Here is a 72,089-nt window from a genome sequence, read left to right as displayed (position 1 = left end):
TTTTTTTGTGGGCGATTCAAGTGGCAGTCTATGGAGCCATGGAATAAAACAATAACAAAATGGTAAATCTGATTTTATATTTCAACATCCTGACTTTATTTTCGCAGTTCCGAGATTATATCCCACAACTCCAGAGGAAAAAAACAAAACAAAAAAAAAAAAACAACAACTCTTCCTTCTCTCTTTTCCCTTCGGCTCAGAGTTTATATCCCACACTTCTGGTGCCAGTGCGCGCGCAGCTGCAAGTGACGTCACTGTGACGTCTACTCAAAAGTGGTCTACAGAGGTTATGCATGTGACGTCACCGCCAGCTGAAGTGGCTGCGGCTCCGCCCACTGAGTGGCAAAAAGACTGAGTGGCAGGTTTCAACGCGAATGCTGCGACAGAACACACTAGTGATGAGCAAATGAAGCCTCCTGAAGCAATGAGACTTTCCTCTGACTGTTTCGAGAAATGAAGTTAGGGGTAAATACATACATTATTTTAATGCATAGTGTATTAAAAGCACATTTTAGTTTGTAGGGCCTATTAGTGTCTCAAAGTGGCACAGCTGTGCACATTATAGATGTTCTTAAGATTATTTTACTAAAGAATAATTTTTAGTATGTTAAAAATTAGTGTGTGAAAATAGAGCACTATACATTATGGAACTGCACTTTTTTTCACCTGGAATAGTTGCTGTTACACAGTGTATGGTCATACGCTGATTACATTACTTGACCACCGCTGCACCATCTTCACTGACATTTAGCATTTTTATAGAAATAAAAATCATTTAGTTCAGTTGGAAAACGTACGCTACAATTCTAAACTGAGAGCATGTGTACCAGTGGCGATTTCTTTAAGACTGCAAGGGAAGCTCAGCTTCCCCTATAATGTCACAAAATTAATGGTCAAATTATGTACTATTGTATTAACATTTTATTGACTAAAAATGCGTTAGAAAACGTTCATCTCAAAGACGAGTTCGTTCAGAATCAGTTAGATATAGCAGGTCGGCTGACTTGCTATATCTAACTATCTAACTTCTCATACATTCCCGTAGCGTCACAGTGCATTTCCCCGTTGAAGCCCAGCGTCCATTGACTTCAATGCGGCTGCTTTGAACGTTTTTTTTCAGTGCTTTGAAACTAGACGGTCATTGGATAAACGCTGCGATTATGTCCCGCCCACGGACGCTCAGCGTCTCTGGGGGTGAATGAGGAGCAAATGAGGAGTGGGCTGGCCTGGATTCTGCGTGATGATTGGAGGGTCTGTCGAAAGATTGCATCTCCTTTTGACTGACAGCGATTTTGTACTATAAGGAATCGCTGGAGCTATTCGCGCTCAGTCCCATCGCATTTCTCAAGTTCAGTCGAAATAAAAACTGCTGCAACCTATTTCTTTATATTTGCTTGGCGAAATTGCTTGATTTTCATCATACATTTCACACAATTATACACCACATTCCTTGTTTCACTTTTACAGAGTTTAATATTTTTTTAGATCGTTCATTCATTCACATGTTAATATTTAATGTAGTAATCAATATATATATATATATAGATTACTACATTAAATATTAACATGGAGGATGACTATAAATTAATATATATATATATATATATATATATATATATATATATATATATATATATATATATATAGTAATCTTGAAAAATTTTAACATAACATAATGAAACCTTATATTTCTATTAAAATACTTTATAAATAAATAAATAAATAAATCTCCATAATAACCTTATTTAAATTGCAAAATATTTATACTATATAGTAGCATCTGACTAAAAGAAAAAATACATCATATTTTGCATAATAAAACTAAAGCTTTTTTTTTTTTTACGACTGTTTGCATTGTGATTTACTTATGACAATAAGGCACATTCTTGTGAATAAATAAATAGACAATTTTATGATGTAGGCCGAAAATGAGCTTCCCCTATTTGACAGACCAGTAGCCGCCACTGATGTGTACCAACGTGATCTCATGATAATTCGTATGTATTTTGACATTTTTGCAATTAATGAATGATTGTGATTGCAATCTGTCTGTCATGTTTCTTTATTACTGTACAGGGAGAGTTATGGTTGGGTTTAGAGGCAGAAGTGGGATTAGCAGGTTAAGGGGTCTAAAATCTAAATAGCTCTTTGATAAAATACACACACACACACACACACATAAAGGAGAGATGACTGACAGACCATGCTGGAGGATTTGCTGCTCAAACTTGTGCTCAATGACAAACATCCTTTACACAGAGTGCACGTTAATCACGAAAGCAAAAGTGAAAGTAAACAGCGCAAAAGCCATTTCGATGCTCTGCGTATTGAAAAACTATATACAATATTAAAAGGTTTCGGGGTGCAAGCGGTAAGAAAAAAAGGACAAATTAAAATCCAGCTCAACTGAATATTGAGCTAGATATTGAGCTGAATATCCTGGATCAACATTACTGTCCAACACAATCCCTACCCCTAAACCTAACCATAACCATAATTTATTCCTAAAATCAGAGGGTAATGATAGCGGATTAACAAGGGTGTAGAAGCATCAAACTCTGATCGTAAGCCTAAAACTGACATTTCCTGAAAGGTTATCCCTCAATTCTGATTGGCTGATTGAAATGTTTTTCCAGGATCAACATTGTAACGTGAGGGGCACGTTGGAACATGATAATATGACAGCTTGTCAACCTGATGGAATGAAAAAAAATAAAAAATAAAATAAATAAAAAAATAAAAAAATATATATATACTCTGAACCCCACGTGGATTTACACAAACTGAGAAATTCAAAAAGCTCCCCTATGAATGTTAAACTTAACTAATGAAATAAATAGACTAATAACAAAAGCTTCGTTATTCACATCATCATAATTTAAATACCCAAAAACTAATTTTTCAAAATGCAGATTAAAATTAAAGAGTACCATTTTTTTTTTTTTTTTTTTTTTTTTTTTTTTTTTTTTTAAATAAACAGAGGCATCATAACTTTTTAACATAACTACAGTGCCAGAATATGTGGGGTACAGTTTCCAAGTGCAAAGAACAAAAAGAGCAATTAACATCAATATCCTTCTTAAATTTAACTTGTAAAGTAGACCTGGGGACTCAAACCTGACACGCAAAGTGAATCGCGCAAATGTTTGGACAGAAAGTGTGGCTTCGTTTGTCGTCAATCACGTGACTCTGGGAAACCAATACACGCCCCGATACCGGTGTCATGTCATTTTATTTTATTATATATAAATAATAGTCATGAATGAAATCTATGATTTGTTTATTTGAACTCTGCCTCGGTCTAGAGGTCTTCACGGGTCCAAAAATTCGTACCCGAACCCGAAGAGACCCGTACATTTGTTGCACGGAACCGACCCGGACCCGTATTTAATTTGAAAGTGGGGCCCGAACCCGTGCAAACCCGAGAAATGCCTTAAATTTACTACCCGGACCTGACCGTTATTCGTAAATTGGACCCGTACCCGGCTGGGAAGACACAAACTCCACTGCACCCGGTCGGCACATATTATACAGCAAACTGTTATTAATAAGTCAATAAACAAGTTGCGAAAAAAACTTTTTGGCTTACCTAGTAGCCCTGACTGCAATCAATGCTTCGCGTCACGTGTTTTCTCATGTTTTCTCATGCTAATTTTCCAAGTGCGTGTTCTCCGATCGATTCGGATATTACACACACATGTTAAACAGACCCGAGACCCGACCCGGCCCCGGCTGACCATTTAAAACATAGACCCGATTCCGTACGGGTCCCGGGTCCTCGGGTCTCGAGTCCTCCGTGAAGACCTCTACCTCAGTCCTTAGACTGTTACTTTGTGGGAAAAGTTTATTTTTGAGCTCAATATCTAAATTACGATTAAAAAAAATAAAATAAAACAATGCCAACACATTAAAATTGAATATAATGTAAAGGAGACGGCACTTCACCACACTGCTTATAGTCATAAACATCCTTTATAAAAATACCATGAGTTGCATACAAAACACATACAGAAAACATATCATATATATAATATAACATAATCATATGTCTATTTGCTTTCATATTTCATGTGTAGAACAGTAGAAAAACGTTTTACTCAGTTTTTTAAATACATTTATGAAGTAATTATTTTATGCTTGTTGAACGCAAACTAAAACATCTAACTAGAAAACAAATAACTATGCAGAAATCCTTGTACACTCAAAAAATATTATACATTAGATTTGCTTACCTTTAGGCATTAACCGACTTGTTAGGCATTAGCCATAGGATGGCTTTGTTACATTCATGGCATGCCCAAAGTAGTTGTTTATTTTATTATTAAAACAACTTCAACTCATGTTAGCAGGTCCTCAACCCAAGCACATACTCTACAGGTCACCACAACATGAATCCCCCAAAACACTAACATACCAGAAACTGCTTTAAATACAAACATTAACAAGTCTCCCAATTTTATCATCTTAATAAAAAATGCATAAAATATCATTTTATTTCAACATTTAATGTCCTTATCCAGCCCCGTGCAGAGCATGATGGGAAGGGGAAATCCACTTCCTAGTTACACAAGTAAAATAATTTATGGACTCTCGACTTGAATTAAGTTAAACAGAGGTGACACAATCTGACAAAATCTCCTAAAGACTCCTTCTGAGGTTGTCATATAGTATAAAAATAAAGTAAAGAGTTTAGTTATGCTATCGTTTTTATGTTACTTTTTTTTTTAAATGTTTTTATGAAATTCCCTTTTAGAGTAGATAGGTAAGTAAATGTGTGCGCAGGTGGAACTTGATCAGTTCACAGTATTTCCATCTCGTCACCTGTCACAAACCTTTCCCTATTGTAGACCTGATTGGTGTTGTATGGATGTTGACCATGGTGAAATCATGGTTAGTTTAAACTTGTGTGACCTGTGCCTGCAGAAATGCTTTGCATTAGAATAGAATGTAACTCTCCTATCTGTTTCTGTGTTGGTGTTTGCGGTGCGTCTGTGTGAGAATGTTCACCATATAAGGAATCTCTATGAGAGTCTCATAATGAAGCTGGTTGCGTACTGTAGGCTTGAGCAGATGATAGACTCCTGTGGAGCTCAAGCACTGATTTACATCATTCAAATATGCACAAAACAACATGGAAATGATCAGTGATCAAGCTGATTCAGTAGAGTGGAAAGCAGGACAAACTACAGGTCTAAAGTTCACAGGCTGATTCTGAGAACTGCAGAATCAGCCTGAGGTGTGTTCTGAGAGCGACCGTACAATTCTTCTTCTTAAGAAATTAGTAATGAAATTCACATAAATGTTGTTTTTTAACATGTCTGAACCATTTTCATCATCATAATTTCTCATTACCTACATTGGCTCTTTTGGTGCTTCTCTCTAAACAGTCGTTTGACATTTGCATGCAGTTCTTTGCAAACTGATAAAAAAGAAGTGGATTTTTGCTTAAAAGCAAATAAACACTCAAGCTGCCAGTTGGGTCAAAAAATAAGCTTAATTAAAAGGAAAAAACAAGTGAATTTTTCTGGCCCCATTGGGAGATCTTCTCTTCTGGGGGGAAGAACCATGTGCTGATTAGCATCTTTGAGCTAGGTTAAAAAGTATCTAACATTGTCACTACCAAAACATTTGTTGGAATTTTGTACGAGTATCTTTGTTTTTTTGGTGTTATCCAATAGAATTGTCACTACCGTAACAGTCATCATTGTTTCAATAGTGACAAAAGTGAACACACAATCCTTATATTTGGGGGAAATAAACAAAACATTAGATCACTTATGCATTTTTTTTTTTTTTTTTTAAATTTTAGTGTGTTTTAGTATGTGAGTTAAAATTCTGTAATGTGGTTGCTACCAAAGCATTACTGTAATTACTGAAAATGAGCTGTCATACTCCATTATCATCTAAGATGTTATGATAGTTTTGGTTCAATGTACATTCAAACTAATTAATCCTTAACTTTGAAATCAGTATTATCAACTTTTTGCCTTTTACAAAGAAAAAAATTGGATTCAAAATACAACAAATCTCATAAATTACATTTGAAATATTGTTACAAACTGAATTGTTATGGATTTACTTATTTACTTATTTACTTGATATAACCCTTCCAATTACATTACTATTACTGTGTTTTGGTAGTAACAAATTTGGGGAGAGGACAGATATTCCAAAACTTCCCGAAAATGCAATGTGAGGATTAACTACACAATTACTAGAAATGTGTACCTTGAATATTATACAAATTGCATATATAATGCACCTTTTTCAAAAAACAAAACAAAATAAACAAAAAAAAAAAAAAAAAATTCAAGATGTTTCCAATTATGACTTTGAACCAATTCTGTAGAATGGCCCATACATATTTGTACTGGAAAACAAGATTAAAATACAGAGTAAGAAATTACATTTTGCAGTATGTTTACTGTGTCTCCATTTCTGGGCCATCATAAAACAAACGTATTTGGGGAGAAAAAAAAAAGAATTAAGAATTTATCAGGCAGCTGCACGTAAAGGAAAAACAAGTTTCTGTTTTTTGCATGCAATAGTTTCTCCCAGATGTAGATATCTGGGAGAAACTGAAACCTGCCACTGCTCTAGCTTTACTAGATAGCTTTTAGTATATCCGGCCTTGAGAACTATGGAAATTTTTGGCAAATTGCTTGTGATGTTTTTTATCTGTAATGGCTTCGGACAAAAGCATCTGCCTAATGCATAAATTCACATGTAAATTAGGATGAATATGTGCACTATTGCAGCAGCTTTTTCCACCTATATCCCCAAATACTTTTGTGAAATTAAATAAGTAATCCATAAGCTAAACTCTTGTCTTGTATCACACTGTGTAAATAGATACTCCAGTGAGACTGCAAAACATTCTGTTATATTTTTGTATTATTTGTTGATAATGTAGTAGTGCCCTGCTTCCAGACTAATTTATCTGGCATGTTATGTTTTGTTTGTAAATGGTCTGTTTGACTTCAAACCATTCTATGCTTTCTGGTGCTTTTTCAATGAAGCACCTCATATTTCAAGACATGTTGGGGTGAAGATCAATCCATGCCATCCAGACTGGGAGGTTTTGCAAGTAAAAAAGAAATCCAAATTGGAAGATCCAGACGATGGGATAAAGGCCATGTAAAGTGGACCTCAAAGAGCAAAAACGTCTTAAGAGGTCAGAAGGATTTCCATAGCTAACATTACAGGTAGGAGATTGTTTGTATTACAGATTCTTATTTATAGAAATGGTTTACTTTTTGACTATATTCTTTCTTTTAAAATGAAGCATATTATTGTTTTTTATTAATTCAGTAATTCATTGCTATTTCTTTCTTTATTTGTTTTAATGTGTCAAATTCAGTTTCAGCTGTATATTAAATTTAATAGCCACCATATTGTTAATGTCACTTTAATGGAGTCTGATGAAAAACCTGCTGGTTAATTTATTTTGGTATTCAGGTGAAAACATTTAGAAATGGAGCTAAGAATCGTCCTTGTCCTGTTCGACATTTGTGAGCATATGCACATTTCAACTAAAACAGAATGAATAGCAGGTGTATTTTCCATATAACCCATAAAATGTTTAATTTTTTTTTTTTTTTTTTTTAGGTTCCTATACTTTATCACAGAATATCTTCTACTTTGTGAATCAATCCAAGACCTTTGATGAGGCTCAACAATATTGTCGAGAGAATTATACTGATCTGGCGACTCTATCGGGCCAGGCAGACATGGAGGAGCTCTTCAGGCTTGACAACTTCACTTACACTACATCCGCTTGGATTGGACTGAAGAAAAGCGGCAGTAAGCGGTGGCGCTGGGCTCTGGCTGATCCAGAGTTCTACAAGGAAGGAGAAACTGAATATAGAAACTGGGCACCTAATGAAGAAGCGGTTTTTTTAGACTTTGAAGACTGTGTAATGATGGATAGCAGTGGGCAGTTCTACAGCACCTATTGTTTTACTATCAGATCTTTCATGTGCTACGATGGTGAGTATTCAGCTGAAGATATCCTTTCTGAAGAAGTTTCAATTCTGATTCTTTTTAGTCTTTTAGGTCAGGGAGATAATAACCAGAAGTACGTCTTGGTTAATGAGGCAAAGTCCTGGAGAGATGCTCAGAGTTACTGCAGACAGCATCACACAGAGCTGGTCAGCATGAGAAATGAGGATGAGAACCTTCAGATCCAGCAGCTTATACCTGCAGGACATTACGTGTACATCGGCCTGTTCAAAGACAATTATGTCTGGTCCGATAACAGCATGTCATCTTTCAGAAACTGGGATTCTAATCAGCCTGATGGATCGGGAGAATGTGTGACACAACTGTTAAGAGATGACAGACTGTGGGATGTTCAGACGTGCAGCACTCACCAGCCATTCTTCTGTTACGCCTGTGTGTAAATGTGATGTATTAAGATAATTTGTTTGGCACCTACAGTGGGTTTGTGTTGTATAATGGGATTTACACTTCAAAAATTATGTTTTTTTTTTTTGTTAGTATTTTTGTCTAAACATTCTTAAATTAAGATACATTTACTGGAGAAGTGTAATGACTTCAGACAAGAAGCCTTGTTTTCACATAAACTGATCATAATGACAACAGAATTTCTGCCAATAGAGTCAGAAAAATGGGCTTAATTCAAAGAGAAAATACATGGATTTTTCTTACTGCATTGGCAGATACTTTCTCTTGAGCATAAAGCTTTTGCACTGGAAAACAAGACCAGTGTTGGGGAAAGTTACTTTTAAAAGTAATGCATTACAATTTTGCGTTACTCCCTGAGAAAGTAACTAATTATGTTACTTAGTTACTTTTTATGGAAAGTAATGTTACTTTTGCGTTGCTTTTTAAATTTGGGCAGGGCTTGCTACTTTGTTTTTGATATAATACAATTCTAATGCAAAAGCCCTTTTACACCAAAAGTGAAATTAATTCACCTCAGGCTGAGAGAAAAGTACATTTATGCAGGAGATCACTCTTCAGCTATAAAAAAAAAAAAAAAAAAAAAAAAACGACGCACAAATTTTAGTTTATCTAAAGTAATTTTTTCTTATTAGTATGGTTGAATTGCATCATCGAAGGTCAGCAACAAAGACACTGGCTGATAAAATGGGATTAAATACATAAAGGATATTTGTTTTATTTAACATTTAATTATTGCAGGGTTTCGTCATATTCTGAGTTTGCACCGTTTTTATTCATTTTGAGGAATACTGAATCTGTTTTTTTTTTCGTAAGTGAGATCAATAAATGCATATTCACATTTAGTCTAGAATACAGCTACATCATGTTTACTTCCAATTTCCCGACAGATAACTGCTGTTACTTATTTGAAAAAGTAACTCGGATTTTTTCTTAAAAATTTAAAAGTAATTCGTTACTTTACTAGTTACTTGAAAAAAGTAATATTATTACATAACTCGTGTTATACTTGTAAGGCGTTACCCCCAACGCTGAACAAGACTAAAATACTGAGGAAGAAAATCACATGTGCAGCTGTCTCTCCATTTCTGGAACAACAGAAACTTAAAAAAATAGCTGTACAGAAAATGAAATTATTAAGAATTTATCAGACATCTGCATATGAAGGTAAATAGCTGATGTAATGTGCATTTAAACCAGCAGATCCGTGCTGATGCCGGATGAGTTCCTAGTTTGTTGTGTCAGAGTAGACAAAAAAATGCAAATTATAAAAACACAACCAGTTAAGCTTTTAAAATGCAAGTCGAGATTTAAAGCTCATTGTAAAAGTAGATGTGTTTGTGTTTGTTTATACTCAGTGCGGAAGAAGAGGCAGATTTTGAAAATCGCAGTGAAATCTCATCAGGAGGTGTCCGACCTTCAGCTGAAAACGGCCATCATGGCGAAGGTTAGTGTCATTCGCTAACAAAGCGGTTGTGTTCAGGTCGTTGTGCATTTCGCTGGTGATCAGTGTTATTGTTTTTCAGCTGCAGCAGAAACTAAAGGAGCTGGGAATGGCATTCTACACCAAACTGGAATGGAGGATGACAACTAATGGACGAGTCTGAAATTATGACTGGGAGTAAATGCATCTTCTGTGATGCTGTACAACTATTTTTTGGGGTGTAATTTTCCTATATTGTTAATAGTATATGAAAGTATATGAAAACCTTTTTTTTTTTTACACTCCTGGGCAAGATCCGCCCCTAAGCATAAACACATGGTATAAGATTCGTCGGTCACTAGACTTAGAGCACGTGGACACTGGTATGGTGGTTTTGGCTGGGTTTTTTTCTTGGGTGGTTTTCTTTCTTTCTTTCTGTGTGCGATGATGCTGTGTTTGAAACATCTTTAACCAGAATGTGAACTATATTCATACTGATATTTTTCCACCGATAACCTGAACACAGTACAGTAGTTCATACTAAATAATCCATTTCAATAATCATTTTAATATTAACTAGTCAAAATAAGAGTCTACGTGTAAAACTTATAATGTAAAACATGTTCGCAAAGTCAAGTATAGCTACAATTCAGTAACTGAAAGTAGTCTAGCTCTACCTAAAGTTTTTCAGATTTTTATAATAGATTTCTATTAGACTACACGTGAAACAGCTGTAATCGCGTCGTCATGCAAAACATTTGCGTTAAAGATTCACTAATTTCAGCACACTTTAATATCTAGAGTTATTGGTGTGTAGTATAATACCCTTGGTTGTGAGGTGAGGACAATGGAAAAGATTGATGTTTTCATTCTGCTTTTCAAAGACAACATTAAACGTGATGTGGCAAAATCTCATTCGTCTGTTTTTCTTTGAATTTCCCACGACCAGTTTCTCAGTAACTTTTACAAACTAATAATGAAAAACTATTTATTAATATGTGTTTGTTGCTGTAAAAACACATATAAGATTGAACGGATTCAACACATGATCACACAAGTGTTATGGTCAAGTCTATCAATCAGTCATCAAACACCCTCACTGCTGAAGCTGTTCTTCATACTGTGGCTGAAGCATCGTGTGTGTTTATATTCTGCTTTCCTATAATTCTAATTTGCTGTAGTTTATAATTCAACTGTCCAATATTTTATCTTGCGTTCAAACACTTGATTTGAAGCACAAACGGGTAACGTGAATCATTTCTGCACATGCAAACTGAACAAATATGTTCAAGCCTTACAAATTTTCCTAAACTATTTTACATGCAAAAACTCAGAAAGCCGTTTACATAGAAATTTTAGTTTTATGTCAATGTGTATTTGTGATTCAGAATATGTCTTTAAACAAGAATTACAGCAACTCCTGTATTCCATTTTATTATATTTAATTTTATCTGTCCGGAAAAGAAAACAAACAAACAAACAAACAACAACAACAAAAACAATCGGGTCTCTCAGAACTGAAACACTCAATCCGACTACCAGTGCACGTGTCCCTGCCGTGTGACGTCACACAGTGAGACAAACAGTAAGACAATCAGTCATCTTCGAGGTTCATCACCACATTTCAAACTGACAGTGCAGTCCCTTCATCACTGTGCCAATAGAAGCTGCTGATCCAGATCATACGGACTTCACACAACAGGTCAGTTCATTATTTATCAAATAAATATAAAAACAATTATAATTATTGGCAACAGTTATTGCATATGAGTTCTAAAACAAAACCATAAAATTAACAAATTTAATGCCTTTATTACTAAAATTCTAGCCTACTAATGACTACTACTAAAGTCAAAGAAAAAACATTGTAATATATTCAGTTACGTTTTATAATAGATTTCGAAATGTATTTACATGCATTTCATAATGTCATTTTTCACATCTTTCTGTCCCCACCCACCACCCAAAAATTCCACAGGAATATACATTTTATAAGGGCTTCTTTGTGAGGTCATGTGGGTCATTGAGTGCTGGCTGTTATTGGGTAAGACTTTCAGACAGTAAATGTCAAAACAATGCAAAGGTTCATAAAAAAATAATAATAATAATACAAATAGTTTCTATAATTATACATAAAATTAAACTCAATTTATATCAAGTATTTTTCATTTTATGTATTTAAATATTGCACTCAAGACTTTTGTGCATCACATAAATCTGGCATTGACTGCTTTACAAAGCAAATCTAACATTTGGGTGCTAATTTGCCTTTAAGGTATGTTGGTTTCTTTTATTGATCTGTCATTAAAATTTTATTTTGCACAGGGCTGTTTTCTGTTCAGCAGCTCGGAGGTGGCGCAAAAGGTAGTGTATAGGCCATAATGCTCAAGCCATATTTGCTAGAGTAACCTTTTGGTGCGGCTGTTTAGTTTGCTTTGGGCAGCATTTCGCGTTTTAAACATATAAGCACACAAAGTGAAAACAGCAATGTATACATTAACTTGGCAATAATAAACGTTCTGTATTTTCCAATTAAAAACAACAATATATTAACCGATATATTTTTAATAAATGAGGATGTGCCGAGATGCCCCCATTTTCTTCAGTTTTGTCAGATAGCTTGTCTACCCATATTTGTACCCAAACTATAGTTAATCAGTCCCACATGATTTCTTTCGTGATTTTTGCGATCAAAATTTGCGGAAAATTGGCTAGTTTTTTTTTTTTTTTTTTTTTTTTTTTTTTTTTTAATAATCAAAATGACACATTAGGATATGTAACCTATGACTTTAGATGTACTGTAGTCATAAATGATTTATTAAAAACAAGCAGCAAAATACAAATTATAGGACATTTGTTTTCTCAGCTTTTGCACCTTTAACTTTTTTAAAAATTATGCACTTCCTGCTTCATGCTTCATGTTTCTTTATCACACTAAAGTGTCAATAATGTAGCTATTGTGCTTTTTGCTATTATTTAGCTGTGAGACGTTCAATCATGCGTTAAAATGCAAAATTGGATGGATTCGATGAAATGAGCCACTTCAAACCCCTGTCGGCCTGTCCTAATACAATGAATTTGCCTCTTTCCAGAGAATCTGGCATTAAGAGGAACTCCTGCACAGTCGACAACATACAGTACTCGGTCCGCGAACCGCGCCATCGATGGTGGCAAGGATTCCTCTACATCTTCTACTACTTGTGCCGCAACCAGTTGGGAGGGCCACCCGTGGTGGAGGCTGGATCTACAGGTTGTGTATAGAGTGAACACAGTGGTCGTCACTTACAGAGACGACAGCCTTCCAGGAAGATGGAAAGATATCCAGGTTAAATTTGGAAACTCTCTGCAAAACGATGGAAACGACAATCCCAGGTGAAGCGCTTTGGATGCGTTTGGTGTATGGGCGAGTGCATTATTACATTAGATTAGCTTTCGAAAAGAGAGCTCATGTTAATCAAGTCAAATCGCAAAAGCATAAATAAGTGCATATACCACCAGGGAAAAACAGTACAGGAGTAAGTCTGGCCCGCTGAGCCATTTGATTTTCATATGGTGGTAAGATTTTGTATGGGGGAAAAAAAAAAAAAAAAAAAATTGCTTAATGTTCAGTATAAGTTTACATAATTTAATGTATTTTTATTAGCCAAATAAAATATAAAACATAAGAAATTAAAATACAATAGTTTATAATATACTAGTATACTAGTATACTATTTATAACAATATAATTAAATACAGATTTTTTTTTTTTTTTTTTTTTTTTTGCATATTTTTATAATGCATAACTGTCAAACTTCTTGAAGGTTACTTTAAAATTAACACCATAATAGATGGTAATTTCGACCACATGATGATGACGTTTACAGACACAAACTTACAAAGTAAAAGTCTGTTTAGCTGCTTTTCAAAAATTTAAACAATGAATATGCCATTTAGGTGTGACTCAAATGCCCCCATTTCAAAACATGCAGAAAACAAACAAACAAAAAAAAAAAATGTAAAATAAATAATGTAAACGAAAAGAAAGATAATATTGATTTGATGTGTGTAGATGTGCCGTGATCTCAAGTAATCCTGCAGCCAACAGCTTCATCTACTCTTGCTCTGATCGAGAGGGACAATACGTCAACGTCTTCATGAACGAGTGGTCAGATTTCCTCTCGGTGTGTGAGGTGGAAGTATACGAGTCAGGTGATCGCACCTAACTTTAACAAACCTTTCATTAGCTTTATGTTTTGTTTTTCAGTGATGTTTCTGTAATTTCAAGGATGTTTTCTGTTCAGAAGCACCTGTCGGCTGCGCGGGAGTGTTTGAGATTCATAATCATAAAATAGTTAACGTGGCTTAATGCATGAAGACAGTTATATTAATAAACCAAACTCTTCCTAATGTTACATTATATAAAATCAACCAGATGTGGCCAAAGATGAACGCATAGCATAGGCTATACAGTTCAGTGCCTTGCGTTCATATTCTGGCCACATCTGCTTGTCTGTATAAAGTTTATAAAATCAGTCATGTGTATACTTGTGATTTCATTATCACAGTTTTCACGTTAAGCCTGTAACGCTTTTCCAGGCCAGGCCTCAAGTCTCGAAATCTGACGACTATTCTTATAGGCTAAATTTTGTTTGCTTTGGCACATAAACGTGTGTTTTTCATGTTTGGTATGTTTTAGTTTAGTGTCCATTTTCTCAAGTTACGTTAGTTTTTATTTAATTAAATAAAAAATATAATTTTCATTATACTTTTTGTAAACGATAGCCTAATAGCAAAGTGAAAATAATGATTGTGTTTCCAAGATATTTCCAGGCAATACTTCATAAAAATGATGTTTAACTCCACCGCTAATCTGACCGACCCGACAGTAACGGACAGCGTGCTTAGTGAGGTGAGAATGTAATGTTTGTCTCAAATCGCATCCTGATTCATCGCCGATTCATACTAATAAATCGTTCGTTGCAGCTGAAGTCAGCTTTAGGAATCACTAATGTGACGCTGAGCTGGTCTCAAAGCCCTGAAGAAGAAATAACGGTGATCCAAAATGAACATGAAAACGGTTAGTCTGTTCTTACAACCAGCAATCTAACGTGAATATAGGAGAAACACTGTAAAATCTTAGTGATTTGTTTAATGATGAGGAACATCTAAAGCTCTGTGATTTTCATTTCTAGATCCCTGCTGAAGCAGATCTCTGGAGACGCTCTGAGGAGTAACATCCATCATCTGTTTCCATTATATTATAGCTTTTTCATTATTCATCTCACATTTACTGCAAACATGCGGTTTTTATTATATTTATAATATAATATTTATTTTTATTTATTTTTATTATATGATACATAATCATGAGAAAAAGCTTCATGTTTTAAGATTTTTTTTCTAAGTAAATAAGTACAATAAGCAAATGATACATGATAGATACTTACTGATTTCATATTTAAGTAAAAATAAAAACTTTGAACTTTTATCTTCCCAAAATTATGTTTTTATTTTATAGCTATGAAAAATGTATAATGAATCAGATGGTTAAATAATACTTAATGTAAATGTAACAGTGTAACAAAATGTAACAAATGTAACAGCATAGGGCGTTGTGTGCTCTTCATTATTGCTTAGATCTTCAGCCTTGTTTTTGCTTAATATCTTCTGAGTAGAAGTCAGTGGAATGAAAGTGAAGTGTGACCATCCTTTGGTTGGTACAAATTATCCACTAATTTGCCAAAAACATAAAATGATTGCTAAATCTCATCTGTCTAAATGCTGGTATGTTGGTATGCTCCTCTCTACAATAGATGTATGTGTGTGTGTGTGTGTGTATATATATATATATATATATATATATATATATATGCTGAAATAGATCCCATGAGGATCAAAAGAAAGACATCATAAACCTGCTTAAGGTGGTTTCCATAGCTGGGGTTCTTTTCAGTTTGTTTCTTAGCAGTGTGTGCAATGATGTTATTTTGTTTGAAAAATATATATTTATACTAATATTTAACCATTGATACCCTGAACATACTGTAATGCATATAGTTATTGTGAAATTAGTTACTACAAGTCCATACTAAAAAAACCATGACATTTTAATATAAATTAAATAATATGTAGTCTAAATATGATTCAACCTAAAATTATGTATCAATTTACATATTTTATCTAGGCCCACTGCATATAATAGCTGTTATCAGGTTATCTTGTAAATCATTTGCTTTAAATATTTATTAATTTCTGCACAATTTAATGTCTAGAGTTAATGTGTCTAGTATAATATCATTGGTGTGAGGATCAGGATAAAGAAAACGACTTATGATTTATTTTGCTTTTCAAAGACAACATTAAAAGTGATCTAGTATAATCTCATTCGTCTGTGTTTCTTTGAATTTCCCAGCACCAATTTCTCAGTCACTGTGTGACAAACAGTGTTGGGAAGGTTACTTTGGAAATGTAATAGGTTACAGATTACAAGTTACTCTATTTAAAATGTAATAAGTAGTGCAACTTTTCAATTACTTTATTAAAGTAATGTAACTTACTACTTTTAATTACTGTTTGATTACTTTTCAAAATTTCTAATATTTTCAACTGTTAAACAACTGTTAAAACATTCAAACCAGGCAGAGTTAACCTTACAGCAGCACTCAACACTGATTACTGTCAGACTTTATCACTTAAATTAAGATTATAATAAGTAAGGGATAATATTTTGCAGTAATCACACAGCTGCTTGCCACAGAAGTAAATAATTATTCACAAAACACTGATCTGAGTTGAAATATTTGAACGCAAAGATTCCATGAAGAAATCAGTTGCTAGCAAGCAGCAAGTTGACAGAATTAAGAAATCGTACATATAATATTGAATTGAGTTTTAATACTTCATTAGCTAACCAAACGCAAAGCTTCCACCAAGAAAAATTATCACGCGTATAGCGCCGACTTAAGATGAGTCTGAGTTAGTAGCTTTTAGCAGTTGTTATGGGGGAATAACATACCTTGTAATGTCATGACAGAGCCATGTATTAATTTAATTTAAAGCACAGTTACTACAAATTCAGACTTAACACCTCTTATTTGCTTTGAGATCATTCTGAGGTAAAATACAGATATGAAATCATAACAAGCAATAGTTTAATAGCTATGATACTGGTTTTGAAATCAAATGTTTGCACAATTATGACAGAATGAAACACTGGCATCTAACAATGCCTTGGAAAAAAAACAATTAATCTTAAAATATAAAGTATATGCATAAACCCAAATAGGAAATAAAACAGTTAAGAACAAGCATGTGGCCTATTCTGTGTCCTAATCTCCTGAAACATTTGTGTCTCATTATAGAGCAATCAGTGCGATTTTGGAAAAGTCAATTAAATCTGTATGTGGGTGTGTGAAACAAATTCAGATGTAATCCCCTTTGTAATCATTAACATTTTCAAAAGTAACTGTAATTTAATTACAGATTTTTTCTCATTAACTGTAACTAATTACAATTACATTTATTTTGTAATTAAATTACATAATTCCGTTACTTGTAACTAGTTACTCCCCAACACTGGTGACAAACTAGTAATGAGGAGGAGCTATTTAATCTGTGTTTGTTACTTGTAAAACACGCCCTAAGACGTCACACAGTGATACAAACAGTAAGACAATCTTTGGGGTTCACAGTCAGATTTTAAACTGACCACAAAATCACTTCATCATCGTGCTGATAGAAGCCACTAATTCAGAAAACAGGAACTTCACACAACAGGACAGGTCAGTTCAGTTATTTTATTATCAAATAAATGTCACAATAGATGTACTTAGTGGTGACATTTTTGTTTACAAAATATTAGAGTCAAATAAATAAATGAAATAAAATAAAAAAATGCCTTTGCTAATTAAAATCTACTAATAATGAACTTATAAAAATGATTTATTTTAATAAACACATTACATTTAATTGTAAAATACAATAAAGGAACTTAGAAAAAAGTGTTAATCTACAGTGCAGTTGTTGTTGTTATTCCATGTTTTGAATTGCAGAACGTTTTACATGTTTTTAATGAGTTTAAAATGAAAATCTATGATCTTGTGACTTAACTGCTATGTAAAACACTGACAAATGGCCATTACTGATACTATCAGGAGACTCTAAAATGAGACTTTACAGCAGTGTTTCACCTTCAGGCTCCATGACATTAAAAGAAACATTTATTTGCCATAATCTCTGTCATATGTCACATCTTTGTTTTCCCCCAACATTACAGAGGAATATTTGATAAGGACTTTACCGTGAGATGATGGGGACCATTCACTGCTGGCTGTTAATATTGGGTAAAAGACTTTAATTATTGAAGTGCAACTCAAATTACCACATTTGTATGATCTGGTGAAGTTTTATAAACTATAAAGTTAAAATACACTAAATACAGTAAAATACATTTAAACACATTTATCTTTGCCCATTTTTCTTTTTTATAAATAGGAAAAACACCGTTTGTATACATCCAGTATTTCAGTTTATGTACTTTGACCCTTGTACATTAGTAAATAATCCATCAAATGAATCTGGCATTGACTGCTTTACATAACAAATGTAACACAATTTGGATGCTTATTTGCCTTTAACAAATGTTTTTTTTTCTTAAATTGTTTTGTCCTTGAACATCTTTTACACAGGGCTGTTTTCTGTTCGGGTGCAGACAGATGGCGCTAAAGGTAAAGCAACATTTTAAGGCACCTGTTTGTTTATTTTAAAATACGCACACATTATACATTTACTTAGCAACAGTTGTCTAAGTAAGCTTTCTGTATTATGCAATAAAAACAACAATGTATTTAAGTCATTTATATATCATTTTTACAAATGATGAACGTGCCCAGATGTCCCCAAATATGTCAGTTTTGTCAGATTTAGTACCAAAATAATTAATAGTTAAACTGTCCCACAGAGAATTCAGCATTGCTTAACTGATACCTAATGTGTTAGAGTAAATCAATTAGTGTTACAATGTAAATTAACACTTTTAAACAACTAAATTAACAAAGTTAAAACAACAAAAAAGACATTGTAAAAGTCATGACATAATATTGAAATCACACACAAAGCACCCATGTATTATCCCTCATGAACAAATATAAGATCTGATGTTAGCGTAAGTGCATGCATGTTGTCACTTTAACGCCACAATCAGTCAAATTTCACAAGCTCCGTTAAAAGACTTTTGGCCCTTTCCGCCTTCCATAGAATTATGCACGATTGCAGCGTTCAGATTAGAATGGTCGTAGCATTGTGTAAGTAATCATATGGTCGCTTCCACTGGAATGTAAAGCTATTTTTAAATGGAAAATAATGCAGTGGAGTGAAATGAGCACTATCATCAAATTCATTTGCCCTTTCCAGAAAATCTGGCACGAAAAGGAATTGCCGCACAGTCCACAATATTCGGTGATCTCATAGCACACCGCGCCATCGATGGTGGGAAGGATATCTCAATGACTTCTAGTTCCTGTGCCGCAACCTATCTGGAGGCTAGACCTTGGTGGAGGCTGGATCTCCAGGCTGAGTTTCGAGTGAGTATCGTGGTCGTCACTTACAGAGAAGACTGCTGTCCAGACAATAGGAGAGATTTTGAGATTCGCTTCGGCAGCTCTCTGCAGGACAATGGAAACACCAATCCCAGGTGAGGCGCCTCAGCGTGAGCATTTCATGTATCGGTTTCTCAGTTAAGGTTTAGTAGCCTACACGAATGAATACATTAGATTAGCTACAGCAAGGCCAAGCTAAAATGGAACCAGATCACGGAAGAATAATTTAATGCATATTATGAGAGAATAGAAAAGCACTAGATTATTAATGTGACTTTACGTTTGTGCGACCACTAGTCACCTAGCCGGGAAAGTTTCAACTGATTGTGAAAGATGAAAAAAGGAAATCTTATCCAGTGTTGGGTCCAATGCATTACTCAATAATTATTAAATAGTGTAACTGAATTACTATTCACTTGAAAAAGAAATTGCTCCCATTTTTCCTGTGATTTAATTACAGTTACTATTGATGTAACCTTCAAGTTCCTGAAATAAGCGCCTATGTAATTTAATAGATTTATTTGTGTATTGTAAACAAAGTAAAAGACTGTCTGAATGTGTGTGTGCGTGTGTAATCTTGTAGCTGTGCTGCGATCTCAAGTGATGCAGTGGCCAACAGCGTCACCTATTCCTGCTCTGATCGGAAGGGACAATACGTAAACATCCTGCTTAATGGACTCTTTAAGGCCATCTTTGTGTGTGAGGTGGAAGTGTACGAGTCAGGTGATCAAACGCAACTCAAATAAATCATTCATTAGATTTTTTTTTCTTGTTCTTCTTCTGTTTTCTATGATTGTTTTCAGTTCAGATGCACCTGTCGGCTGCTTGTGAGTGTTTCAGATTCATGATCATAAAACGGTTTTATGTAATGGCTCCTGCTTACAGTTTTGTAGACAAACAAAAACGGTTAAAACTACATTTTTAATATGCAAGATGTAAATTGTTACAGTTGTTACTATTTTCATTTTATTCTTAATGTGTCTTGTCGATTTAGTTTAATATTGTTTTACTTTTTCAGACTTTAATTTTTAATTGTGGTATTTAAGAGTGTCCCCCAGTTATATTAGTTTTTTTTTTTTTTTTTTTTTTTTTTTAAATAACAAAGTGAACAGAATGATTGTATTTTCTAGATTATTTTGCACGATCGTTTATGAAGATAACGTTTAACTCAAACGCTAATTTGACCGACCCCACAGTAAAGGACAACTTGCTTAAAGAGGTGAGAACGTGATGTTTGTCTCTTATCGCATCCTTAAGCATCGATATAATATTAATGAATCGTTCATTGCAGTTGAAGTCAGCGCTGACTTGGAGAGGAAACACTTATGTGACGCTGAGCTGGTCTCAACCCCCTGCAAAAGTGGTGATGCAAAATCAGCATGAAAACGGTTAGTCTGCTCCTAAAATCAGTAATTTAGAGTGAATCTTTAGGAGAAACGCTGTAAAATGCCTCAGTGATGTGGTTAATGATCAGGAACACCTGAAGCTCAGTGATTTTCATTTCTAGATCACTGCTGAAGCAGATTTCTGGAGCCTTTCTGAGGAGAAACAGCCATCATAAGTTTCATTTTAATTATATTATATTCATCATCACTAAGTTACTGCAAAATGCCAGACTGTGCTGTTTTTATCAGTTCTCTGATGCATGAATTATCATGAAGATAAAAATACATCTTTTTTGATTAAATTATTTTTATTAAATTATTATTATTATTTTTCCAGAAGTAGTAAGATCTTCACTCTTGTTTTTGCTTAATTTGGATCAGGCGTGACGTCTTCTCAACTATAATTTTCTATTATATGCATAGGACTTAAGTGTTTAAAGTTTAGTATAGAGAGAAAGAGAGTCCTTTAGTAAAGGCTTTTTTTTGTAGTTAACACAGTAACATTCATACATTTTGTGTTTTCAAAGTTAAAACAAGGCAGCTCAGACAATCATGGTCATATTTCAGTTGTACTGGATGAATAAAGTAATATCATTATTGAACATTCAAAGAACACAATACAACATCACTTTAACACAGGGCTTTAATGAACATTGTATTGTAATAAATTAACTGCAGGAAAGACAAAACCAGTAAAATAAATATGTTTGCATTGTCAGTAGTTATCGGTGAATGAGAATATTGATGAAATAGCCATGTGTTCACTGATGAAATGAAAATATAATACACATACTGTATGTACACTGATACATTCAGTTAAGTACTTATGCATATTTATAAATAATGTTTCAAACCAATTTTATGTACAATATAATGAACATGTCAACAGCAGAAATCAATGAATTATAAAAAAAATAATAATAATAAATGAACGTCTGCTTGAATGATTCAGTCTGTGGTTCCAGATTAACGTTTATTACCACAAGTCCTGTAAATAAAACATAAATATTGGGATGATCATAATCTCCAGCATGTTCTGAATAGCCTATTGAGCTTCAGTGGAAGTGTGATTTATCATGATTCCTTTAATTAACTGCATATCAAATTATTTATTCAGTAATATATACAATAACTTTTCCATACTGCAAAATATATAGTTACCAGAGTCTATGTAAGAAAGTATAAACAGATGTCAACACATACAGTCAAAAAACAAACCTACCCTGTACTAGCATAACCTATATGCACTTACCTTGTTGTTTTTTTGTTGTCTTGTGTCACTGCCCCATAGGGGGGTCTCGACCAGGACAGTTTAACGTCAGAAACCGAACCTAACCCCAGAGCGGACTGCAGCTAAAACACACCAAAAGTTATTCAAGCGGGTTTCATTTAGTGCAACCAGACTGACATCAAGTTCTGACCAATAATTAGCACAAAACGTAAATGTCCACAATATTATCATGTACCGCAAAAGCTCAGCAACATACACAAGGCTTTTTCCGTACCAAAAATACATATTTTACAGTCACTGTTATGCAGATTGATCATAAATGCAGCTAAAAGTCTTCTTACCAGTGGTCATCCTTCACAAAACGTAACATCTAACACAGTTAGATCATTGTAGCCCATTTCAGTGGGGAAAAAAAAAAAAAATGTGGATTTGGCAGCCCTGCATACAACATGAGCTGCAGGAGTCAGATTTGACTGACCAATCATTCAGAGTAAGGAGAGGGGACTGACAAGACCGTGCTGGAGGATTTGCTGCTCAACAGATCTTGAGCTCACTGACAAAAATTTGATCTTGTAAGACAGAGTTACTGGGTTTGGTCTTTTAAAAACAGCGTCTTAAGGCATTAAGGGTATTAAGTGTTTTAGAATGGCCCTTTCTTACCTGATTGAGAAATGTGTTGTTTACCGCAGCTGTGTTACCGCTGGAGCTTAATTTCATCCTCAGAAACACTTTTTTCCTATAAGCTGGAAAATGCGAAACAAGCACGTCAAACAAAGAAATAAACATGGTTAGCAGAGGTGACTTTGACTTGATGCTTTCAGTTGCAGGAGGGCCAGTTTAACACATTAGAATGCAGATCTTGGCCACTTACGTCTGATAAATGGCCTAGTGGGACGGCGGTAACTTAAGCAGAATTTCGGGGGTAAAAAATATCCATCACCTGGATATATGTAGCGATATATGAAGCACAGCTAGCACATAGGCCACTTTGAAGCAAATTTGCGAACTTTAACCCGATGCAAATTTGGCAATGGGAAATCCTGTGCCCTTGAGATGTTCCAAATCGCTGGGAAAACTCATCGGTAATTACAATAAGATTCCTATAAAAACGCAGATTTCACTCATGTTCAAGTTGGTCATGCGAATTCGACTAACAGGTAAATGTTGTCATTCTGAGCTGTTTAATACAACAACTGCGTATAAAAATAGACCTATTTTTTCACGTGAGATTTCACTAATGTGACCGCACCTTTACAATCTAGAATTAGGTGTCAGAAATGACCTGTTCCATAAACCTCCACCTCACACAGCGTGAGAAACGTCTGGATGTTAGGAAGGTACATGTTTACATAACGGCCTCCCATTCCGCCGCAACCGAAGCTGACAGTACCGCCTGGTGGAACACGTGAAGTAACGACAGCGCATCTGCAGAAAGAAATGGAGAAACCACGACACAATCAGGTGACCTGCTGAAATCCGGTTCTCCGCGTTCATAACTGTTTTCGTAACTTCACCTGGGATTGTCGTTACCGTTGTTCACCAGAGAGTTTCCGATGCGGATCTCTACTCCAGTCATGCGCTCCGAACAGCAGTCGGCTCTGTTGGTGATGACCACTTTGTAAATGTAGTAATAATCCAGCAGATCCAGCCTCCACCACTGGTTGAGCTGGCTTAATGTGATGGAGCAGAATGAGGCTTCACCTGGAGCGTATCTGATGCCATCGATGGCTCTGGCCGCTCCCCAGTGGAAATATGTGGTCGACTGTACAGCCGTTCCTTTTAATGCCAAATTCTCTTAAACCATATAAAGAGACAGAGGGTCAAGACTCAAGTGTGTATAGTTTCAATATGTTCCATTCGGGCTGCAATATTACATTCCAATCCAAAATGCTACATTAAAATCCAAAGTTGTATGTTATTATTATTTTAATGGATCTGCTGCGCTTAGATGAACTAACAGTGAACAGTTGTACTTTATTAACCAACATTAATAAATATTAATAAATTCTGTGAGCTGTGGTTAATATTAGTTAATGCATTATCTAATGTTAACTAAATGGACATTAGTTACAAGAACTTTTTACCTTCAAAGTTTTCTGTACTGCCTTGAATGGAAGAGACACCTGTTACAAAAACACTATTGAGTTTCCATTGCTTTCTGGGAAGTTGTTGCATTTGTTTCTAGAAATATTTGCAAAATGAATAGCTAAACAGCATCTGCAATTTTACATCATCTGACAGGTGTCATTTATACTCACCCAAAAGTAAAAACAGGTAACCGAGTCCATCCATCTTCTTTTTTAAAGCCCATTAACCAGACACCTGTGATGGTCAGATATGATGAGAGTGTTTCTCCTTCTGCTCTCTCTCTTCTACCATCCATCCCTCTTTTTATTTGTTTTTCTCTTAGCAGCTCGAGTCTCCACCCATAGGAAACTCTCACTGGCAGCTTGCTGAATATATTTCACACATCATAGGACCTCCAGAATTGCTTTTCTCAGCACACCTTCACTTTTCAGGTCAAGTCTGATTTACTAAACAAATCTTGCAAAATGAAAATGAGGACTTTGAGGACTTTTTTCTAGGCGCCAAAAAGGTGCACTCAGATTCATTTTCATAGTGTTTTTCTTTCGATGCTTGTCCAAATCCATCTAAATTACTTATATATGAGTCAAAGAAAACACTGACATTATGAAGTTTGGAAAGTTTCACCTATTCTTGAGTTTCATTGTTATTGTTAGTTCAAAATAAGATCAGTTCCTGAAAGGAATCATCTAAACATGAACATTGTTTGTACAGTGTTGTGTTGTATATGAGGCATTTTCTTTAATCAGTCAAGTAGTTTATACTGAATGTGAAAAATGATTGCTGTAAAGTATAATAAAATGAATGTGGAACATCTGAATAAAAACAATGGGATAAACAGACTAGAAAATCTTGTGTGATTAATCATATTTCTTGTAGCTTTAACTTGTTAGTAATTTATGATGATGATTAAAATTACCCTAATAAGTAGTTTGTATTGTGTGTTGAATGTGTTTGTTTATCAGAGTCCAGATCATTAACAACATCTGTATTTCAGAATGTATTTCCAGTCTCACACATTGATAATCAGCATTTGTTTACACTGAGCAGTTATTTTCCTTTTATGTTCTGTGTTTACCCTTTTTTATTACTTTGCTAGGTTGCGTCCAGCAGAATGTGTTTTGGTCGCTAGTGGAAAATTGATTAATCATTGAAGAATCACTGATCAGGGATTTCTGAGGTAAACTTAAGATATTCACTTATCGGACATTGTGTCGAATAGAATAAAAAGGTGTTGGAAATTCTTGGGACTAATATGCAAAACACCAAGAACATTGTGTGAAAGTAGAGCTGTAGAATCTTTCTGTTGTTCTTTGCCCAGTCACGTCAGTATCTTCTGCTTTAAATTTGTACTGGCATGTTAAACATAGCAGATGAAAACACAGAACTTTAGGTCATGTGTCCTTTTTTCCACTCCATCAGTCCTATCACTGATCATTTCCATGTTGTTTTGTGTGTATTTGAATTATCTCAGGCAGCATGTAAATCCGAAGTGCCACAGCTGTCCATCACCTGCTCAAACCTCAAACAATAGGCCGTCACTTGATAAAGATCTCAATCTGTACACATTTTTGGCCGTTTTGTGTTAAACGCAGACATCAGTGCCACTGTAAGCTATTAGTGTTTAGAAAGACACATTTTTTTTGTGACATGAAATCTTTTTTTGTGAGGCCAATAAATCCTTGTTTTCAATCCCACAATCAGTTTCAGATGCAAAAGAGAGCTAATCTGTAAAACAATGTAAAACATTGCTGGAGCATCTGCTGACACTACCAGATTTATTTTTAATATATTTACATACAATAATTTTATACATGTAAACAAAATAACATTTTAGCTATAGGCCTACTTGTACATCTAATTCAATGATTTGCAGAATCAAGTGCAAAAAAAAAAAAAAAAAAACAAAAAAACATATTCACAAACAAATTTAACAGTAGAATTGATGGGCGAGTCTTAAGAAGTTAATTTGGAATCCTACAAAAAAAAAACCTTCAGCCATGACCTGAAAGTCATTAGCACAGTCATTTGCACACAACAGCCAGACACAGCCAGTGAGGACAAGACAAAGTTCACCTGTTCGTTGTTTTCTAAGAAAGCATCTTCCAGGAACGTCAATGTAAATGTGTAGGTAAATGTTCACATGGATTAGCTGGCCAAATGAGGATGAGTTTCACAGGGACCTTGTGATCATGCTGCATTTGTCCAGTAGTGTCCAGTACAACAAAACAATTGATTACAATTTTAAGATGATTAAGAACATTTATTGAATATTGTAAAATATTTGTTAAAAACACAGTATGTGTGTTGTCAGTCACAGTTCACACACATAATGTCTGTCTTTATTTCGAATGAATGAATGAATAAATAAATGGAATACAGTGCAACAGAATACAACTTATTTTCCATATTCGCGTAGTTCCAGCATCTACCAGCAGAGGCTGCAAGGCACTCACTAACCTGCTGCAAGATTGCACTGTACTGTAGTGTTCACAAATTACTTGGTGGTCAGTTTACAAGATGCAAGACAGTGCGTTTTAAAGTTGTAGAATACAATAGGGTATAAAGCAGAATGTGATGTTTTTTTTTCCCCATCAAGATGTTTCATCTTAGGACAGCAGGACTCAAAGGTGTAACTTTGGTTTGAGAAAGGGGAGCTTTGTTGGAGAAATGTATTTAGTGCCAAATGTGATCCACACGCAAATAGTAAGGTAAACTGGCATACACACGCAATGAGACAGCCAATCCTACAGTGTTTTCTCTACATTCCCAGTGTCACCACAGGATTTTGTGAGGCTGCAGTGGGTGCACATTGGTTCCTCTAGGGGGTTCAGGGGGTATGTCCCCATAAGAAAATTCTCAATAACCAAATATTTAATTATTTTAACTTATCTTGTAATAAATGTCATCTCAGTTCTAATTTCTAAGTATAAATTATCATATGCAGTAAAAGACAACAACACTCAAGCACTATAAAAGGTTTTGCTACAAACTCAGCTGACTGGCTTCTCTCCTGTATGATTTCTCTCCAGACCTTAGAACTGTACATGAATTATGAGCTTCTAGATTGTTTGACCTCCTAACTGAAGATCTTTTCACAAATTGAACATAAAAACAGTATAAAAAAAATAGGCTAAACAACACAGTTCTTTCTTAGTCATATTAAATTAAAAAAATAAGTGCAGCCATAATCAAAGTAGGCTAGGCTACTCTCTCAATATTTGAAGTGCAAATAGAGGCCAAATTTTTCAAGCATAATACAAAGCTATAGACAACGCCAGGGGTGGACTGGAATAAAATTTCAAGCTGGGAAATCTCACATCGTCCAGGCCCATACACCCTACAACAAATTTTGAAACCACAGACAACAATATTGTTTCTATGGCCATCATCATCACATAAAGAGTTTAACTCTTTAAATACACAAAAATAATTAACCCTGACATCACTCTGTCTCTCATGTGTATGTTTATTTTTTTCACTAATGTTCTGTCACCTATTCATCAACACATCTCCACCTTGTTGCAAAACAATCACCACATTGTAATTTGTTTGCACATAGTACACAATTATTTTAGAATTTTTTTAAATAAAGTATTACATTAGGACCATGTGTTATTGTCCATGAGTTAACATGAATATATCTTTATAGAAAATCTTAATATGGAACATGTTTTTTTTTTTTGCGCATGGGTCATGTTTTGTCCTAAGGAAAAATAACCATGGTTTTATTAGGTCAAGGGTAAAAGCATAGTAACTATGTTTTTGGCAGATGGATTACCGTTTGTATAACCAGAGTTTTACTACAAATGCCATGGTAAAACTATACAGTGTAGCAAAACCATTGTTAATTTGTGGTTATTAACATGGCAGAACAGCTTTTTTGAATAAGTGCTATTGGTCTTAAGTCGGGCTTGTAACCCAAATGTCGCTGGTTCGATTCCCGCACCTGCAGGAATTGAAGGTGGAAAAGAGCGCTGTTCATTCACAATCCCCACCTTCAATTCTTGCTGGTGCGGGTTTGTGAATGAACAGTGCTCTTTCCACCTTCAATACCATGACTGAAGACCCCTTGAGCAAGGCACTGAACCCCCAATTGCTCCCCGGGCGCTGGAGAAATGGCTGCACTTGCCCACTGCTCCGGGTGTGTTTTCACAGTGTGTGTGTGCGTGTGTGTTCACTTCTCACTGCTGTGTGTGCACTAGTAATGGGTTAAATGCAGAGGACCAAATATGGGTCACCATACTTTACAATACGTCGTCACTTCACTTCACTTCCATTTACTTCATTTCAATGATTTACGAAAATATAACCTAAATACGTGGTCTTCTGTGATATTCGGAACAGTGGTAAATTCTGTTACATTCGGCTAATGTAAGTTTGTTACGAGCGTAGTCTATGAAGTTATGAAGTAATATAACAATAATAATATACAATAATAATAATAATAAAACACTGATCTAGCTTATACTTTAAACTTGACGCTGTATAGGTACTGCAACTATTGCTTAAATTGCATAAAATGAAATTGTCAATTCATGACAACATCCAATGTGCCTTTAAAAGGCCAAATGCTTAATTCAGAAATAATTTATTATTGTAGTAGTAAGATTCTAATATTATTATTTAAAAAAAAAAAAAAAAAAAATTTTTAGACCACTCATCGTAATGTGACGTCACCTTTTATAGCGCTTCTAATGTGGTCAAAATAGATAAATAAATACGGTAAAGGAGTACCGTGTTCATTCAACAGTTTACAGGGACTTTTTTCTAAGTCCTAATAAATCTTAGAATTATTTCATGACAGGACATAAGGCCATTTTAAACTTAAATGTGGAAATTATCATATAATTTAAATGACATCCTAACAGAAGTGGTATGTAAAGTTGAACTAATCTCTCTCTCTCTCTCTCTCTCTCTCTCTCTCTCTCTCTCTCTCGGTAATATCGTTCATTCAAACATCCTCAGCTGAAAGCAGAACGAATCAAGAAGCGCTTGATATGAACATGAGGGTTTTCTGCAGGATCCTGTCACTTCTCCTGGGTAAGTAAAATGTACAAACAACTTCAGTGTGTCTATCTTAGTGATTCCAACTTTTTTCTTTTACTACTGTGCTTTCTTTACTACTGTTACTAAGTTTTTTTTTCTTACCCTACATAAAAATGTAATGTAAGTACATAGAGTGTACCTAGAGTGTACATTTTAGTACTTTAATAGTAGACAAATTTGTACCTTCTGCAAAGGTACCACCCCAGTGACAGCTTTTGTACCTATTTTTCTGAGAGTGTTTCCTCATAGTTTTAAGCATACATCATTTAACAAATGTACTCAGTGGTTCGATTTAAAACTGAATATCATTCTGTGTTTCTCATTTCTTTTAGGGGTTTTCTCAGTTCAAATAAAGGCGCATGGAACAGAAGGTTAGATTTCGTGACACGTAATAAGACTATTGAGACTATTATTTAATTGACTCTAACCACAATCGTAAACACTTGTTTTCTTCATTCAAACATCATACTTTTATCTTTTACAAATTTAAAACTAATTTCATTTATTTATTACAGTGTTGGTGTGTTTTATTATTCTTTAACAGATTTATAATATCAGCTATACACGCTCCTGTTTACAGTCATTGGTGCTTTTTAAATAATATACCTGTACTTTGACTAAATATTTGACTGTGCCTTATACGTGCACAGATAGTCCGGATGAGACATGTAAAACATCCACAGTTCATTTGGTTTTACGTGCCATTTAGGGTTTATCTAAAATAAGTTAATTCAAATAATAGAGCTGCACTTTCCACTAACACAGACAACACAGGGATTGATCATGAATATCTATAGTTGCTACTCAGTGCTTTAAACCAAAAGTCTATCTGCATTTGTTGTTGGTGGTGTTTTTTTTTTTTTTTTTTTTTTTTTTTTTTTAATCGTCTAGCTATGTGATGCCTAAATGTCCCAAATTGGTAATCTAAGCATAAACTACTCGCAATAATCTAAATAATCTACACGCTTCTTGTGAAGCGAAAATCTGTGTGTTTGTAAGAAACATATCCATAATTAGGACATTTTCAATTCAAACCGTTGTTTCGGAAACAAACAAACAAACAAACAAACAAACAAACAAAAAAGGAGTCCATAATCTGTTATAGCGCTTCCTCCTGTAAAAAAAAGTCGTGTGGTCTCAATCAGGTGAGATATATGTACACATCAAGCACCATTTACAAGTGAAAATAGTCCAAAAGAGTCATCATTAATTAAAACATAAATCATGCTAATATACTGATTTGCTGCTCAAGAAACATTTAAAAAGTAACAGTTCAAATGAACAGCATTTATTGGAAAAATCTTTTATACATCTTTATTGTCATTTTCGATCTGTTTATTAAAGAATCAATTTCTTATCCTTTTTTATTGGTTTGATGACTTGTCATAAATGTAAAACACTCTAAACCTATATTCATATAATTTTTCACACATTATTTCAAAGATTCACAGAAACTCATGTTCATACTACAATATTACACGTAAAATTCCAGTCAGAATGGAAATGAATAATTAATTGTAATTGCAAATAATGTTTTCTCTTAAAAACATTTTTCAGTGAACATTGCAGGATGGGGCATAGCCAATCAATCGACATTATTTACGAGCTGGTATGCCCAAAACGCAGTAGATGGAAAAAACTACACCTGTAGTCACACTGAATCACAAAGTGATCCGTGGTGGACACTGGATCTGCTGAAGACGTACAGCGTGAACAGAGTGACCATCACTAACAGACCCGACTGCTGTGGCAGCAGGATAAACGGGACAGAAATTCGGGTTGGAAACGATTCTTCAGATGTTTTCAGCAACCCAGTGTAAGTGATATCCTTATATACAGAGTTTTTTTTTTTCTTCTTTTCATAACTATAGGCAGGTGTTTAGACTATGTCAATATTAATATAAGGCCACAAAATAAAATAAAATCTATGAAGAAAGCAGACTTCACCGGAATTTGCTGAAGGAATCCAAAATAAGTCGCTTTACTAAAGTTAAGGGTCTGACTGATTCAGCTCTTGCCTGTCATTGTTACTAAAAAAGCGGTTCATAAGCAATTTGCTCGTTAGATGAGCTGTATGTTTTGCATCTAGCGCGGACAACCCAATACTACGACGTTTCGCATATTTGCAGTACAACAAGGTCTTTTTTTATTCCATCACACTCAATACAGACTGCGAATTCATATTCACAGCACAGGTAAATTAATATTTATTTTTGCAGTGGAAACGATTGATGCAGGAAACCCTGGTTTACATACCTGATTAAACATGTTAAAGATCAGATTGTTGACGTTGTTAGCTTTTTTTTAAAATGGCAGCAAAAGCACGAAACGACGTCTTCTTTAGTCATCACAGAATGAATTACAGTTATCGCCGTCTACAATCAATTGCACTAAACATTGTTCCAAACATCCTGTTGGTTGTATTACTTTAAAATCTAATGATATAAAAAATGTAAAGATTATACACTGAAGAAAACACATAGGCCTGTTGGTATGCCAAGATGCCTTGAATGGTTAGGAGAACCTCACGTTGACACCGTTTCTCTCTGAAGCGTCACACAGACAAGAAGGATAGGTACACACAGCAAAGCTTTATTTTCTTTGTGTAATAATAATGTTTCATTGGCAAATGACAAATAATTTCTGTAATTTTACAGAAAAAACTTTTCTGTAAAATTGCAACTTATATTGCAAAACATCATGTATGGTACATAAATTGCCAGTCGTGTGTTCAGGCAACAAGCAACCCAGCAAGCAATAGTCGTCATTTCAACGTCTAGTTTAACTATAGACCCGATATAGTCCGGCTATTTGTAACCCACTTCTAGACCAAATAATCTCGAATTTAGTTACATATCATTTTTTGGCAAAATACTTGTGAGATATATGATATTTCATCATGTAAGCAAAGTCAACAGCGTTTACAAGGTGTTTGGTTTTATTTCTATATATATATATATATATATATATATATATATTTATAGTCTATTGTAGGTCTATGTTTAGACGTCTATTAAATTTTCACTGACAGCCCAATGACAACCTTATTTTAGCCTAGACGTCTAGGCTGTGTTTCAACGGCTAATATACGTTTTTTAGACCAAAAATTGCTTGCTGGGAATTGCGCTCCTACTAATCAATTATTTCTACTAAAGGGGACCCCCAGGAAATATAAATATTAAAATACACACAGTGTTGTCAATGAAAGAAAAAAAAAAATGTAATGTTGTATTCAATAATGTATAAAAATAAATTAAGGAAAAGAGCTAAGACTACAGAATACCAGAGACGTGTCACACATCTCGTATAGTTTTGAATGGGGAAAAAAGCAACGCTCATGCAGTCATTTTTGATTTTATACAAAACCTAATATTAAGTGACTTACATTTTAGGAACACTGTTGTCTGATTGTGCTATATTTCGTCAACAAAAATAGTTCCAAACAAAATCACAGCTGAGCTGCTGTGCATCTAGTCTTTGACACAGCGCTGTTTCGTTTATGAATGAATCTACTTTTTTGAATCGATTGAATTAATTATTCCGTCACAAATACTTTCACTTAATGCCACCTACTGGCCTTTTCAGTTTCATTTTTAAAACATAAATTGAGTCATTTGAATCGTTTAATATTTCAAAACATTAATCTCATAACATTGTTATTATGAAATGCATTAATGTCACCTCTGAATCTTATCAAATCTGTACATATTCCTTAATGCCACATTTGTGCTCTTCTGTGCTGTGCAAAGGTGAATTATTGTTGCTGATTTCATTTTACTGGTAACTTATTCTTCCTGATTGTATGGTATTGTTTGAATTTAATTTAATTTTTTGTTGAATTACAATTTTTGAAGAAAAAAAAAAAGTGATCAGAAGGTGTTCCTAAGTTTTTTGTTTGTTTGTTTGTTTTTTTCAGTAGGAGCACACAACATACAACATATCTTCAATTTGGCCATAATTGCAGGTGGCTGTCTTAATATCCAAGAAAATGTATAAAATGTGAAATATGAAAAATCTTGCGAATTTGCACTCTATTGCTAATTCGGGTTGCGGTAAAGGCTACAGTTTGTCCGGTCAGAACAATGATGTCTCATTTAGATCATCCAAATTGGTTTTATTGCATGTGCATAGATGTGTGGTTTTGAAAATGTAGAATACAAACATAAGTATGGATATAAATATATACAAAGCACAATGCAATAATAAAGCATTATTAATGCATTTATTAACTTGTATCAGGGTGCACATCCCAGGAGTGATGAATGTGGTGACAAGAACCTCTGTCGGGGGAGTGGAGACTCAACCCAGAGGTGGTGGAGATGACCCAGTGCCCCCTCTGGTTTTTACTGGCAGAAGAGTCCAGTCCTCTGGGGCAGGATGCTCTACACTGTAAAAAACAATTTGTCGAGTCAACTTAAAATAATTTGTAACCTGGCTGCCTTAAAATTTTAAGTACAGTCAACTCAAAAAAAGTTTATTCAACTTGAAATGTTAAATTATACTAAGTGACAAATTAGATATTTGAGTTGAATCAACTTCAAATTTTAAGGCAGCTGAGTTACTTACCCATCTGTTAAGTTTAGCAAACACAAATATCTAAGTTGTTACTTAGTACAACTTAACATTTCAAGTTGAATAAACTTATTTTAGTTGACTGAACTTAAAATTTTAAGCAGCAGGGTAACAAATTTTTTTTAACTCAACAAATTGTGTTTTTTATTTTTTACAGTGTAGCCCATGGCTGGCCAGATCAGTTACTGTATGCCTTTCCCCCAGTACCTTTAATCTTAGCAACTGTTCACAGAGTCCTTCAGGGATGCCACAGGCTACTCCTAGTGGCACCAAATTGGCCGGGGAAGCCCTGGTTTCCAATGATGTACAGGCTCTTAGGAGGGGACCCCTGGAGCCTTCCCAGGAGGATGGATCTCCTCCACCAGTTGGGGGGTCAGATTTGGCACCCGAATCCAGACTGCCTACAGCTCTGTGTCTGGCCTCTGAAGGGCCAGAGCCACTTTTGAGAGCAAGGGACATCTCGACATCTTGGGCGGCGCTCAAAGGCACTCAAGATATATGTGCAGCAGCGAACACATTTTCCAGATATTACAGGATTAATGTGGTTGATTCGGATACCTTTGGAACAGCTGTCCTGTTGGGACCCTCAACTTCTTAAGAGGTAAATAGGACCTCCTTGTGACCTTTTGGTTATAAGTCATCCAGTGTGAAGCACTGCCTCTGGCGGTCAGAAAGAACGAAATAGAACGAGAGTTACGAAGGTAACTGCGGTTCTATGAGTTCTGGATGACCGCCAGAGCTTTCTGTCACTTGGAGTCAGGGTGAGAAGATTACGTAGGGACAGTCGGCAGGAAGTCATGTGGTTAAATAGAGGAGGACCCCGAGTCATCCTGGTCACGAGGGACTTTGTTTGTATTAGATTCGATCTGTGGATCTGCGATGAGATAACAACCAGTGTGAAGCACTGCCCCTGGCGGTCATCCAGAACTCATAGAACTGGAGTTACCTTTGTAACTCTCGTTCCAAACCGAAGTGCTCAAAACTGGCCACTTCAAAGGGCTCTTTGCAATGAAGGATTTCGAAGGGTACAACTGATGGACACTTCGGGCCCCCATGATCCTTTGCGCTGATTCTTTCCATGATGACGGCGACTCCGTGTGGTCACGGGATGATGATGCAGAAGGGCACTTCAAGAAGGAGTTGTTTGGTCCCCCAACGAGTGGTTTGTTTCTAAAAAGACAAGTTTATGATGTTTGTAGTTAACAGATTTGGATGCTTTTAGCCTTACCCTGGAGTTGGTTCCACCTCCACCTATGAATAGCTGCACTTGCATGTCGGAGAGGCGTTTCAAAGATCGCCGCCAAGTGAAATGACTTGTTTTATATTGGGACTTTGATAAAAGAAGAAAATACAAATGAAGAGTACTAATAATGAGCAAATCTTTTGTCTTTCTCCAGATGTGCTGTAGTTTCTACTATTCCAGCCGGAGCTACCTACAGCTACTGGTGTCATGGGATGGAGGGACGTTATGTTAGTGCGAATATTCCTGGAACTTCAAAGATTCTCACTCTTTGTGAATTGGGAGTCTATGTGATTTTTCCAGGTAATTCAGAGCTACTTAACAACCGGGTCTAAACACTTTCTAAGCGATTTTGACTTTTTAAGCTATTGAAATTTCATAAAAGGGGTATTTAATATAGATAGAGACTTTATACAGACTTTATAGACTATAGGAATGTACCCAGAAGATGCTCTCATATGAATGGAGAAACCGCAACGCCTAATTTGGCGGAATAAGTCCCGCCTTCTAAATAATAGAGCCAATCGCCAATGTTGTAACAACGTTTATGGGACAGTCAGTGTCAGATTTGAAGTATGTTATTTAAATGTGATTGTGGCAGTGACAGGCAATTTTTGCGATTTCATGATTTCCCCATTCAGGTAGATAGGAAATGGCCGCTCGAAGAGCAGCTCATACAGATCTGATAGACATGTATTCCTAGATTTAAGAAAGCTTACTGAAACACTTTCTTGACACTATCTTCCAGATAATTTGGCAACAGGTAGAAACGTCACACAGTCATCGACCTATGGCAACTGGTCTGCTGAGCATGCCATTGATTTTAATCCTGGTTTCAGAAAATCATGGTCAGCTTGTTCCTCAACCGCTGGTGGGACTAACCCATGGTGGAGGCTGGATCTGAGTTCTGTGTACCGAGTTAGAAGAGTAGTTGTCACAAACAGATTAGACTGCTGTCCACAACGAATAAACGGAACTGAGATTCGCATTGGAAACTCTTTGGAGAACAACGGCAACAACAATCCCATGTGAGATCCTCCTTCAGTGGCTTTATATCCATACAAATTACTGAAAACACATATGGAAAAAAAAAAAAGACTAGAAGTCTAAATGATGTTTTCTCTGTCTTTCTTTAGATGCGCTGTGATTTCTAGCGTCCCAGGTGGTGTTTCGTCCACTTATGTATGTAACAATATGGAGGGTCGATACGTGAATCTGCTCTTACCTGGAGATTCAAAGATTCTTACTCTGTGTGAGGTGGAAGTCTATGGAGAAGGTCTGATCAAACACAGAAAATCAAGCTATAAAAAAATTAATATCCAAAACCGTTTTCTTACTACTTTGGGCTGCTGATTCCAAAAATAGCTAGTGTCTGTTTTGTTTGAGCAAGTCACAAAATATGATGCTTTTCGTAGGATTTTTGCTTTTGAGAACCGTTCGTAAGTTGAAGAAGTCTTGTATTCTCCTTAATTAGCAGAAAAACACCATAAATGCATGATTCGTGTTTGGATCTGAGCCAGATTACAACTATTTGTTCAATTCTTAACCCATTTTCACGTTTGACATTATTTTATGCGTGGTTACAATTATGGCCAGTGACAGAAGAAAATGCAAACATGAGCCAGATATTTTCTGCTATGTCTGTGAGTGTTTTATAAACATCAACAGAAAATGATAGATGTTGTGAAAAACATGTTCCTTGACATTAAATATTGAGTTTTTGAACATATTTTTTTTGCTCCCATGCAGACTGTAAGTTAAATAATACTTCTTAAATAGCCTACTTATTTTTGTAATTAAAACTAAACTTTGACATATGCTTTTGTTATTTTGATAAGTGCATTAAAGCGAATAGGTTGTTTTTGTTGATATTTACCATCAATTCATTTTACAATAGTTCACTACATAAAAAGCATTTGTATTCGACACTAAACAATGTTCATCCTTATTGCGGGTGAATCTGTATTTAATTTCATCTTATTATATTTGTACATAACCTCTTCATGTTGCACCTGTTTAATATTAAGTGACACATGCAGTTGAACCAAAATGCTGTGGATTATTGTCAAAAACAAAACATGCAATGATAAAATAATGTATTTTGGTATCCTAAAAATGTATGATTATATGTGCCCTTTTAGGTCCTTTATTGGTGAAAACCTTTGTGAAGATCAAGTTGAAGTCCAATTCGAGTCTGTCTGAACCTGAAATGAGAGTTCAGCTCCTGTCACAGGTGAGAGAGGTAAACATACAGAAATCTGAAATCAATTCGCATTGATAGCAGTTTTAAGAGATCTGCTCATTTCAGCTGGAGTCTGCCCTGGCCGATCAAGGGGTTTCTGATGAAGGAGTGACGCTGCAATGGTCTCAGCCGCCCAAACAGGAAGTGATGCAGAAGGAAGCTGTGCCAGGTGAGTGTGTTCATACAAAGTAAATGTTGATTATGAAGTAACAACAAAATAAAATAAAATAAAATAAAATGAATACGCATATATTACAAATGAAATGGAAAATTATGTCTTTATAATATAATGAACCATTTTATTTACAGCTCAGTGTGCTCGAAGAAAGTGGTGATGATGGGGAATACTCTCTTCGGATTACTTTCTTCATTTTTCATTTACATTGCTTTAATAATCGATGTTCCTCACAATTTAAAGGATCTATGTAATGCATTTAATATGATTCATGACACTGAGTCATTCTCACAAAACACATCTTCGGATTCAGACAGTTTATTATTAGTAATTTATCACAGAGCTTAAGTTATTAATTATCGCCCATTAAAGATACTTTAGGTGGAGTATAAGCTGTTATTTGGATGTAATGCATGAGGATTTGTTTTTACGTAAATTTGGCTGTTGGCGCCACACTGCTGTGGTTTATTAAGTAACACATGAATGTTTAGTGTCTCTGTGATTGAAATATTCTCTACGAGAGTTGTGCAAGATTAATTCATCATGTGAAAATAATTAATACATCATGTGAAATACACTACACTTGTATATTACACTGAACAATAAACCAGCCAAACCAGCACCAGGCTGCAATATTTATATAGACTTTTATCATAATCAAAGAGTCACACATGCACATGTGTCGCTTACACAAAACAAATTCTGATACAATAACATTTGGATCAAACACAGGTGATCTGGTCATCCTGTAATCAACTAATTTGTAAAGCAAAATGTCCCTGGTGCATCTGGAAACTTGACATGATATTACAGTGCAGCTGTTCACAGTATGAATCTTTATATGTTTCAGTTATTTGTCACAGCACACTATAAACACTTTTGTCAATCAGAGCAACTCTGAAAATAATCATTGCAAATATGCATTATTTAACGTATCAGACATGTTGTGTTCTCTGGCACATCTGAACAAAACAACTCAATCAATCATCACAGATTCACCAATGCAAATCATATATGAATCATTTTAACATGGCGAATAACTCATTTAGTAAATTAAAATAATAGAATATTTAAAAAAAAAAAAAAAATAAATATCAATTAATCACACAAACTGGTGTTCAAGCCATTGTCTAAAATTTGCAGTAAAATTTAATTTTTAAAATTGCTGTAAGTGATTTCTATGCCCCTAGTTGCATCATTTTTTTTTTCCAAATTGTTTCCTGAACACAAAAAGGGGTTTCTAATATAGAGAGATCTGTTCATGAGCATTAGCTGAACATTTTTGGCTGGACCCTGAAGAAGTATGTGAACAATGTTTGCCCCAAAAAAGCATCCACTTTTTCCCAAAAGACCCTTACGGACCTGTAAATAATAAGTAATGAACTCATTACAGAGCTTTTACAGTCATACATTGTACAACTTAATTAACCCTTTGTTTTGGGCTCTTTCATTAACTGATATACCTTGCCCTCCTGCATCCTCAATGATGGTTTCCACCGGAGGTTGAATCCAGCTCAGATTCACATCAGGGATCTTCAAAGCCGAATTCAGCTGAGAGGAACCATTGCCATTAATTTTAAAGAGATACTCAAGAGATCCTTTATTTTCCACATTTTATTTTATTTATTTATTTATTTTTCAAAGTTGACAAATAACGTTTCTAGAACAACTTATTCAGCACAGATTAGTCAAGCAATTCATAAATTTATTCAGACACAATTTATATTTGTCAATAAAAAAAACAAAAAAAACCCTTATTCTTTGAGTAAAAGTTATCACATGTATTTTGAGACACAAAAAGAAATAAATAGGTTTTGTTCAAGGTCATTGCATCAATAGTTTTACAGTGACTGTGAAATATTCCTTATATAATGCCGCATTTCTGTAACGTAATTTAGAGACATAGTGTGAGGGGAAAAAAACAACTCTCTCTTACCTCTTGCAGCAGTTTGTCTCTTGTCGCAGGGTCAGTCAGATCGGCACTGGAGTGAAGCTTTACCTTTATGAATGTTCTGCTTAACATGAACTCTAAAATGGATCATTAGTTAGGCAAATAAACATGCATGTCCACATACACACACATGAGGTTAAGTTTGCAAGGCAAATCAGAACAGACGAACCACAGCACTTATAGTTTCTGGGAAGGTCATTTGTTTTAGCTTTTCTAGGGACTAAACAAACAATTCTTTCCCACAAATTGCACATAATTTGTAAATTTTGCAACTTTTGCTTGCGTGTGCACTGTTTATCATTATGTTGCTTTTATGTTATGTGTGGATTTGTTTCCATTCGTTTAACTTGTCACATCTTAGACTTTTTTTTTTTTTTTTTAAATCAAATAAATTTTTGCTCAGTTTGGGCCTCTGAATAAAACTTGAAGTTGGGTGGTTAATATTAATAACATTCGTAGTACCTGTCCCGTAGACCTCTACCTCACACAAAGTAAGGACCTTCATATTTCCAGGGATTACCAAGCTCACGTAACGACCCACCATCCAATCGCATAAATATGTGTAGGACACACCAGCTGGAATACTGGAAATGACCGCACATCTAACGAGAAAAATGGAGAGAAGGATGAGATTTAATCAGGCTCATACAGATTCTACATGAGTTTGTGTTTCATTGTTCTAAAAGCCAGTTTACACCAAGGATGATAATTAAAGCTATAAAGTCTTATATCTCTAATTCTGTGAGAATAGGAAAGCCGTATACATTTTTTTTCTTCCGTTGAACACACAAGAAAATATACAGTATTTTTCCATACTGTGTAAGTCAGTGGTGAACTGTAACTGTTTGCTTACACACATTCTTCAAAATATGTTTCAACTGTGTTCAACTGAAAAGAATTATGCAGGTCTGGAACAACTTGAAGGTGAGTAAATGTTGACATAATTGTACATTTTTAGGTGAACTGTCCCTTTAATATAGTTTTAGTTATTATCATTCTAGGTGTGAAAGAGCCTTTGAAAAGCAGAGTCTCACATGGAGTTATTGCTGCCATTATTCTCCAAGGAGTTTCCAACACGAATCACCGCTCCGTTGATGTGCTCTGGACAGCAGTCTATTCGGTTAGTGACGACCACCCTGTGAACTCTGTAGATGTTCACCAGATCCAGCCTCCAAAACGGGTTAGTCGCGTAACCGGTTGAGGAACACTGTGCCCAGTTGTTTTTGATACCATCTATAGCTTTTCCGGCCTCCCAGCCGAGATGTGTGGATGATTGTATAGCATTTCTTCCTATTGCCAGATTGCCTAAAATTGTGTTAAATGAAGTAAAATGTAGTGTTTGAGGACTGAAAGTAGAACAGAGACCATAAGTGGACTGAACCATCAACACTAGATGTTAGAAGAGGAAATCATGATTTCGAGAAACAAACTCAAAATGATAATATACAAATGGAATAATATCAAATCACTTTGCTTTTAATTAATACATTTCTTGTTTAGTTATGTTATTTATAAATAAAATGCAGTTTTCTCCCAAAACACTAAATAATTAGGAAAAAAACAGTGACAGCATATGCATGTGAATTTATGGATCACATTCATGTAACAAGTGTGAATCTAACCACACAGTTTCAGTTATAATTTTAAGGTTCATTAAAGGTGGTAAATCAACCAGTCTGGAGGATGTGTCAGGAATAAAGTTTAATTAGACCTTCATCACTGGTCAGGCAGAGTTATTGTGCTTTATTTATTATATTCTTTAGCTTGTTTGGAAGGTATCTTTGTCTCTTAAAAGTCTAAATGGACTTACAGCAACCTTTTTAACAAACATTTGACCTGTGTGAGATGAATTACAACCTTTTGTACTTCTGCAAACCTTCCTCTGTTCCATGAAAAACTACATTTTGCATTTATAGGAGTGTTTTTTTAGAAAAAGGGTTCATGATTAGGACATGCAAATCTTATGTCTGGTTTCTTAGGCAAATAAAGCTAAACACTAATTACAGAAATGTTACATGGTAATGGTTGCCAGATTAAACAAAAGAAAGCAAACTAAACCATACCTTTTAATGGACTGGTATCTTCTTCAGTTGCCTCTTCTGTAAAAGTCACTGTAGAAAAAGGGTTACACTATGTTGTACACATATATCAACTGATTTATAGGCCTACCCCTAACACACACACACACACACACACACAATTAATTAATATATACACATATGAAAAAAAAAAAGGTCAGTTTTAATGGTCTCTTACCACTTGCCACACTATAAACTGCTGAACTCTCTGTAGAAAAAACACAAATAGATAGGCTGAGTCATTAGTACAAACAAAACAACTGCTACTATAATATTAAAATATGATAATTAAATTATACATAATTAATATATACACAGATGAGGAGAGGTTTTAATGGTCACAATTATAAACACTGTAAAAAAAACAATTTGTTGAGGCAACTTAAAATTTTAAGTTCAACTCAAAAAAATTTTAGTCAACTTGAAATGTTAAATTGTATTAAGTGACAACTTAAATATTTGAGTTCATTTAACAAGGCAGCTGGGTAACAAGCCCAGCTTTTAAGTTTAACAAACCATTTTTTTGTTTAGTCAACTCAAATATCCAAGTTTTCACTTGGTACAACTTAACATTTCATGTTGACTAAACTTATTTGAGTTGACTGAACTTTTAAGGCAGCAGGGCAACAAATTATTTTAAGTTGACTCAGCAAATTGTGTTTGTTTTTTTTTTACAGTGCAGGCTGATTTACAGTAACCCATTAGCACACACAAAACAACTGCTAATATAATATTAAAGTGTAATAATTATATTATACATAATTATTATATACGCACAAAAGATCAGTTTTAATGGTCTCTTACCACTTGAATCATAATCTGTTGAACCCTCTGTAGAATAATCACAAATATATAGGCTGATTTACAGTAAGCCATTAGTACAAACAAAACAACTGCTACTATAATATTAAAATATGATAATTAAATTGAATATAATTAATATATACACAAAAAGATCAGTTTGAATAGTCTCTTACCACTTTCTGCATCATAAACTGTTGCACCCTCTGTAGAAAAATCACAAATAGATTATCTAACTTACTGTAAATCATTAGTACAAACAAAACATATGCTGCTATGATATTAAAATGTAATAATTAAATTATACATAATTAATATATATACACACACAAAAAGATCAGTTTTAATGGTTTCTTACCACTTGGGTCATTAACTGTTGCACTCCCTGCAGAAAAATCACAGATAGGCTTATTTACAAGTAAACCATTAGCACACACAAAACAACTGCTAGCCTACTATTTTACATGCATATTACTGAAATTAGACACATTTATGCACTTAGCTTCACAATAACAGAAGCAAGTACACTACTGAAAAAAGAAGAAGAAGAAGAAGAAGAAGAAGAAAAAAAGAATAAAAATCACCAGTTTTCATAGTCTCTTACTTTTTTCAACTGCCTCTGCTTGGACTATGAAAACCACTGTAGAAAAATAGGGTTGCATTGTTTTTCATAGATATACAGACAGATTTATACTCCTATAGCACACACAAATCTACTGAAATCAGACACATTTAAGCTTGGCTTTACCCAGTAAGAGAAACAGGTACATGTTGAGTCCCTTTATTTCTAAGGGGGGAAACAGATATTTAAACTTTATTACCAAATGAAAGCACACAGTGATGAAAAAGTGGCACTGTAATTTTAGGCAATAAACTTTTAGGGCAAGTTCAACAATAATATCTTATCGTAATACACTAAGTCAAAGTATCACAAACGATTGATATTTCTTCTTATTATTTTTAAAGTTTTACAGGGGTTTAATTCTATTTTCAAGATCTACATGAAAAACTATTGCTTATAAATAAAATGTTTATTTTTGAGTCATTAGCTTTTGCCAGTAACTGATTCAAGAATCTGGTTTTCTTTATGTTCAGTCATTAAACTAATGAGTTTATTTTCCATCATTTTAAAAGGTGCAAACACAGTGTTAACAAAGTAACATTTAAAAGGAGTTTACAAGATAGACAGTATGTAAAATCTTAAATTAGTACCTCGTTTTTATTGTGAATTTTGAAAGGGTCCGGTCAAATCAGCATTGTACGCCAGATTTATGTTATATGGAGGACTCTGAATTATAGAGGATATACACGTGACGCCACAGTCAGCTGGAGTGGCTGCGGCTCCGCCCACTGAGTGGCAGCATTGCTTTCAGCGTGAATAATGCGACAGAACACACTTTTACAACGAGAAAGAGCTTTGCATATTTTTATGGACTGCCAAAGCTACAAAAAAGAGAAGCAAATGAACCACTGCAATTCACAGAAACAAATGGACTCCAGGCAGCAAAACATGGATTTATAATTTCATGTTTAATTTCATGAATTTCAACGATTCCAGGCAGCATATCAATATCCATGGACCACTGTATATTTGGTACGTTGTAAGGAACGCTATATCGAGTCCAGCAACCTTTAGTTTGAACTGATTATTGTTTGTTTTACTCGCAGCTTCCCTAATAATTCCATTTACGCAGCTGCGGAAGGGGCGTGTTCCGGCGGGAAAGTGACGTCAATGCATAATAAAGAATAGAAAAAAAAAAAAAAAAAAAAAAAAAAAAAAAAAATATATATATATAGGAGGTGTGATTCTCCACCTCCAAACCTCACACACGTGACCAACCTAATTCTATGCATTACAGACCAATAAAAGAAATTACAGATCAGCTGTTGCGCAGAAGACGATGTTTGATGTTTCATCAGTGAGTGTAACATCAGAGAGCACCTATCAGTGGATGTTTATTGATATAGCCTATTAGTGATTTAAAAGAATTACAAATAAAAATAATAAAAATAAAATGCTGACAAATAGTAACACATTTAGACATTTCTGCCTTTTCAGATAGAAATTTGTTTTGTCAATGGATGTTTACCAGGAACTATAGGCGCATTTAATGTGACGTCACTAGGCCATTTCGAGTCGCTCATACTGCAGCTGTAACGAACTTAAAGATTTTTTGAGCTACTTCGTAAACTCACGGAATAGCTATGCACTGGCACAAACATGTAACTCGAGCTCTGGACATAGAATGACTTGAATATGCAAAATATCTGTCTTTTTTTAACGAATATTTGGAATTTCGTTCTGGCCCAATTCAACCTTGCTTGTGCTGTAGCAAACGTCGGCTTTAGAAAGTTTGCTTCATAAGTCCGTCTATCACGAACCACTACACGGACTTCTGAAAGTGCTTTTTAAAGGGAGAACTCTTGGCAAAGATCAATCGTCATGCAAAGTCCCTACAGTTCTGATGGAAGCTGATGAAAGATGTCTGACTGCTAATGGGAAGTTTAAGTGTCATCACGCTGTGGACGAGGAAACTCTTCGCCAAAAGACCATTGGTAAGTTCCCGTAAGATCGGGTTTGCTAATCATGTTCTGCGCCTCAAAGCACTTTGGCTTACGTTTATAGTCTGCTTTTGTGATTTGTGATTACTTAGAATTATTTGTTCCTATCCCAAATAAGTCTCTGAACCACACAAAAAATAAATATAAATTCCAAAAGAGGAACCGTTTTATCACCCGTTATCTATAGAGGGTGGAGTCAGTGAAGGGGACATTTTGGTTAAAAAACCTAATAGTTGTTTGAAGTGGCATTATGTTTATTTAAAACAGAGTTATCATGCAGAAGTAGGCTACTATGAAAAAGTATAAACTAAATATTTTTCTTAAGTCATAACCAGGGACCGAAATTAAGTTTTTGACACACCGGCCAAGTTGGCCGGTGGATTAAAAAATCAACCGGCCAAGCTTATTTTTTACCTGCCAAAATTCTGAACGATTTAACACAGATATATCCAAAGCACGTTATTCATACGTATATTATGTGTGCTCCGGACAGAGAGGAGTGACAATTAAAATAGGGCTGGACGATATGGCAAAAATTCATATCACGATATATTTCTTAATTTCGGTCGATACGATATAATTCCGATATCGATACGGACAATATTAAAAAGCCTCAGGAAAAACACACACAATGGATGTTTGTACCTACAAATGTCTGCAAACTGAATTTGCAAAGTCTATAATACCTCCAGGCTCCTCCTATTAAAATTATATATATATATTTTTAAAATAAAAACAGTACAAAAAAAATAAGGTTCATATTTTATTTGTATTTAGCCTTTACAAACAGGAAATGTGAAATAAACTATCAAATAAATAAAATTCTCAGACTCAGCTTATTAACAATAATATATTTCCATTTAAACTAGAACAGGCTGAATATTCATATAAATTGAAACAACAAACAAACTGCTTCAGCCAGGATAAAGAAACAAAAATAATACAATAAAATAAATAAAGAGTGAGCAACAACAAAAACACATTGCTCTGGCCGGAACATTGTTGAGTGTTGATTAGGGATGCTCATTTTAACCGGTTAACCGTTAACCGACAGAAGAATTTTGACCGATTAATACAATCAGTTAAACGGTTTAAAAGGTCTTTTTTTTTTTTCAGTAATTCACTCATCAAAATATTGTAAAACGTTTTCTGGATGGTTAAAATAAAATGAAATTGCATTTTTGAGAGAAAAAAGATAAATCGCGTAGGCCTATAACGTTAAGTCGCATTTTATTATTAAGAAAGACCTGGTGTCGACGCGAAATATTTACAATACACTATAAACATAGGCTAGGCTATTTTAGTTCCCCTCACTCCACAAAAAAATCCTTTCAATTTAACGGTATTTAGACAAGAACAAGAATGAAAAATATAAGAAGCTCGGCGACAAGACAAAACCAAACCATTGAGGCTAAAGCGAAACTGAAACTAATATTGTGTCTCATACGACACAAACCCAAATGTCTCCGTATTCAAGATGTATTTGAATGCTAAAATATTATTTGTTATGTAAACCTGGTTTTGTACTTCTCACATTAAAATATCCACACAAAATAAATGTTTGGCATAATATCACGGCAGTACGTTGATAACGATTAAGCAGTGTGATTTTTTTTTTTTCCATATGTTTGGCTGATTGTGTGTGCGCGTGCGGCGCCGGCGCAATCACTTGATTTTCTCCTTCTAACAGGGGAAACGAATCTTTACAGATCATCAAAACTGTAAACGGTTTGCTGTTTGTAAAATAAAGAAAAACAGGATGCCGTTTTCAGCCGTCTTCCTTTCGCGCAGCACAAAAATGAACGAAAACTCTGCTACTAGCTACTTGTTTCACTTTTTTTTTGTTTGTTTTATTAAGTAAAAATATTTATCTTATAGGCATATTCTTTCATTATATATATAGCCTAGCTTTATGATGTTTTTCTCCATTCGCAGAAGCTGCAGGTGATGCGACGTGTCCATGTGAATCCTCATGTTCTGTTGTTTGCTGCTTTTTGCGCATGTAAAATTAATCCCGGAAAACAAATGTTAGTATTTTAACGGGTCACAGACACTTATCCTTTCTAAAATAATTATATTCTAATTTAAAATAATCTTTTCGGTTAACGGTTAATAATCGGTTAACAAGCGTCGGCGGTCGGTTAGGAAAAATAACCGAAACGAACATCCCTAGTGTTGATGACACTCTATGACAGGCTCTAGAGGTTTCTGGCAAGAAATATTATTCTGGTAAGAAATATAATTTCTGGTCAGGGGTACTCATTTTGTAGCTAAAACTTTCCGCGACGGAACTTAACCAACTACTGCTGAGCGCTGGCAGCGTGTCTGTGATGTACGTCATCACGCAATTCTGTTCTGCTCTTTCTGACGGCTGAGCACTTAACGTCATTCAGTGACAAATGCTAATGTATAAAATTATATATATATACAAATGTATATCGAAATATCGGAAATGGGTTTAAAAATCGTATCACCGTTATTGAAAAAAAAATCTATCGCGATATATATTGATATCGAATTATTGTCCAGCCCTAAATTAAAACATCAATAAGAATTCTGGTGGTGGCTTTTCTTCCAGTTCGCCAAGCTTTCTTTTTGAAGGCTGGCTGGCTCCAGTTAAAAACCGCCACATCTCGCCACTAGCACGAAACTACCGCTACGTTGAGTGTGGGATAGACGGAAATGACGTGAGTGCGGCGCTCGCGTTTCACTTACGCTTCGGTACGTCGCATGCAGACGGGGGCGGGGGAGCATCACAGAGATCCGCGAGACTGATACTGATTAACATTACTGGTGAAAAGATTTACTCGCCATGTGGCGGATGGCGCTTTAAATTTAACTCGCCAGACAGAGAATTTACTCGCATTTGGCGAGTGGCGAGTGTTAATTTCGGACCCTGGTCATAACTTTGCACAAGGAATAGACCCCAAATTAAGTCATTATTTTCTTAGTTAATCTTCTCCCATGCTATTGGATTCAGTTTACATTTGCTCTTGCATTCTTGGAAATTATGCTGTTGGATTCATGCAACACTCCAGTTGTAATATAAGATATAACTGATGGAAATTGACACTGGCTGTGGTGTCCTGAGGTTTGAGTTAAATTTGCGTCTGTTCATCACAAAGCTACATAAGCTGTATATCGCATGGACTATGTTTATTGTGTTTTTGTTTGCAGTGTTTGGAGTTTGCACATAATCACTATCCAGGGCATTCTGTTTGCATAATGAAAATACTTTTCATTGTCTTGAAAGGATATTACACAGATTTTGGTATTATACACTTCATCTTTATGATATAGTGTACAGAGGAGCATTTGCACATTATTTAGTTATTTAGTGTGTGACAACTTTTTGACAGAGTGAAAGAAATCTATAATAATCATTTCAATTCAGAACATGAACTTAATGTAGAGAATATAGTCTGTTATGCATTAGAACATATTGACTTTCTTATAACATAAAAACTGTTTTTTTACTTTTGTTTCAAGCAGCGTTACTGTGGAAACATTTGTTTCTCCCAAAAGACATTTTGTTCATCCGGGTTATTGTATTCTTTCACAAAGACCTGTAAATAATGCATATCAAGACTCACATAATTATGTCTTAACCAACAAATAAGTATTTCAAGTGTTGTGTTGTGTAAATGTACTTACCTTCCTCTGTGATGGCCTGTTCCACCTCTTGCTGGGGAGGTTTTGTCCAGGACAGTTTGATGTCGGTGATTCCTCTTAATTGCAGAGCAGACTGCAGCTAAAAGAATTTTTAAGAGTTCATTGTACTTTTAAACAACATATCAGAATGTCTTTTCAGTTTAGCTTTAAAGTTTTGCTTTTATATTTAACAAAAAGGCCAAATTCATGAAGGGGCAAGCATGATAGCAGAAAACAGGAGTGGCAAGCAATAGTTTACAGTCTAGTATCTGTTAATATGTAGTGTTAGTGAATGTGTATTTTTTTTTTTCTTTCTAACCTGATAGAGGAGATTGTCATTCTCTGGATCAGACAAATCAGCACTGGACACAAATTTCATCCTCACAAAGTTTTTTCTCACTAGAAAATTACAAACTGACATAATGAATTGAACACACAGTAGTCAGTGTTACAAGTGAAATAAAGAGTTTTGTCTGGATAGGCATTACATTTAATTGAAATCAAGGCTATGAGATATGGAACTGTGCTAGGTCAGAGTTATTCTGTTGTAAACATTTATTTGTGTGTATGTGTGTTTAATGTTTTTATTTATATACATACTGAATTACCTGGCAAACTCCCATAGACTTCCACCTCACACAGTGTAAGAATCCCTGTTTCTCGAGGAATAACCACGTTCACGTAACGCCCCTCCATATCGGGACACGAGTAGCTGTAGGAAGCTCCTGCGGGAATACTAGTAATCACAGCACATCTAGACAAAGTCAAAGAGATGATGAAAAACACATCAGTCATTTCACACCTAATTAAGGAAGAGTAAAATAAAGCAACGCAATGGCTTATTGAGTAAAGTGTAATGCAACCGGCATCTTAGAAAAGACTGAAAAACAAACGAACAAAAAAACAAAACAAAACATAAATCTACCTTAAAATTATAACAAATGATGAATGTTTTGTAGTACGGGACAGAATGCAAAACTAGAGAAGCACAAATCGCATTTTCTACTTTGATTATTATTTATAACACTCGAGCTGCAATAACTTGAAATGGTGGTTAATTCGTATAAAAACAACGTAAAATTATACGAATTCATATAAAACCTCCACCTCATAAAATACTTATGTTTGGATTACCACGGTCACTAAAATTAAACCGGTTAGTAACTTTCTCACATGGGATTGTTGTTGCCGTTGTTTTCCAGAGAGTTTCCGATGCGAATCTCTGCTCCGTTGATTCGTTCTGAACAGCAGTCAGCTCTGTTTGTGATGGTCACGGTGCTAATATAGTAATTATCCAGCAGATCCAGCCTCCACCACGGATTTTTCTCCATCATTGAATGGGTACAAAATGAGGCTGCACCCGGAGCGTGTTTTATTCCATCAATGGCACGATCAGCCCGATAATATTCAAATACAGACGACTGAGCCGCATTACCACTTAATTTCACCCTATCTGGAAAGTGATTAAGCTGCATTAGGCCACATTTTAACCAAGTTCTATATTCCCTATTATTCAAACGATTGAAATAATTCAGATTGTTTTAAAAATCTATTTGAAAGTCTCTTACGCTCACTATGGTCGCATTTATTTGACCAAAAATAAATAGTATTTTTTTATGTTTTTAGTTTTGAAGGATTGTGTGACACTGAAGACGGGACAAAAGATGCAGAAAATTTAGCTTTTCATCACAGTAATAAATTACGTTTTACAATATGTTACAATAGAAAACATAATATCACTGTTTTTTTTTTTTGTGTTTTTTTTTTTTTTTTTTTTTTACTGTCAAGAATTACCATTTCCATAGACTCTCACTTCACACAGAGTGAGATTCTTTGAATCTCCAGGAATGACCACGTTCACGTAACGACCTTGCATTCCACCACATGAGTATGACACGGATTGACCTGCAGGAATACCAGAAATTTCTGCACATCTAGAGAGAGAGAGAGAGAGAGAGAGAGAGAGAGAATATAAAACATTATTCACTTCACATGAATTTAAGCAATATCACACGACCATGAGTCGCACTTAAAAAACAAACAAACAAAAACAAAAACAAAACAAACAAACAAAATACATTACATTGTATTGCACAACATGTTTATGTTTTACTCTTAAAGAACCATTTTAAATTGCTACACTTAAGTAAATGCAAATTTGTCGTCACATGAGATTGCCATTGCTGTTATTCTCCAAGGAGTTTCCGATGCGAATTTCGGCTCCGTTCATTTGTTCAACACAGCAGTCAATCCTGTTAGTGATGGTCACTTCTCTAATGATTTGTAGATCCATCAGATCCAGCCTCCACCATGGGTTTGTCTCGGTTTCGGTGTGGGTGCAGTACAAATTGTTATCGTCAGTGGCTGTATTAGCCTCGTAGCGGAGTGTAGATGACTGCACAGCCTTGCCGTTGATTGCAATATTCTCTAGAAAGTGCAACGATAAACACAAATAACCATGTTATTATTATCTATAATTCCCATGTGGTTTCAATCATTGAATAAGTATTAGTTAACTTTCAGTGTGGCAGAGAAAGTGTGTCACTGTTTGTTTACTGGAATGGGCTAAGATAAGATTTTTTTTTTTTTTTAAATCACACTCTAAGATTTGTATCTAAAGGTCTAAATGTTGTTGGAAGGACTGACCGAAACCTTTTTAAAAGCCTTTTAACCAGTGTGAGATAAATTTTAAAATATATGAAGCCCCTTCAACCTTTTGTATTGTAAACCCTCCTGTTTTTCATGAACAACAATTTGCAAATATATGAGTGTTTTTGTTTTAAGAAAATGAGTTTATGATTAGGACATGCAAATCTTACTTAAGTGTTTGGGTGCTTAGGGAAATATAGCTAAACACACAAATTACAGTAAACCACTAAACATTCATTTAGCATGTTATAGGTTCAAGCTGAAACAAGAGAAAACCATTTATAATATTACATTTTACACAATATTGCATTTTAATAAATAAATTATACATAACTATACATTCCCAATTTGAGGAAAAAAAGACCTGTTTTCATTACTTGAACTGCTGGACTTCCTGTAGAAAAATCACAAATATGTAGATTTATTTACAGTAAACCACACACACACACACACACACACACACAAAAACAACAACTGCTATAACATTTATAAATTAGACACATTTATGCATTATAGTAAGAGAAACAGGTACACTATAGACTTTCTTTTTTCAGCTGCCTCTTCTTGGACTGTGAAAATCCCTGTGGAAAAAATGGTTGTACTGTGATTCACAGATTTATTGACTGATTTATACTCCTATATAGTACACACAAAACTACTGCAGTTATACATATTTAAGCTTGGTTTTACCTAGTAAGAGAAAAATGTACTTGTTGAGCCCCTTCATTTCTCACGGAGAAAGACTAATAAGGAAATATATATATAGCACAAATTTAGTCAAAACAAAACAAAAATGTTTAGGGCAAATTCAACAACATTGTTACCATAATATCATAGTATCACAAAAGATTTATATTTTTTATTAATGATCATTTGTTGCACTGCAGCATACATTTATCAAAATAATTGTGTTAACTTTTAGGGGATGTTCGACAATTCTTTGTCATCACAGTACAGTAAATCTGTATCACAACAGATTGAATTTTTGGTTATTCTCAAATATTCACAAGGATTTATTATCATTTTCAAGAACAAATAACTCAAGCATAACATGAAAGTAATGATTTTTTTGGTCATGAATGAACTTTTTGACAATTATTGACCATGAAAACTGATTCAAGAACCTGGTCTTCTTTACAAGTATGTTCATACAAAATAATATTCCCTTTTAATGTAAAAGTATCATTTTTAACATTATTATTTAGCATATTTCACAAATTCTACATATAATTATTTTAATAATGTTGCAGTTGCACTAAACAAATAAGCCTTATTTTTCAATATTACACAAAGCACAAATATGAAGCGTTAACATAGTAACAGGTAAGAAAGTTAAAAGTATAGACGTATAAATATAATCAGCCTTAACACAGTAACAGTTAAGAAAGTTAAAAGTATAGACCTATGTAAAATCTTAGAATAGTACCTCTCTTTTTTGTGTTTTGAAATGGTCCGTCAAATCAGCAGTGTATGTCAGGGTGAATTGTGTCATATGGAGGACTGTTTGTGCATCACATGGTTGTTATTCTCCACCCCTCGTTCTCCACCTCCAACCCTCACTGCTCTACCTCTCTCTATCAAAGACTTAACACTTTTAAAGAGGGATATTTAAACAACTATGTAATTTAGGGTTTTAAATAGGGGTAAGCGGGGCACAACCTAACGCTGGGTTAGTTGTAACAGCGTGGTTTAAATATTTCCACACACGCTATCATAACCAAATTTATGGTGTTTACTAGTTGGCATAGCAACGCTATACAGAGAAAAAAGTGCGCCAAAATTCAAAAGCCGTTTGAAGATATCACTGAATATTTATTTTACCATAGTAAAAGTAAATTTCTGACTGAAGTAAGTTTTAGTTTTCATTCAAAATGAGACAAATCTGCTATTATTTTAATCTCCAATCTGTTATTTATCAGTTTAGATATCTTATTAATGCTTGGCAAACCAGCAGAAGACACTAACCAGTTTTATATCCCAGTCGCGCTGATGGGGACGTTGTAACACTGCGTTACAATCTGCCACGCTATTATTACACTATGCTTTTCTATGACATTAGCAATGTAATTTTCACTATTTACTTGGATGGATTTAAAAAAAAACACACACACAAAAACAGGTGAATAAAGACTGACAATCGATGTTTAATGCTGAGAAATTATTATTTCAAGAAATGTAAAGCATTTTGGCTCATTTATGTGTCTGGTGTTCTATGAGAGCTGTGTTTGGAGGGAGGGAAGTGTTTTTCCGAATGTCTGAATGTGTTTCATCTATTTGCGCACAGTGTTTGTACTATACTGTATAGCTGTGTTTTACGATCATAGCCGTCCCACGCATGGTTGCAATGTGTTCATTGTGAACCTCAAAAATTAGACATTTTTTGAATTCTTTAAAAAACGTCATTATTTTATTTGAAAAATTGAATCATTGTATTTCATTGACAAAATATTTTAGTTTGTCGTGTATATTTTTTTCATTCGATCAGACAACATTTTAAGCTGTCATATAAAGTTAAAGTGACAATAAAGTTTACTTTGACTTTGATATGGTCATGTTACAACGTGCCCCTCACATGTTACAATGTACCCCACATACGGGGCATGTTGTCACTTTTCACTTCCTTTCTTTTGAGGTAAAGCTACATATTTGTACTAGACAAGTGTGAAAATAACGTGAATTAAAAATTAAACTCTGAAGCCCACGTGGGTTTACACAAACTGAGAGATTCAAAAAGTGTTAGGTTGTGCCCCGCGCTCCCCTACTAAATGTTAAAGATTATTATTTATAAAGATTATTAAACCAATATTGACATGCAGCACTTCAGTCAATCATGCACATGGTAATAAAACTTTTTTTTACACGGTCTAGTATTTATATGCATTGTGAATTTGTATGCATCTTTTATTGTAATGCTCATATAGGCTATATGCTAATATATTTTAACGAACTCTGGTGCGGTTCTAATTAACTGTGAACCCAACATGGACCAAATACTTCTAAACAAACCAAAAACAGGAAGTAATGACAAGATGCGACGCTTTGCAACATGATTTCACGGAGGGAACAAGCGGTGTATCCAAAACAAAATGAGCAAAGGGTTTAAACCAGCACTAAAACCTACCTAACCAGCATCCCAGCATCAAAATCTACCAGCGTATGCTGTTTTTTTCACCAGTGGCACGTCCAGTGACACGTGTCAGAGTGGCATGTGCCACTGATACTAGTGACGTGCCGATGGGTTGTGTCATTTTTCGTGTCACTCTTGCGGCGGAACATGTCACGGCTGCGACACCTCGAGTGACACTGCCGATGTCAGTCGGAGAATAACGTACTTTCACTTTCTAGTGAATCGACTGAGATTAAAAGGTTCACCATCATAACTCTTACGTAAAGTTTGCACATAGTTTGTGTAATATTCATTGGCTCGCCTTCCTGGTTTAAAACACATATTTACGATATTGCGATGTAACCAGGCACCCACCACCAGTGTTGGGGAGTAACTAGTTACATGTAACGGAATTACGTAACTGAATTACAAAATAAATGTAATTGTAATTAGTTACAGTTACTGAGAAAAAATATGTAATTAAATTACAGTTACTTTTGAAAAATGCCAGTGATTACAAAGGGGATCACATCTGAATTTTTTCACACACCCACCCCCACTTACAGATTTAATAGACTTCTTTTAAATTGCATTGACTGCTCTAAAATGAGACACCAATGTTTCAGGAGTTTAGGACACAGAATAGGACACATGCTTATTCAATAACTGTTTTATTTCCTATTTGGGTTTATGCATAAACTTTATTTTTTAAGATTGTTTTTTTCCAAGGCATTGTTAGATGCTAGTGTTTTCTGTCATAACTATGCAAACATTTGATTTCAAACCCAGTATCACAGCTATTAAACTATTTCTTGCTATGATGTTATTTATGTTATGATCTTGTTAGGACATATAGCGCAACTGCGCTCACGGTGACCCCAGTTCGATCCCCGTCTCGAGGTCCTTTGCTGATCCCGCTCTCCTCTCTCCTCCAGCTCTTTCCTGTCATCTCTCTACTGTCCTATCACAATAAAGGGCTAAGAAAAGAAAAGTCTAAATTTGTGGTGGCTTTGCTTTAAATTAAATTATTCCACAGCTCAGACTCTTTCGGGTCAGTGCTATATGCTTGATAATTTTTCTTGGCGGAAGCTTTGCGTTTGGTAAGATTAGCTAATAAAATATTAAAGCTTAATTCAATATTATGTGTACAATTTCTTAATTCTGTCATCCTGGTATCGTGGACTTGCTCTATTGTTTCATACGTTTTTTTTTTTTGTACATTGTAATGGATTATAAGATAACTAACAAACTAGTACTACTACTTAATTATTTATGTGGTGAAATGTTGTGTAAGAAAACTGGTATGACTGCACTGTATCCCTAAAATGTCTAGTTTGAACTTGCTGTTTGCTAGCAACTGATTTTTTCATGGAAGCTTTGCGTTCAAATAGTTCAACTCAGATCAGTGTTTCGTGTCTAATAATTTCGACACAAAACATCTAAATAATCTATCAAGCAGCTGTGTAATAAGTGAGATAATGTACATTCAGCCAGTTGTTATTGCAAAATAAAGATGTATATTATCCCTTACTTATTATAATCTTAATTCAAGTGATAAAGGATTTTGAAAGTCTGACAGTAATCAGTGTTGAGTGCTACTGTAAGGTTAACTCTGCCTGGTTTAAATGTTTCAAAATGATTAACAGTTGAAAATATTAGAAATTTAGAAAAGTAATCAAAAAGTAATTAAAAGTAATAAGTTACATTACTTTAATAAAGTAATTGAAAAGTTACACTACTTATTACATTTTAAATCAAGTAACTTGTAATCTGTAACCTATTACATTTCCAAAGTAACCTTCCCAACACTGATTATAGTAGAGTGCCAAACTATAGTTTACAGCCTGGTATCTGTTAATTGTAGTGTTAGTGAATGCAAATTTGTTCTTTCTAACCTGATAGAGGAGTTTGTCATTCTCTGGGTCAGTTAAATCAGAACTGGATGCAAATTTCATCCTCGCAAAGTTTTTTCTCACTGAAGAAAATACACATTGACATAATGAAGTGAACACACAGAAATCATGGAAAGAGTTTTACAAGAGAAATAAATACTGTTGTAAACATTGCCTTTGAATGTTTGAATGAAAAAAAAAAAAAAAAAGTCTTTCCAAATGGTTTCCAGTGGATAAAAACTTGGTCATTGTTAAAGTCAGATTAAGTAGATTCATATTCGTGTACTGAATGGCTATTTTTGATATGACATTGCCTGAAGGAAAATGTTTGTTTGTGCGTGTGTATGTGTGTCTATTAAATGTTTTATTTATATGCATACTGAATTACCTGGCAAACTCCCATAGACCTCCACCTCCCACAGTGTAAGAAACCCCACTTCTCGAGGAATAAACAAGTTCACGTAACGTCCCTCCATATCGGGACACGAGTAGCTGTAGGAAGCTCCGGCAGGAATACTAGTAACCACAGTACATCTTGAAAGAGACACAAACCCCAATCATTTCACACCTACTTACGGAAGAGTGAAATAAAGCAAAGCAATGACTTACTGAGTAAAGTGTAATGCAACAGGTAGAATCAAATCTTAGTTAAGACTGAAAAAACCTAGGCTTATATCTACCTTAAAATTATGAACAAATTTTGTAGAACAGGACAGAATGCAACATTAGAGAATCAAAAATCATACAAATTCATACAAAACCTCCACCTTTTAAAATACTTAAGTTTGGATTGCCACCAACAGTAAACTTTATACCGGTTAGTAACTTTCTCACATGGGATTGTTGTTGCCGTTGTTTTCCAGAGAGTTTCCGATGCGAATCTCTGCTCCGTTGATTCCTTCTGAACAGCAGTTGGCTCTGTTTGTGATGGTCACGGCGCTAATATAGTAATTATCCAGCAGATCCAGCCTCCACCACGGATTTACCTCCCAATTTGTACAGATACAAAATGAGGCTGCACCCGGGGCGTATTTTACTCCATCAATGGCACGATCAGCCCGATAGTATTCAAATATAGACGACTGAGCTGCAATTCCTCTTAACTGCACATTGTCTGGAAAGTGATTCAGCTGCATATTAGGGCACATCTTAACCAAGTTCTATATACACTATCAGTCGAACGTTTGAAATAATTCAGATTTTAAAAAGCCTAATGCTGCATTTATTTGATCAAATATAAACAGTATTTTTTGATTTCTGAAGGATTGTGTGACACTGAAGACTGGAATAATGATGCAAAACTTTTACAAAAATTACATTTTACAATATATTACAAAACACAATATTACTGTCAAGAATACCATTTCCGTAGACTGTAACTTCACACAGAGTGAGATTCTTTAAATCTCCAGGAATGACCACCTTCACGTAATGGCCTTGCATTCCACCACATGAGTAAGAGATGGATTGACCTGCTGAAATACCAGAAATTTGGGCACATCTAGAGAGAGACGGAATATGAGACATTAATCATTTCACAACTTAAGCAATATCACAAGGCCATGAGTCTCATTCTCTTTTTAAAACCCCTTTACATAATATTGCACAACATGTTCATGTTTTTCTCTTAAAGAACTATTTTAAAACTATTTTACACTCTTAAAAATGAAGGTGCTTCATGATGCCATAGAAGAACTTTTTTTGTTAAATAAAAAACCCAACCCTGTTCCTGGAGATTGACCTTCCTGCAGAGTTTAGCTCCAACCCTGATCAACCACACCTGTCTGTAATTACCAAGTGCTCCTTCAGATCCTAATTAGTTGGTTCAGGTGTCCTTGATCAGGGTTGGAGTTGAACTCTGCAGGAAGGTAGATCTCCAGGAACAGGGTTGAGCACCCCTGTTCTATGGCATCACTGTGAAGAACCTCTTAAAGCACCTTTATTTTGAAGAGTCTAGTTACATTTATTTAAGTATTTAAGTATTTAAGTACTCACATGGGATTGCCGTTGCCATTATCCTCCAGGGAGTTTCCGATGTGAATCTCGGCTCCATTGATTTGTTCAAAGCAGCAGTCAATCCTGTTTGTGATGATCACTTCTATAACGGTTTGTAGATCCCTCAGACCCAGCCTCCACCATGGGTTTGTCTCGGTTTCGGTTTGGGTGCAGTGAAAATTGTTATCGTCAGTTGCTGTATTAGCCTCGTAGCGGAGTGTAGATGACTGCACTGCCTTGCCGTTGATTGCAATATTCTCTACAGAGGGTCATGGGAAATTCAAATAACCATATTATTATTTTCTAGAATTCCTGTGTGGTTGAAACCTTTAATTATTAGTTAATGTTCAGTGTAGCAGGGAAAAAGCGTCTCTGAAGTTTGTTCAATGGATGGGCTAAGATGAAACATATTTAATAGACTCTCAGAGTTTGTAAGGTCTAAATGTTGTTGGACGGACTGGCAAAAACCTTTTTACCATTTTGTGTATGATAAATTATACAATACATGAACTGTGTGTATATGTATGCGTATACGTATGTATAACAGCTTCTTTTGCCAAAGAGAGTACATATGTTAAAAAATGTGGGAAAAGTTGCACTGTGCCATATACTCAGTCAAAGAAATGTATTAGACAATTTTTCTATTTATGACAATAATAAACGATTCAGGCATCTGGTCTTCTCTATGTTACATAAAAAATGAACAACAACAAAAAAAAAAACTAGGGCATGCAATTATCATGTGCGTTTAGTCAGTAATTCTGGTTCTTTGATTCTTAGTAAATCTCCATCACATGTGTTCTGCTGGAGCGGCAAATAATACACAGAGCCAACTCACACAGAGCTCATAATTGAATGCGATTCATCTGCGATTATGAGTGCAATTTTGTGTAGCTTGTCAGTAATTTACGCATTAATTGCCGCTCCAGCTGAACACACGTGATAGAGATTTACTTCTAATCAAAGAACCAGCTTTACTGACTGAACATGCATGGCAATCGCGTGCGATTTATCGTGCAGGTCTAAAAATAACATTACCTTTTAATGTAAAAGTATATATTTTTAAAAATTTATATTTAGCACAAGTTCTACATACACTTCTTTAATAATGCTACAGTTGAAAATCTAAACAAATAAGCCATATTTTTCGTCTTTACGCAAAGTACAAATATAATCAGTGTTAACATGGTAACAGTTAAGAAAGCTGAAAGCATGCATTGTATGTAAAATCTCCGAATCGAATACATTGTGAGTTTGTATGTGTTCTTTATTGTAATGCACATATGTGCTAATATATTTTTACTAGTGACAAGAGAAACAAACCTTTCTGAAGCTTTGAATCATTTGAACCAATGGCTTCGGTGCTCAAAACGTCAAACACTGGTAACTCCTGCTGGTCAAAACTGTGTAAATGCAACAAAAACTCAGGCCGAAACATGCATAAACTCAGGTTTTTTGCACCTGCTCTAGAGGCAGTGTTGGGGAAAGTTACTGTTAAAAGTAATGCATTACAATATTGTAATGCATTACAAAATTACGTGGTTACTTTTTATGGAACGTAACGTGTTACATTACTTTTGCGTTACTTTTTAAATCTGGGCAGGGCTTGCTTGTTTGATTTTAAAATAAAAAGTTAGATTTTTAGCAAATGAACACCAAAAGCCTGAAGGAAAAGTAAATTCACATCTATACTGTAGAACACGAGAGGAAAGTTCAACACTCTTCAGCAAATGTTCAACAAATGTTAGTTCATCTTGAGTAATTTTTGCTTATTAGTGTGGTTGAACTGGATCATTGAAGGTCAGCAGCCAAGACTAGACACTGGTTAATAAAATGGGATTAAATACATAAAGTATAATTGTATTTGTAAAGGATATTTTGATACTATTTAACTTATTTAATTATTACAAGTTTTCGTCATATTCTGAGTTGCATTTCACAGTTTTTACTCATGTTAGGAATACTGAATCTGTTTTTGTTTTTTTGTTGTTGTTTTTTTGTGAGTGAGATGAATTAATGCAAGTTCACATTTATTCTAGAACTCAAGTAATATCTTACTCCCGATTTCTCTCAACATGGGGACAGGACAGGTTTCAATCAATATATGGCAAAAAAAAAAAAAAAAGTACCTGGCGTTACTTATTTGCAAAAGTAACTTGTATATTTTCTTGAAAATTAAAAAGTAATGCATTACTTTACTAGTTACTTTAAAAAAGTAATCTGATTACAGATTCGTAAACGGAATGTTTTGGAATTGTTGTTAGAAAACTTCATACACAATCTTCTGAAGCAGTTTTGTGTTTATTGGAAGCAAAAGTATCATGCACAAGTATGAAATAGTATGGACAACATGTAGACAGTTGAGGAAAAAAAAAAATGTCCAGGGCAGGCACTCAAAGCTACATTTGAATAATATATAGTATAGAAAAAAAGTAAAATGGAAATAGTTTGTACTCATACTCAAAGTATATTTTACATTCTGATACTAAACACTTAATCTTTAGTGAACAGTGATATATAGAGCAGTCGTGCTTTATTGATTCCTCATTGTAGTGGTTTTTAATAATTTGTTGAGAGTGAGAGAGATCTATACTAATCATTTAAATCCAGAAAATTACGTTTCTGCAAAGTATGCATGGTAATTTATTGGCTGTATTGTATTTATTTGTTTCACTCTGAAGACATTTTGCGCATCCAGGTTATTGGATTCTGTGACACTGACCTGTAAAACAAGCATATAAGACATGAATAATTATGTACTGTTACAAGCCTCCCGATATGTCTAGAGGTGCGCGAGATTGTAACAAAAAAAAAAGAAGAAATGTCTGACGGTCACGTCAATCCCCTGATCCAGAAACTTAACAAACACGAAAGTTAAACAAAATAATCTTTTTATTGATAGCAACAGAGTAAAGGAAGCAAATCTTCAGGAGAGGGCAAGGCCAACATAACAAACAAAACCCTCTAACTATCAATGAAATTTTAAATATCCTAAACAAAAGAAAAATAAATAAACAACAGAGTCTTACCTGACTCCCTTACTAACATAAACATAGGCAAAATTACAAGGGTAAAGAAAATGGCACCCCCTCCCTACCGCTTCCGAAAAACCAAAATATTTACATAAAAATTAAGAATAACTCAAAACAACGATAAGCACAAAGAAAAAGAATACATAGCAGCGTTCGCACGCTCCCCCTCGCCTTTTGTGATTGGGCAATTCATTCACAAAAAGGATTATGACCGCACTCGGTCACACAAGACCACTAATAAAGAAACATTTCTGGATCAGGACAAAGAGTGTGGCGCGTTGCCGTCAGCAGCTAGGGCTTGCTTCTTTGCTGTATTATATCGCTTGAGTTTCTGCGGCCTTCCACTCACTACCGATGGCTGATGCGCATCAGCTGGAACCCAATTAGCAGTCTGAGACAGGGAGAGAGAAAGAGCGAGAGAGAGAAAAAGAAAGAGAGAGCAAACATGCAGCACGTAACATGCCCAAAAGTCAACATAACTCTCAAAACTCGCATATTTGACAAATACGTCCACAGGACGTAACACCCCCACCACCAAGAATGTAACACATACCAAAAAAAAAGTAAATACCAACTCGACTATCCATTAGATAGTGAGTACCCAGTGTTTTAGAAGCGCTCTTTATACTCTCGAAAGAGCATCCGCCATAACGTTCTCCACCCCTTTTTTATGCCGGATATCCAAGCTATACTCCTGCAGAGTGAGGGACCACCGCAGCAATCGTTGATTGGCACCTGACATACGGGAAAGGAACACCAGGGGGTTATGGTCAGTGTACACTACAACAGGGCTAATACTGTTTCCCAAGTATACGTCAAAATGCTTGAGGGATAATAACAACGCAAGGGCCTCCTTTTCAATTACACTGTAATTCCGTTGAGCTCCAACAAACTTCCTAGAAAAATAGGAGACAGGATGTTCAACACAAGCTTGATCCTCCTGTAACAGTACTGCTCCAGCACCATTATTGCTCGCATCCACCTGCAATTTAAACGATTTTGAAAAATCAGGAGCAGAAAGAACAGGGGCCTGACAGAGTAGATCCTTTGCTGCTTCAAAGGCAAATTGACAGTCAGTAGACCACACAAACTCTCGTTTTGTACTGAGGAGATCGGTGAGTGGACAAACCAAGGTGGAGAAATTTGGACAAAAGGCTCGGTAGTAACCACTCATCCCCAGAAAACGTCTTAGTTCACGTTTATTAGATGGAACTGGAAACTGGAGAATGGCTGTAATTTTAGCATCAACTGGTTTAACCAGCCCCTGACCAACTTGCTTACCCAGATAGGTAATTGTACCTTTAGCAAATTCACACTTCGCCAAATTAAGTGTTAATGATGCAGTCTCCAAACGTTTACAAACTCCTTTGAGAGTCTCCAAGTGTTGTACCCAATCATCTGAATGAATCACAATATCATCCAGGTACACTTCACAATCTGGCACCCCTGAAAGCACTTGATGCATCATCCTCTGAAATGTAGCAGGTGCATTTCTCATCCCGAAAGCTAAAACCGTATATTGTAGAAAACTATCGGGAGTTACAAATGCAGATATTTCAGAGGCTCGTCGAGTAAGAGGCACCTGCCAGTATCCCTTCAACAAATCCAGCTTAGTAACATATCTAGCTGAACCAACTTTATCCACACAATCCTCAATACGAGGAAGAGGAAAGGAGTCAGGTTTTGTGATATTATTGACTTTACGGTAGTCCGTGCAAAATCGAAAGGTAGAGTCAGGTTTAGGTACAAGCAAGCAGGGAGAGCTCCATGGGCTCTGACTGGGCACAGCCATACCATGCCTTAACAGGTAGTCAACTTCTGCTTGCATAACTTCTCGCTTTCGTGGATTTAATCGGTAAGGGTGCTGTTTTATTGGATTGGCATCCCCCACATCGATATCGTGGACACAGACAGAGGTTCTACCAGGCACATCTCTAAACAAAGTAGAAAAATTACTCAACAAATCCATCAAGTCATGAGACTGTTCCGCAGTAAGATGTGAAAGGAAACCAGAGAGATCTTGTAGTATAGCTGAATTCTGAAGACGGGTAGGGAAAATGGAGTAGTCCCCGCCTTGAAATCCCTCCTCCTCTGTCGAAGACTTAACTACTACACTCACTGTAGCGGCAGCGCAGGCTAAGGGAGAGCCAATCTGATGGATACTCTCCTCAGAAGATGTTCTACTCACATAGGCTTTAAGCCGATTCACATGGCATACCCGACGTTTACACCTCCGCTCAGGTGTAGCAACAACATAGTTTGTTTCGTTCAACTTCCTTTCAATCAAGTAAGGACCAGCAAACTTGGCTTGCAGAATTGATCCAGGCGTTGGCAACAAAACCAATACCTGATCACCAGGTGAAAAGTCTCGTTTCACACTTTTTATTTCAAAACGATCTTTCATTTTTGACTGGGCTTCAGACAAATGTAACTTAGCCAGATCTCGTGCCTTACATAACTTTTCACGAATAGAGGTGACATACTCATCAACAGGCACCGGTTTAGGAGATGGACTTAACAACTGATCACTTAATAGCTTTAATGGACCACGCACAGTGTGTCCAAACACTAGTTCAGTAGGGCTGAAACCAAGGGACTCTTGTACGGTCTCTCTGGATGCAAACATCAAATAAGGAAGTCCCTCAACCCAGTCTCCACCAGTTTCAACACAGTAACGTCGCAGCATTGCCTTGAGAGTTTGGTGGAACCTCTCCAAGGCCCCCTGCGACTCTGGATGGAAAGCAGTAGACATTTGGTGGCCAATACCAAGCATCTGCAAAGCTTGCTTGAAAACTTTGGAGGTAAAGTTTGAGCCCTGATCGCTCTGGATTATCCTTGGTAACCCAAAAGTTGTACAGAACTTAAGAAGTTCTTTCACCACCACCTTAGCCCTCAGTGTCCGAAGTGGAATTGCTTCAACAAAACGGGTTGCTGCACACATTATCGTTAAGATATACTGATGTCCTGCTTTCCCTTTTGGCAGTGGTCCAACACAGTCAATAATCAGTCGATCGAATGGATCATTTACAACGGGAATTGGACAAAGGGGTGCGGGAGGAATTTTCTGATTTGGCTTGCTCGCTATCTGGCAGACATGGCAAGATTTACAGAACTTAGTGACAGAGTTTTTAAGCCCAGGCCAGAAAAAGTATCTAGAGACACGGTAATAAGTTTTAGTTATACCAACATGCCCAGAAAGAAGATGTTCGTGGGCAAGTTTTAAGACCTGTTGCCGATAATTAGATGGCAAAACTATCTGCTGCACCTCCTGCCATCCTAGCTCTTCTTGTCGTGGTTTCCATTTACGCATCAGTAAGCCCTCCTCCCAAAAATAAACCACCCCTGAGTTGGAATCATAGACACTACTCTCAGCAGCCTTTATACACTTCGCCAAAGAAGCGTCTGCCCTCTGTGCAGCAGCTAAAGACTCCCTGCCCACCTTCAGTGAAGTTTGTGTGTCAATCTCCTCGTCCACAGAAGGAATGTCAACATCATGATCTGGTGCTACAAATAAAGTACACTCCGAAGCTTTAGGCATGTCATTAGCTAAAAATGAGTTTGACAGATCCACTACTTCTTTAAACTTCTGTGCTTGAGCACGAGTTACCACACAAGAGGGGAACACAGAAGGAAACTTTTCAGCTAGATCACAATTTTGGGAAGTTTTAGGCATGTAAGTTACAATAGGGGTTGGGAAGACTATGCCACCTGCAAGATCATTCCCAAGAATCAAGTCAACACCCTCTACAGGTAGCTGCTCACGCACAGCAAAGTTGACTAGTCCACTAACAATGTCAGACTTCAAATATGCAGTATGAAGCGGCACATTGACACAACGCATCCCAATTCCACGTACTAATACTTCATTGCCAGTAAAAGAAGTTTCAGAAAACGGCAGAACTTCTGCAGATATGAACGACTGAGCCGCTCCGTATCTCGCAGAATTGTCACAGGTTTAAATTCTGAATCGGGTGATAATGAGACTGTACCCCTAAACAAAAAAGGCTGATAAGTCTCTCCTTTATCAGAGCTAACACACACAGACTCAACAAGAGCGACATTTTTAGGCTTAGAAGCTCCACTCTTCTGCTTCCAGGCTTTACAGTCCGCAATTCGATGATTTGGATCAAGGCAAAAAAAACAAACACGCTTATCAGTGCCCTCATTTGATTTACGAGGTACGTCGCCTTTAAACGAACGCGTAACACGCTGTACTGAATTCTCCGAATTCCACACCTGAGATTTAACAGTCGCACCTGACGAGAAGACATTTTTGTGCGTCAACACAAATTCGTCTGCCAAAACGGCAGCATTGGCAAGCGAAGTAACCTTTTGTTCGTTCAAATATACAACGATATTAGATGGAAGGCAATTTTTAAACTCTTCTAGCAAGATTAACTCCTGCAACTCCTCCAGGGATGCAACCCTGCTAGAAAAACACCACTTCTCAAACAACACTTTTTTTTCTCTCACGAACTCTACATACGTTTGTTTGACTGTTTTCATTTGTCCGCGAAACTTCTGCCGATACGCTTCGGGGACTAACTCGTATGCGCGCAAAACAGCTGACTTCACCGTTTCATAGTCAAGAGAGCCTTCAATAGGTAAGGCTGAGCAAACCTCTTGAGCTTTCCCTGTAAGACTACATTGTAACAGCAAAGCCCACATCTCTTTTGGCCATTTCAGTTTACTTGCAATTCGCTCGAACGCAATAAAGTAGGAATCAACTTCAGCCTCCCTAAATGGAGGTACAAGTCGAATATACTTACTAACATCAAATGACTCACTCGAAACAGTGTGGGAAAAATCCTCAGTTACAGTGCTCCCAGCCATAATTACGGGCGAAGATACTGCATTAGGCCGAATATGGGGAACTGGCGTCCGAGCCAAACGCTCAGATTCTAAATCCAATTTACGCATCTCAATATCTCTATCTGCCTGCTTTTCTAGCATGCGAAACCTAATCATCTCTGCCTCACATTCTTGCTTCTTAATTAGCAGATCCATCTCTTTTAACTTTATAGCAATCATTTCATGAGGCACAGAATCAAAATTTGGACTTAGACCTACCTCTTGATCCGCGTCCCGCACTATTTCAGCACTCCCTGCCACACCAGTCTGAAGCTCACCATCATCACCAGCTTGCCTAGGTAAAATACCTGCAGCGATCAATTTCTCATACAAACTCTCCTTAAGCACTTGCTTGGTGGTATCCCTCTGAATTTGAATATCAAAGAATTCCGCGATCAAAATTAAATCTTTTTTTCTACAACTATTAAAAACTTCAACCGTGGGCGTAAGAGTAAAAGCTGTTAAATCGAATTCCATTATTACTACGTCTCCCTCCTACTCCTTCCCTACGCAAAGATGAAAACAGTCAAAACGTGAGAGAAAGAAAAGAATACTCACCATTATAATCCACAGTCAGTTACGAACGCACAAACGGAGTTTGATTCATGGCGAACAGAGCAAAAGTTTAATTTGGCGATCCAAAACCAAACGAACGAATTCTCACTTTGTGAAGGAGAGAAAAAAAAAAAAAAAAACGGCTAGACGAGCCCCCACTTGTTACAAGCCTCCCGATATGTCTAGAGGTGCGCGAGATTGTAACAAAAAAAAAAGAAAAAAAAAGAAATGTCTGACGGTCACGTCAATCCCTGATCCAGAAACTTAACAAACACGAAAGTTAAACAAAATAATCTTTTTATTGATAGCAACAGAGTAAAGGAAGCAAATCTTCAGGAGAGGGCAAGGCCAACATAACAAACAAAACCCTCTAACTATCAATGAAATTTTAAATATCCTAAACAAAAGAAAAATAAATAAACAACAGAGTCTTACCTGACTCCCTTACTAACATAAACATAGGCAAAATTACAAGGGTAAAGAAAATGGCACCCCCTCCCTACCGCTTCCGAAAAACCAAAATATTTACATAAAAATTAAGAATAACTCAAAACAACGATAAGCACAAAGAAAAAGAATACATAGCAGCGTTCGCACGCTCCCTCGCCTTTTGTGATTGGGCAATTCATTCACAAAAAAGGATTATGACCGCACTCGGTCACACAAGACCACTAATAAAGAAACATTTCTGGATCAGGACAAAGAGTGTGGCGCGTTGCCGTCAGCAGCTAGGGCTTGCTTCTTTGCTGTATTATATCGCTTGAGTTTCTGCGGCCTTCCACTCACTACCGATGGCTGATGCGCATCAGCTGGAACCCAATTAGCAGTCTGAGACAGGGAGAGAGAAAGAGCGAGAGAGAGAAAAAGAAAGAGAGAGCAAACATGCAGCACGTAACATGCCCAAAAGTCAACATAACTCTCAAAACTCGCATATTTGACAAATACGTCCACAGGACGTAACAGTACCATAACCAAATAATGTTTTTTTCAAGAGTTGGTTTACTTCCGGCTTTGCTACTGTTTGGACGTTCTTGCTTACTGCTCTGCTCTTTGCTCCCTGTTTATATACTTTTCTCCGATTTTTCTAAGATTTTAACCTCAGCAGATCAGCACAGTGCTCAAACAACACATTTTTGGCACAAAAACTATATTAAAAACTTTTCGTAACTGGAATAATACTATGAAAAAGGAGACTCTTTGCTTGATACAAAGTTACTTGTTGGATTTACCCCCCTCAGCATACAGCCGGTGAGTCCAGTGAATCTAGTGAATCTCAACAGTTTATAAGTGTAGAGGAACTAATCGATGGCACAAACAGGGAGCGAGACCCAAAGTCAATCGAGACAGATTGTCATGAGTATGTCATATTGCTGTGGTAGCATCCTCTACCCCATATATGGCTATGATAAGGCTTGCAAAAACTGGTATTTTACCACCCCCTATACAGCTTGAGAACAGATTTGAAGCACTAATGAATGTTGGTAAGGAATCCCCAAATGTAATTGAACATGGATCGTATCAGCCAGCAGCTGACATCGCTACAAACTGGCGCTCAAGGTTGCGCAGACACCGGCATTCAGCTCAGGCCCTGGACTCTGATAGTGGGTGACTCCATTATCAGAAATATCAGTAGCAGGACTACAACTACATGCTGCTTTCTGCAAGCAACCATCTCTGACGTGAACAAAGAACTTTTGAACATTATAATGAAGCATAAGACTGCAAATCGAATCATCATCCATGTGGGGAAGAATGATATTCGGAAAGGGCAGTCAGACCTCCTAAAGAAGGATTTCAGTGAGCTCATCGAAACACTTCAAAAACTTGAAGTTCAGTTGTTCATCAGTGGACAACTCCCAGCAAGGGGAACTAACATGTTTTTACGGTTACTTGGGCTGAATAAATGGCTACAAAGAACCTGCAGTCTAAAAGGAGTCAACTTCATCGACAACTTCAGTCTTTTCTGTGGCCATAGACAACTGTTTAAACTGGATGGCCTCCACCCAGACAAACTTGGTGCAAGAGTGCTAAAGGACAACATCTACTTTTCACTCCGTCATCCTTCAGTAGAGTGTGCCAGTCCACCCAACATGAATGACACACACACACCTGGACAATGTATCAGTGACGACAGGACTTCAAATCAGCTTCCGAGTCATGTGGTCGACACATCCCACAAGGACACTGACGACGACACACAGCCACAACAAGCACTGCACATGGACACTATCCCAGCTGATCCCTGCCCACAGAGCTCATCACAGACAGACTGTGACGTACTACAGAAGCTCCAAGAGTCAGCGCTGAAGGACGACTTTCTGGTAAACAGCCAGAGAAGCCAGGACAACATATTTCAGCCACCGGAAACACCAGAAGCATGCTGTCTGACCTTATGCAGAGGTCAGAGAGATTTGACCGTTTAACTGTTCAGAAGCAGATCCCTCAAAGTGGTGAACACCTCACTTCTTTCTGGGACTTTTCCAAACTCCTTAAAAACTGCAGTTGTTAAGCCTCTTCTGAAAAAGAGCAATCTTGATAACACTATACTGAGCAAATATAGACCAATATCAAATCTTCCTTTTATAGGCAAGATTATTGAAAAGGTAGTTTTCAATCAGTTGAACAACTACTTAAACTCAAATGGATACCTGGACAATTTTTAATCTGGTTTCCAACCGCATCACAGTACAGAGACAGCGCTTGTTAAGATAATAAATGATATTCACTTAAATTCTAATTCTGGCAAAATATCAGTGCTGGTACTACTAGATCTTAGTGCTGCGTTTGACACAGTCGATCATAACATTCTTCTGGAGAGACTGAAAAACTGGGTCAGGCTTTCTGGGATGGCTCTCAATTGGTTCAGGTCATATTTAAAAGGAAGAGGTTATTATGTGAGTATAGGAGAGCAGTGGACGTCCATGACATGTAGAGTCCCTTAAGGCTCAATTCTTGCGCCGCTCTTGTTTAGCCTGCATATGCTCCCACTAAGTCAAATAATGAGAAAGGGAATTTGGTTCTATCACAGCTATGCTAATGATACCCAGATTTACCTAGCCTTATGGCCAAATGACTACAGCCCCATTGACAGTTGGATGTGCCAGAACTTCCTTCAGTTAAACAAGGAGAAAACTGAAGTCATTGCATTTGGAAGCAAAAAGGAAGTTCTCAAGGTGAATGCATACCTTGACTCTAGGGGTCAACCAACTAAAAATCAAGTCAGGAATCTTGGTGTGATTCTGGAGTTGGACCTTAGTTTCAGTAGTCATGTCAAAGCAGTAACTAAATCAGCATACTATCATCTCAAAAACATTGCAAGAATTAGATGTTTTGCTTCCAGTCAAGACTTGGAGAAACTTGTTCATGCCTTTATCACAAGCAGGGTGGATTATTGTAATGGTCTCCTCACTGGCCTTCCCAAGAAGACCATTAGACAGCTGCAGCTCTTCCAGAACGCTGCTGCCAGGATTCTGACTAGAACCAGAAAATCTGAGCACATTACATCAGTCCTCAGATCCTTACACTGGGTTCCAGTTATATTTAGAATTGATTTTAAAGTACTTTTACTCCTTTATAAATCACTCAATGGCCTAGGACCTAAATACATTGCAGATATGCTCACTGAATATAAACCTAACAGACCACTCAGATCATTGGGATCGAGTCAGTTAGAAATACCAAGGATTCACACAAAACAAGGGGAATCCGCTTTTAGCTATTATGCTGCCCGCAGTTGGAATCAGCTTCCAGAAGAGATCAAATGTGCTAAAACATTAACTACATTTAAATCTAGACTCAAAACTCATCTGTTTAGCTGTGCATTTACTGAATCAGCACTGTGCTACGTCCAGACTGATTGCACTATGTATAATCCTTTTCTATTTTTAACTGTCTTTAAATCAATTTTGAATCATTTTAAAAGTTTTAAATTCTTAGTTTTATTGTGTGATTTATTGTTTTTATGATTATTCTACTTCCATTTATGTAAAGCACTTTGAATTACCTTTGTGTATGAAATGTGCTATATAAATAAACTTGCCTTGCCTTGCCTAAATGTACTTGCCTTCCTCTATGTCCTGTTCCACCTCTGGCTGGGGAGGTTTTGTCCAGGTCAGTTTGATACCGGTAATCCCTTTTGCTTCCAGAGCAAAAGGGATTACCGGTCAGTTTGATACCGGTAATCCCTTTTGCTTCCAGAGCAGACTGCAACTAAAAAAACATCAACCGGTGTTAAATTTGTCTTGATATTTTCAGATGAATTCATTGTACTTTTTAAACATGCTGTATCAGAGCTACTTTTCCAGATAACTGATCTGCAAAGCAGCTGATCTCAGTCTGATTTCAACAGTCAGTCAGGTCAGTTTGATACCGGTAATCCCTTTTGCTTCCAGAGCAGACTGCAACTAAAAAAACATCAACCGGTGTTAAATTTGTCTTGATATTTTCAGATGAATTCATTGTACTTTTTAAACATGCTGTATCAGAGCTACTTTTCCAGATAACTGATCTGCAAAGCAGCTGATCTCAGTCTGATTTCAACAGTCTGCGTGGCACATGTATATAGTACAGTGATTCATTCAGATGCTTTTATCCAAATGATGAGTAGAACAGGAGTTACATATAATAAGTGCCTTTGTTTATGGTTGTGGATTAGTTGGATGAGGATTATTCAGTTGTCTCTTTAAACGTTTAATGGTCTCAGCAGATCAGGTGAAGACTGGCAGCTCCTTTCACCAAAGAGGAACAGAGAGAGTGAAGTTTCTGGAAGGTGACATCTTGCTTTATCATTCAAGCACAGATTGTTTTGTAAATCTGTTTTTCAAAGCTGCAGTAGCAAAAAGGTGCCTTTTTGCTTCTAAGGGTAAAAAGAGTCTAAAATGCTTATTAAAAATGAGATTATGAGTACAGTGACTAATATTATCAGTCCAATAGGCAAAATGCATGATCCGTACATGATAGTGCACAGGGACTTGTCATTTTTGTACTGTTTTTGTAATGGATTTTATTGGTGCAATCATTGTGTATTCGATTGAGGTGTTGATTGAGGTGCAGTGTTATGCTTTTAAGGTTTTGCTTTTATATTTAGCAAAAACCAAACATTCATGAATTGGTAAGCATGTACTTTCTAACCTGATAGAGCAGCTTTTCGCTCTCCTCCGGGCCAGTTAAATCAGAAGTGGAAGCAAATTTCATCTTCACAAAATTTTTTCTCACTAAAAAATATGATAAGTGAACACACACAAGTCATGGAATGAGTTTTACAAGAAAAATAAATGGGTTTATAGACTTTTGTCAAGACAGACCTCAAACTTAACTGAAAACAAAGCTGTGAGACATGGAACTGTGTCTGTTTAGAGTTATACTGTTGTAAAGAAGAGCTTATGTTTCTAAACATCTGTTAACTTGTTGATTCAGTTATTGTCTTCTAGAAGTACAGCACCATTCATATTTTTACCCCATATCCTATATATATGTGTGTGTATTATTAAAGTACAGCATTTATTTAAATACGTAGTGAACTACCTGGAAAACCCCTATAGACTTCAACCTCACAGAGCGTAA

General features: G+C 35.8%; 6 protein-coding genes across 8 annotated transcripts in view; 2 read left to right on the top strand and 4 right to left on the bottom strand.

Moving 5' to 3' along the window:
• Positions 1–12,923: 12,923 nt before the first annotated feature.
• On the top strand, positions 12,924–16,198 carry LOC127168155 (fucolectin-like; the record flags this gene model as incomplete). The annotated part of the gene is made up of 5 exons (XM_051114747.1): positions 12,924–13,219; positions 13,899–14,038; positions 14,650–14,738; positions 14,813–14,906; positions 15,022–16,198. Coding segments are annotated over 5 exons (630 nt in total), but the record flags the coding sequence as incomplete, so codon positions are not given.
• A 2,815-nt stretch (positions 16,199–19,013) lies between these two features.
• Positions 19,014–38,100, top strand: LOC127168151 (uncharacterized). 2 transcript variants are annotated; one of them, XM_051114741.1, is made up of 15 exons: positions 19,014–19,131; positions 19,241–19,520; positions 20,009–20,148; positions 20,556–20,644; positions 20,717–20,813; positions 29,095–29,169; positions 29,508–29,546; positions 30,733–30,991; positions 33,092–33,139; positions 35,145–35,290; positions 35,736–36,015; positions 36,124–36,263; positions 37,129–37,220; positions 37,296–37,398; positions 37,539–38,100. In XM_051114741.1, the coding sequence occupies exons 2-15, from the start codon at positions 19,333–19,335 to the stop codon at positions 37,562–37,564; spliced, it is 1,722 nt and encodes a 573-aa protein (XP_050970698.1). In that variant the 5' UTR covers positions 19,014–19,131; positions 19,241–19,332; the 3' UTR covers positions 37,565–38,100. The 2 variants fall into 2 exon arrangements, with proteins under 2 accessions (XP_050970698.1, XP_050970699.1); XM_051114742.1 differs by lacking the exon at positions 33,092–33,139.
• On the bottom strand, positions 20,938–24,424 carry LOC127168153 (fucolectin-1). 2 transcript variants are annotated; one of them, XM_051114746.1, is made up of 7 exons: positions 24,300–24,395; positions 24,126–24,164; positions 23,556–23,835; positions 23,324–23,466; positions 22,702–22,784; positions 22,063–22,163; positions 20,938–21,798 (listed from the first exon to the last, which is right to left on the bottom strand). In XM_051114746.1, the coding sequence occupies exons 1-7, from the start codon at positions 24,331–24,333 to the stop codon at positions 21,777–21,779; spliced, it is 702 nt and encodes a 233-aa protein (XP_050970703.1). In that variant the 5' UTR covers positions 24,334–24,395; the 3' UTR covers positions 20,938–21,776. The 2 variants fall into 2 exon arrangements, with proteins under 2 accessions (XP_050970703.1, XP_050970702.1); XM_051114745.1 differs by having other exon boundaries at positions 24,126–24,424.
• A 953-nt stretch (positions 38,101–39,053) lies between the features above and the next one.
• Positions 39,054–57,242, bottom strand: LOC127167583 (uncharacterized). Its single transcript, XM_051113711.1, has 9 exons — positions 56,929–57,242; positions 56,483–56,628; positions 50,616–50,874; positions 50,242–50,381; positions 49,621–49,900; positions 49,056–49,201; positions 40,390–40,660; positions 39,818–39,957; positions 39,054–39,432 (listed from the first exon to the last, which is right to left on the bottom strand). The coding sequence occupies exons 1-9, from the start codon at positions 57,240–57,242 to the stop codon at positions 39,299–39,301; spliced, it is 1,830 nt and encodes a 609-aa protein (XP_050969668.1). The 3' UTR covers positions 39,054–39,298.
• A 7,734-nt stretch (positions 57,243–64,976) lies between these two features.
• On the bottom strand, positions 64,977–66,733 carry LOC127167582 (uncharacterized). Its single transcript, XM_051113710.1, has 2 exons — positions 66,531–66,733; positions 64,977–66,338 (listed from the first exon to the last, which is right to left on the bottom strand). Exons 1-2 carry the CDS (start codon positions 66,531–66,533, stop codon positions 64,977–64,979), a joined length of 1,365 nt encoding a protein of 454 aa, XP_050969667.1. The 5' UTR covers positions 66,534–66,733.
• A 2,213-nt stretch (positions 66,734–68,946) lies between these two features.
• The window catches only part of LOC127167581 (fucolectin-like), a 6,330-nt gene continuing 3,187 nt past the window's right edge, over positions 68,947–72,089 (bottom strand). The window contains exons 2-4 of the mRNA XM_051113709.1: positions 72,051–72,089; positions 70,587–70,665; positions 68,947–69,043 (exon numbers count right to left, since the gene is read on the bottom strand). The exon at positions 72,051–72,089 is cut by the window's right edge and continues 107 nt beyond it. Of these exons, the coding sequence (XP_050969666.1) occupies positions 68,947–69,043; positions 70,587–70,665; positions 72,051–72,089 (215 nt within the window). The remainder of the gene's footprint in view (positions 69,044–70,586; positions 70,666–72,050) is intronic.

Source organism: Labeo rohita, chromosome 7 (assembly GCF_022985175.1).
Source record: "Labeo rohita strain BAU-BD-2019 chromosome 7, IGBB_LRoh.1.0, whole genome shotgun sequence".
In the NCBI taxonomy this organism is placed as follows: Eukaryota; Metazoa; Chordata; class Actinopteri; order Cypriniformes; family Cyprinidae; genus Labeo; species Labeo rohita.
This window is presented reverse-complemented; position numbering and strand designations above follow the sequence as displayed.

Excerpts from the sequence above, each read along its gene's own strand:
- LOC127168153 (XM_051114745.1), bottom strand. The coding sequence starts at position 24,216 with ATGCAACAACTTCCCAGAAAGCAATGGAAACTCAATAGTGTTTTTGTA. Across the intron at positions 23,467-23,555 it reads AACGGTAACGACAATCCCAG|ATGCGCTGTCGTTACTTCAC; the intron begins GTGAAGTTACGA and ends TTCTTTCTGCAG. Across the intron at positions 21,799-22,062 it reads GACAACAAAAAAACAACAAG|GACTTGTGGTAATAAACGTT; the intron begins GTAAGTGCATAT and ends TTTTATTTACAG.
- LOC127167583 (XM_051113711.1), bottom strand. The coding sequence starts at position 57,242 with ATGTGCCCTAATATGCAGCTGAATCACTTTCCAGACAATGTGCAGTTA. Across the intron at positions 56,629-56,928 it reads AACGGCAACAACAATCCCAT|ATGTACTGTGGTTACTAGTA; the intron begins GTGAGAAAGTTA and ends GTCTCTTTCAAG. Across the intron at positions 49,901-50,241 it reads AGTGAGAGTCTATGGAAATG|ATAGGGTGAAATTAAGTGGT; the intron begins GTAATTCTTGAC and ends ATCACTTTCCAG.
- LOC127168151 (XM_051114741.1), top strand. The coding sequence starts at position 19,333 with ATGACTTCTAGTTCCTGTGCCGCAACCTATCTGGAGGCTAGACCTTGG. Across the intron at positions 20,814-29,094 it reads GCAAAATCAGCATGAAAACG|CTGAAAGCAGAACGAATCAA; the intron begins GTTAGTCTGCTC and ends AAACATCCTCAG. Across the intron at positions 36,264-37,128 it reads GGTGGAAGTCTATGGAGAAG|GTCCTTTATTGGTGAAAACC; the intron begins GTCTGATCAAAC and ends GTGCCCTTTTAG.